Source organism: Diabrotica undecimpunctata, chromosome 5 (genome assembly GCF_040954645.1).
Source record: "Diabrotica undecimpunctata isolate CICGRU chromosome 5, icDiaUnde3, whole genome shotgun sequence".
NCBI classification, from domain to species: domain Eukaryota; kingdom Metazoa; phylum Arthropoda; class Insecta; order Coleoptera; family Chrysomelidae; genus Diabrotica; species Diabrotica undecimpunctata.
In genome coordinates, this window is record NC_092807.1 from 22044583 (window position 1) to 22116671 (window position 72089).

Genomic DNA, 72089 nt, shown 5'->3' on the forward strand with positions numbered 1-72089 from the left:
GTCGACAGATAACGACGAAATTGCACTAGTTTTCTGGCAGTGGTTCCTCCTATAGGACGAAAAAACGCAAAATAAAAAACAATTTTGGGTGCATTCTATAAATGAGAAAAGAATCTGGCCTCAATCAGTACAATTAATTTTTCTGCGTCCACATCCATGATACACACAATCCACTTCCATGATACACACAATATAAACAAGCAAAATATCGCTGTTTCCACATGTGCTTCTTGTTGACTACTCGAGCGGTTTCAAGAAGGGAATTCCAAAAACACGTTGCGCCTGCGTACATTGAATTTTGACACAAAACGACGATCCGGTAATCAACATCAAACAGACTGACTGAAACTAAATGAGCCTAAACATGCTTTAGACACACGACTAATCAGTGTGCGTCAGCTCATTTCATTTATATGGAAACTTGTGCTTTTTGAAGCACATTTCGAAGTGTGAAGACAAAAAGAAGTGCTTAATTTAGTGAAACAACGTAATCTTAAGTACTTCGGGCACGTGATGCGGAACGAAGAACAATATCGATTTCTTCAAATCGTTATGTAGGGTAAAGTATTTGACAGAAGAGGACCGGGACGCCGTCGTATCTCGTGGTTAAAAAACCTCCGACAATGGTTTGGGATGACCTCCGCGGAGCTGTTTCGCAGAGCAGTCAACAAAACCATGATAGCCTTGATGATTTCCAACATCCCGACCGGATAAGGCACTGAAAAAAAAAGACCTGATCTAAAATTTTCTATATTTTTTATAGATAGATTTTCTACTATCTGATTTATTATTGTTTATGATTTATTCCACCATCTGATTCATCCAATTTTGATTATTTAGTGTATTTAGTCAATGAAAATACTTACCTCCACATTTGAAAATATCAACACGTGTTTATGAAGTATTCGTATGACTATTTCACTCATCTTAAAATTTTCACATAATCTGACCAATCACAAACCAAAGACAGCTTGTGTTATCGCGAAAACACCAACTGTCTTTCAATTCTGATTGGTCTATCAGCTTCGTGTTTTCAACGACGTAACCATGGATACCGATCGCAAAACAAAGTTTGACGTTTGCCAAAAAAATTATTGTAGCTGTATACGTCAAAATGAGTCGTTTCGATGGTACTTCAAAAGTTATAAACCAAAACATTGAAGAAAATATACCGAGTAACACAAGAAAATCTAAATCTTATATATGGAGACAATTTATGATGTTCTGTGTGGATCGCAACTACAAATTAGATGCAGAAAATAACAACGAAAGACTAGCATTCATTCTAAAAGACTGAATTTTTGACCTATCACTTTGTTCATGAAATAGTCTAATAAAATACCACTCGTGATTTAATTTAGCTTATAAGTCTGTCTTTTATTTCTAAACTCAACTGAGTTTCTTAAAGAAAACACCACTCGTCCTACGGACTCGTGGTGTATGCAAGCAACTCAGTTTCGTTTAGAAGTAAATCGACAGACTTATCGCGAAAATTTAATCACTAGTGGTATTACTATTGACAATATACGTTAAGTAAAGTCAATATAAATTAGAAGTCTAGGGTAAGGAATACAAAACAATAAAACAATACTATCGTATTTATTTTTGTTCTATTATATACGTATTTACCCGCTTAAACATTTTAATCACATTCTACATAAATTATAAAGTCTATAATTTAAACTACTTTTAGTATAAAATATTTATAAAACGCTTTAAATTTAAAAAATTTAATTAAAATAATATAAATATAATATTTATGACTAAAGTTTAGGATCATCATTCCTTAAATTTACGAAAGTTTCTGATAACTCCCATAATTTTCTCGCCTTAGATACGTCTCGAGCTCCTGAGCTCAAGGATTTTTCAGAACAGTCTCTGAAGTAACGTCCTGATACATTTTTAACTTCTTCGGAACAAGCTAGAAATACCGAAGTTTGACAGCCTTGTTTTGGGGTTTTAAAGAAACCTGAAATCAAAGATAAATGTATTAAAAATTTTACAAATAAAAGGTAGATATGGAACACAGTTCTTTTATTTAATCTTGCCCAAGCAAAATCAGTCCCCACATCTCTCACTCACTCTCTTTTATTCTATTTCTCTTTCACGCTCACACACTACGTGTAGTAGTATATCAGTCGCAAGAAACAAATGATACAGTTGGTATGCATGTATCAATAAAAAAGTTCCTATGTATCCTGGGACATGTCCAAATTGGAAGCTTTTCTGTATTGGTTATTTTTACCAAATGGCATTACCATTCGCCTCTTTGGCAGTTTCTCCATATAGTGAGGACATCCAGATGTAATATTAGTTCCGTTTCCTTGTGAAACTGATTACTACTGTTTTTCTAGTATTAACAGGGAGTTTTTCTCTGTCGCACCACCTAATAAAGCTATTTAATGTTCTTATATATATAATCAGGGATTCTACAGTATTCACTGCCTTCCCTCGCTCAACCGTTTTCATCTCTCTCTGTTGTCCCATTCTCCATCGTTTAGGCCTATCTTACTCATGGCTTCGTCTACTTCGTTCCTCCAGGATTTTCGGGGTCGTCCTCTTTTCCTCCTTTTTATGGGGCTCCATTCGGTTATTCTCTTTATCCATCTGCTATCGCTAGTTCTTCTTACATGTCCATACCACTTTTTTTTGTTCTAGATATGTTAGTATGTCTGTTTCTATTGATGTTCTTTGCTTTATTTCGTCATTACTTCTCCTATCCATTCTTGTTACTCTGCAGCATCTTCGCAGGCATTCCATCTCTGTTGCTACTATCTTACTGCTGTTTTTCTTGTTTATGATGCAATTTCAAGCCCCATATGTCATAATACTTTGCAATAATGTTCTATAAATATGTGCTTGTCTTCATATTTAGGTGTCTATCCCACCATACTGAGTTAAGTTGTCGGATTGCTGTTCTTGTTTGTCCTAATCTTTGTGCAATTTCTTCCTCTGTTGTTGCCTTTTTCGTGATTATAAACCCCAAGTATTTGAATTTATCCTTTCCTTTGATTGTTACGTTGTCATCAATCTGTAGATCTTCTATGTCTTCTTCACTTGTAGATAGGTACTCTGATTTCGCGAGGTTGATATCTAGGCCAGCCTAGAAGGCCAGCCTTCTATTTAATGTTCTTGCACTTGTAAATTAGATTTATCAAATTAAACGCCATGCCGTGCACTATAAACATCATTACAGCATAAACAGTTTTTACAATGAGTTATAAAACACTGGAAAAAACCAAAAAAGAGGAAGTTAATATTATTTTAGGCGACTTCAATACGAAGATAAAGAAAGGAAGAGATAAAAAAGTAGAAGGCGAATATAGACTATAAACATGTAATAAGAGAGGAGAGAAGCTAGTTCAATTTTGCAAGGTCAACGACTTATTATCAAGAAGATATGGTACTAGCTACCAGTCCGAAGAATATAAAACTGGAAAGCCCCTAGAGATGACTTACCGTCATATCAAGAAACCAGATTAATTATATGATTATAATCCGAAGATTCCGTAACGCCACAGTATCGACTAAAGCTTCCCAAGGGCAGATATAGCAAGTGACCACAACCTTATTTTAGCAAACATGAAACTCAAACTAAAGAAAATAAAAACAGTCACCAAAACACTTAGAATTACTAGGCAAGGATGTGTATTATTCCCGCTTCTTTTTAATATGTGCTCAGAGGATATGTTTAAAGAGTCATTGGAAGACATCAATGAACGCATATTAATTAAGGAAACACTAGTGGATAATTTCATATAGTCCTCTTCTTCAAGTGCCCTCTCCGCTAGGGAGTTTGGCAATGATCATTGCTATTTGTATCTTTGAGGCTGTTGGTCTAAATAATTGGTTAGATGTGCACTGGAACCAGTCTCTTAAATTGCGCAGCCAAGATATACGTCGTCTCCCCACGCTTCGTTTGCCCTGAATCTTTCCTTGGGTAATTAACTGGAGCAATCGGTACTTTTTCCCTCTCATCACATGACCAAGATATTCCAACTTTCTTCTCTTGATGGTGATCAACAGCTCCCGTTCTTTGTTTATTCTTCGAAGAACTGCACTATATATACTCATATATGTAATCGATACAATTCTCCATGCATACAGCAAATTTTGGTTCATCGCACTACTCAGTACTGCAAGAGGTACGGAGTGGCTCTGAACAAAAAAAAACCAAAAATCATGATTGTCAGTAAGAACAAGTTTGAAGACAAAAAAATCTACGTTAAAGGAAAAGTTTTAGAGAAAGTACCCAGATACAAGTACTTGGGATGTGAAATGAAAAATATGAGTTGATGCGATTGGTTATACAAGGGAAAGAGGAAGGAAAAAGAGGACCAGGAGAAGACGCACGTCCTAGTTGAAAACGTTAAAGCAATAGAGTCAAAAAACAACAATAGAATTATTCAGAATTGCTGCACTCAAAGTAAAATGGGCCGTGATGATCGTCAATGTCCTTAAAGGATGAGGTAAACGAAGAAGAAGAATGTTCTTTGGAGTGTCCTACATAAAATATTACTATATTTTCGTTTTGCCATAATTACTAGATTATCCGCATAGGCCTGCACTTCTACTCCCTGTGTAAAACAACGGTGTACACCAGAAATAATATTAAAGGTCAAATATAAAAAAAATATCTAGAACAGATACTAATTCAGAAGTCAGAGAATATCTATCAAGTATACAAAGTTTCTAGAAATGAAGTGAAACAACTAATCAAATACTTGTTTCGTTCAAGTGTCCAAAAATATTTAAGGTAAATATTACTTACACTTTATTATTAATTTTAGACCCCAACTCAGCGGTATGGGTACATTTCTCCAAATTCCGCTGTCAATCATACCCGGATGCAAACAATTGACTGTTACCCCAGTGCCTTCCAGTCTTCTCGCAAGTTCTAAAGTGAAACATATATTGGCGTATTTCGATACGTAGTACCAATACTCAGGGCACCAAGTGCTGCTAGGATTAAGATTGTCTAGATTTAGTGAGGCGAGTCGGTATAATTCTGAAGCTACTACGACTATTCTGGAAGGTGCTGAACGTTTAAGGAGATCTGGAAAATACAGTAAAATATAATTATTTAATGTAAAATAAATATGTGTGTTATGTTAGTTGTTAACGTAACCCCTTCATAAGAATATAAAATAAATAAAATGATACAACATATTACCCTGGCCTGAGCCTCTAAATGTTTTAACAAGCCAATTGCATTCCATAAGCAAACAAAAGTACGACAATATTATGTCCTTATTATCATTTGTACCAACCGTATGTCATACATTTTATAATACTTTGAAGTGTTTTGAGGTGTTGAGACTACCCAATTGCTGCAGACAATGAAAATTCTGAGGTCTAATGGACAATAGGCCTACCCTTTTTTATTATTAATCCATAATAATCATTGTTCTAGCTATATGTAAGGCGAAGAAATCCAGTATTTTATACATTGTCACAAAACATATTGTAGTACCTTATTATTAATAACCACCATCCCTACTATTAAAGGACATTCTCAGTAGAAAAGGGCACTATGACTGCTACTTATCAAAAATATAATATTTTTTTAATAAAAATAAATTTAAAAAAACATTATAATTATGTACATTATTTAAAAGTAAACACTCCAAGTTTATACGTACAAAGTTTTGTTCAGATATTTCTAAAAACATACTCTCTATAAGAAAATAAATTTGAAAAAAATCTTTAAACAAACGTACTGAAAAGTTTTAGTTTTTGAGTGTCAATTAAGGATAATTGTTCAATACAATTTTGTTAAAAGAAAACTGTCTAGTTGATAAATTGAAAGTAAGATGATATCTTACGCAAGAGCATCGACGTCATATAATCATCTTAATTACTGTGTGAAATTATTAAATTTAATTACGCCAATAAACGATTTTTGTGTTTTGTTGAGGTATTATTAATGGTATGAAAAGTATATACAGTGTGTAAATTTTAAAACTTACAATGGGCTATATCTCACGAACAAAAGCTGATATGAAAAGCTGAAAACTGCATGAAACTGTTACTAGGATAGTAAGGGGGAACTAAAATGACATGAAAGGGAACTCACCCCCATCAACCCCCTAGGCCCCACCCACCACACCAAAAAAAGTTTAAATTACAAACACCTACTCCTCTACAAAATGAGCAATCAGGGGTACAGCGAGGCGACGAAGCCGATCTAGCCAATTGAAGGTTCAGAGTTCGGATAGGGACAACCTTGTCCGAAGTCGGGACCCTGGAGGCGGGTGTTCCTCAGGGAGCGATGCTGTCGCCTTATCTGTACACCATTTACACGGCCGACACGCCAACAGAACCAGGATCTTTGTTAAGTCTTTACGTTGACGATACGGCAATAGCTGTTAGCTGGAGAGACCCGAATCATGCAGCTAATCATCTGCAGAGCACTGAATAAATTCCAAAGATGGTGTATAAAATGGAAAATCGCCTTAAATCCCGATAAAACACAATCTATAATGTTTAGTCACGGAAGAAGTGTACCTAATCGAGAAACTACGATAGGAAACACCCCAGTAGAATGCATGAATCAAGCAAAATACCTAGGGGTTATACTCGACAAAAAACGCGACGTACAAAGCCAAGCTCAGCTCTCTACACTCATAGGCAGAAGAAGCAAACTTAACTTCAAAACCAAAATCAGAATTGCGAACAGCATAGTCCTGCCTGTCCTAACGTATGCCTTCCCTGCGTGGGGACACACCTGTAAAGCCAACAGGAAGAAAATCCAGACTACCCAAAACTAAATAATTAGAGATGCTCTAAAAATACCACGATATGTACCGTTGAGATAGGTATATAGAGACTCAGGACAAAAAAGAATCCTACGCACGCTGGACGAACGAGCGTATGAAATATTTAATGTACTAAGAAACCATCCTAGCAGAATGCTAAAAGAGCTGACAAACTACAACGAAAACATCAGGACGATACACAGAAGACCAAAACAGCAGATAGCAGGATATAGGTAAAACCAAAATGAATGACAAAGAATGAGATAGTCGCGCAGTAGTCCAAAAAACGAATGTAAAGTTAGACAGAAAGCAACGAAAAACATTATTTAGATTTAAATACAATATACACGGGGTGTGTGATGGACGTATACACCTGGGACTACACCCCACCTCACGCATACTTTTAGTTAGGATAGTTTTAGTTAGTTTTAGGGAAAAAAACAAAAATACCAAAAATACAAAAAAACAAAAAACGCTTTCTGTCTAGGTCATCGCGGATGACTTAAAACGGGTGAGAAATATAATATCATAATCAAGTATAAAAGGCCCGTCAGGTCTTTTATATACAGCAACAGCGGACTAGGCCCCTCAGGCAGATCAAGTGAAGATATATTCGCGAAATCCGAGCACTGAGGTCATGTGCGGCATACATGGGCTCGATGGGACCCCACTCGGATGCTCGGCCGACGAGGAGAACAAAATTTATTTTGCCAAATCGGCGGCTGAGTGGCCGAGCACACATTTTTTCGGTAAGAGAGTCACCAACTCAGGTTGGTGGCTCTCTGGTCTGGAAACTTTGGATTAAATGGAAAATTTAATGAGGTTTTTGTTGAGTGTGTTGATGACCCTGTATAATTATTGTTTAATAATTATACAGGGTGTTATATCAGCCGGCTTAATATGACTTTTATATTTGTAATGCTATCTCCCGGATTATTATTTTAATGATAAATGCCCGTCAGATTTTTTTTTGTTAAATAAAAACTTAATTTGCCGTTTTTGAAAAACAAGTTGAAAACATCTGTTTTTTGGTTTCTGTTAGATTCAATAATTTTTGGTTTATTTGAGAATTTTAAATCTCATTAGCTTTCATCATTTGTACTATCGGTACTGTCATTCAGCTGTAGTTGTCACGATGGTTTACAGTATACCTGAATGCGTGGAGCTCATTTTCATATTTGCCTCCCAGAACCAGTGTTATTTACGAACAGCTTAAATATTTCATGAAAAGCATCCGGTCAAAAATGTAAGTCACGTGTACGTCCGCGATTTAGTTGAAAAGATTAGAGAAACGGGATCAGTGCAAAATAAAAAAAGGGATGCTCCACGATTACTGAATGAAGCATCCCAAATTGAGGCCCTTGGAAATTTTGCAATAGAGCCTACTGCATCAACACGTCAAGTATCTACAATGACAGGACTTTCACATAAGTCGGTTAGAAAGGTGTTGAAATTACATAAGTTTTACCCGTACAAAACACAAATTCTTTATGATGATCCAGACCGACGATTTGAGTTTTGTGATCTCATGACTGAAAGAATTCGCGTTGAACCGAGAATGATAAAAAATATTTGTTTTACTCATGAATGTACTTTTATGCTGAATGGTAATGAAAATAAACAAACCTGTCGGTACTGGAGTGATGCGAACCCGCATGGATTCAGAGAGTAAAAAACTGAATGTTTGGGCAGGAATATTAGGCAATGCTATAATTGGTCCCTTGTTCATACCAGGCAATTTAAGTGGCAACATTTATCTTGATATGCTGGAAAACACCATCGAACCTTTAATATTGTGCATGAATTAGTAAACCAAAGGAACGATCAAAGCAACCTAGCTCTAGACGAAGATTTTCTGCACTTCCAACAAGATGGAGCACCTCCCCACTGTGCAGCTCCAGTTAGGCACTGGTTGGATACTAATTATCCAACCAAATGGATTGGAAGGAGAGGTCCTATTGAGTGGCCACCGAGGTCACCAGACTTACCGCCACCTGACTTTTTTCTATGGGATTACCCCAAGTCGGTTGTTTATAAAACTCAAATTGCGAGAAAGAATTACGCAAGCATGTCGCGCTATTACTAGAACACCATTTGCCAAAGTTCGTGCAGAATTTAAATATAGGCTGTATATTGTTTATTTAAAATAGGCCGTATTATTGTTAAAAACAACGGAACCCACTTTAGCATTTACTTAATTGACATTTTAAACAAATTTGTAGTTCAACAGGAAACATTGGGAAATTTAGCTAATAGCTTCATGATATCACGATACCTGCATTAGGTTAACGACTAAGAAGAAGTAGATCAACAAAAACCTAATTAAATTTTCCATTTAAGCCAAAGTTTCACAATTATTGCTTCACCCTATATAATTATTATTTATACCATTGAATAGCATTTTTATAGTCTTTTCAATGATGAATCACAAGTAGGGGTTTGCAATTTAAACTTTTTTGGTTGTGGTGGGTGGTGCCTAGGGGGCTGATGTGGGTGAGTTCTCTTTCACGTTATTTTAGTTCCCCCTTACTATCCTAGCAACGGTTTCAAGCATTTTTCGATATGAGCTGTTGTTCGTGAGATATAGCCTATTGTAAGTTTTAAAATTGACACACTGCAGAATTGGCCAAAAAGATTCTAATAAAAATTAGTAGTGTTGGTGATTGCCTGTGTACGCGAATTTAATTTAATGAAGATTGAGTGTACTATAGTTTATTTTTATGAACGAGAGACTAATTAGCATAATTTTAACTGGTACCTCCGACCACTCCATGGGCGTCCTCAAGATTAATTGAAAAATTACTTTGAATAATTAATAAATGAAAAAATAAATGAATTATTTCAGTGTTATAAAGTGTTATGTGTATGTAAACAAAAGTGACCTCTTTTATCACACACTATATTAGAACTGACTGGCCTATATTAAAAAAGGTTTTAAAAAATTCACATTTTTTTTAATTTTTAAAAATTACAAAAGAGAAAAAGAGTTTTTAAAACCGTCTAAGGTATGTTAAATAGATGAATAAAAATATTAATATAAAACTTACAGCTACTTGTTGCAAATCCAAATCAGATTCAGAAGATGAACTTTCAGAACCAAGATTTATAATAACTGGCTCGATCATTTTATCAGTAATATTGTCCAGCTTCCACATTTTTTCCTCTTCTTTAATAGTGTGATTTACTGCCTTTTCCCAGTTTTCAGGTTTTACATTATTTACGGCCTCCAAAAACAACTGTTTAACATCATGAATTTTAAAAGTGGTATTTTTTCTTGAAACTTCACTCTTTATCTGTGCCCATACCAGTTCAATCGGGTTTAATTCACAATGATATGGTGGGGATCTAAGTACTGTCATTCCACGATTTTTGGCAATTTCATCAATTTCGTATTTTTTAAATTTTTCTTTATGAAGGGCACACAACGAATAAAGTTCCTTTCTTATAGATCCGGGATGGTACGTAATATTTTTTGAACTCAGCCAATTCTGCAAGTCTTTTTTTAACCACTTGGTTGTGGGCAGTCCTTCTATAAGTCTGGAGTGATAACTTGCATTATCCATTACTATTACACAGTTCTTAGAAAGAAGATCTATCATTTGTTCGAACCATTCTTGAAAGACATCAGCGTTCATGTCTTCATGGTAGTCACCGGTACGAGTTGATTCAAAAGTTAATAAACCACCTTCAACAAAACCGTCTGAACTGCCAATGTGTACTATTATCAGCCTGCGTCCCTTTCCTGATGGTGGGTTTAAACCAGTAGATAAGTTATTTACAAAAGCGTGCCTTTGACTTGTAACAGTTTCATCCTGCCAAAATTTATTTGGTGTATGACCCTCGTTGATCCATGTTTCATCAAGATAAAATATTTTTCTTTTTTGGTTTCTCATTTCCTTTATGGTTCTTAGAAAATGTCTTCTCCATATGACAATATCGCTTCTTTCTAATAAAATAGACTTTTTGGGATTCTTTTTCCAGCGGAAGCCTATTTCTTTTAAAAGTTTCCATAACGTACTTCGACTCATTTCTGGGTAATCCTTATCATCTCGAACTGAGACAAGAACTTTATCCAATGTTGGAAATTCTTGTCTAAAGAAGAATTCATGCACTTTCCGTCGAAGTCCTTCTTTAAAATGATATTCTATTTGAAATTTTGGTTTCCCTGGAGCATTACGTGGCATTTGAAAACTACCACATTTCTCTTCTTTAATAACTCAGTAAATCGTAGATTTCCCAACACCAAGTGTACTGCTAACTAACTCAACGGTCTCATCAACACTTTCACATAAACGTTTGTCTGTAAATGATTTAAAAGAATTAAATATTAATGTTTTTTCATTAACTGTTAAAGGACCAATTTTTCGGCGTTTACAAACGGCACTTCCAAATTTTCCATAACACTAGTATACACAATAAACTGCACCTTGCAACTGAAGTACCTACTTTTAGTGAACTGTTAAGAATTTTGAATACGCCACTTGGACCTTCCTACAAAATGGAAAAACCCACTATCACATTTTCTGTGAAATAAGTTTAGAAGTTAATTATCTAGTCAATTACTGTCGTAGATTCCTGGAATTAAAGAATTAAATGTTTGATTGTTGAAACCCTTACTTCGTGGAATGCACTCATTTCAGATAAAATAAAACGTTTTATTTTATCTAAAGAATTAAACTTTATTTTGCAAATAGGTAGGTACTTATTAAACTTTTATTGGTTATATATAACCAATTAAATAAACATCTTACATTTCTTGCAAATTCATTAGTACCTGTTAACCTCCATCACTCCGACACTGGCAACCCTATTTAGGGATTATGGTCTGTTTTTTAACCAGGAGGAGTAATTCAAATTTTCCGCGCTGTAATGCTTGTTTGTAATTGGTCCAACCGCAGGCAAGTTTACTCCACTAAATTATGACATGTTGACACTAATGACATTTGTGAAATTTTAAAATTCAATATTTAAGTATATCGACGATTTTTTTGTATTTTCTGCGTTATTCCTTACATTTTTAGATATTTCGTTTGTATTTATATAAAAAACAGTTCTTTTCAGAACTATTTCGCGACATATTAGTGTTATTAAGATAACAATGTGGATTCGATGCCAAGTACTAGTGGTAATTATTCCTCTACACCTAAAAAATGTCGGGTAGATTTGGGTCATATATCTTCAAATGAGAAACAAAACATTATTTGCTTATACATTATAAACATGTATAAATAAACAAATCAAAATTGATAATTCTGGAATGAAAATAACAGCCAAGCTAGCAAAAATAAAACAGGCAACAGGTTAGTTTTGCAGAATAGTTATTGTTAAAATCAAGATTTACTAAAGTAATGCTAATTTTATTAGCACATTACTTTATCTTGTATTGGAATATAAGCAGACTTCAACAGTAGCATTGTAAAATTCCATTGGATTTTAGATACCATTTTATCACGAATATATCGCTTTCGTATACGTTCTTTTTACGATTTTCTTCTTTAATGTGATAAATAAACTCTAAAAATTCTTCAACTTTTTCATAACAGTCCAACATTTTTTTATTGTAATTAGAAATACTAAATAATATATATTGGAAGTGAATTCGAAAAATTATTATTCAAACCCAAAAAAGAAGATGTATTTGGTGACTTTTCTAGTAACTTTCTTGGGTGTGAATCTGTCTTTTTAGTTTACTCCTCCTGGTTAAAAAACAGAGTATAGTAACCCTCACAACTATTGTATTCTATTCTGCTCCAACCTCTATACCTGGTGGTCATAGTCAATTTAAAATTGTTTTCCTATATACTTCTGTAAACTTGTTGACAAATATCTGTTTTTCATTGAGTCACCCGTATCAACAGTTTAGGGATTTGCATACATAATTTATTGTTTTATTACTCTCTCATACATAAAAATACACTATAGGATACATGTAAATATCTATGTAAAGTACAAGTTCACACATGAACAGGATAATATGAAGGTTCAAATAGACCTACCGGGTGTCTGACTGGTGTGGGAAAATATGTAGTATCATGTAAATTATCTGAAAATTAAATTCAAAGCGAAGTTTCTAGTAATTGTTAAAATATGGGACAAAATTGTAGTGTTTGTATTGAAATAGTGTGAACGGACCTACGTAAATGTAAATCACAGAAGGATGTATTACTTAAATAAGAAACATATGCACTAGTACCAGTACCAGAGGTGTTGATTCAGTTGATTGAATTTAAATTTCTTGCCGTTCATTTTTGTTATGTTTTCTTTCTTTTACAATGGGTTTCGTTCTGTTACTATTTTTTTCGTCTCAAAAATTATCGGGCATGGTCGATAGTGCAGGAATTGACAAATGCTAGGAAAAATGTAACAATATGTTGAGATATAAAGAGATATTTGTCACTTTTTCACATTTAAATACACTTTTATTTGGTATAATTGGAAACATCACGTGTTGGTTCTAAAATGAATATATTACACAAAGAACATAAAATAGTAGCAAGAATATTCTCCCGTGCGTCTCATAAATACTACAAACAGCTGCTGGCTGGCGTAATTATTTATATCTGCTTTATATTGTTAACGGTTTTCTAGGGGAGATACGAGAATTTATTGCTTTTATTTCAGTGAAATATTGAGTTGTGTATCCTAAAGCTTAAGTTTTAAGATGTTCTCTCGTTTACAGCATAATTTTAATATTAAGAAATGCTGCAATATAAACTAGTCCATTTGGGTAATGATTTTGTTACCAAGTTTTTGATACCAAGATTTTGATACCAAAAGTATCATTTAACCTAAATTAAATACAAAAACTTTCTACTTTCCAATGATATAAACAAATGTGTCATTTTCAAAAAATAGTGGAAATTTATTTTCTCTGCCATGTTTTTTTATCGTTAGGACAAAGTATCACATGAATTGTATTTTGTTTTTTATTTTAAATGCATATGTACCAATATTCTCATAAATACACTCCAAAATTAACCGGCCACCTTAAAAATGGGTAATTTTTGATGTCTTATATCTCCTAAGATCCGAATTGAAATAGCAAGATCCAAATTTATCAAAATGAGAAAGCTCTTAAGCAACCGCCACCAAAGCGTTAACCTCCGATGGCGCGCCACGAAATGCTACGTACTTTCTACGCTACTTTACGGAGTTGAAGGGTGGACGTTAACAGCAGCAACTATATAGAAGTTAGCGGCTCTAGAAATGTGGCTGTATCGACGCATACTAAGAATAAATTGGACAGACAAAGTGACCAACACAGAGGTATTAAGACGAATGGGTAAAGAGGTGGAATTGTTAACAACTGTTAAAAGGAGGAAAGCATCATACCTGGGCCATGTGTTCCGTAATGATAAATACAGTCTGCTACAGCTTATCGTGGAAGGCAAGATTGAAGGTAGAAGAGGTTTGGGCAGAAAGAAGAAATCCTGGCTGAAAAACTTGAGAGAATGGTTTCAAATACCAGAAGCTGCGAACATAATACATGCGGCACAAAACAGAGAAACCTATCATTTGATGGTCGCCAACCTTTGGTAGAAGACGGCACATAAAGAAGAAGATATCTCCTAAACCGATTTAAGTGATTTTTTAAATATTTTATAGCCTTATTCCTTGACAATATCGTTATAATAATATGGTTGCTAAACAGGTAAATTTTTATTGTATACCGGGTGTACGACATAAACTGTGTTTTTTTCTTAAAGTTTGCATTGCTCTGTGGAATATTCTAGCATTTATAAAATATTAAAATTAAAACTATAGCCTCATGTTTTCTCAACATTTTGTTTTTTGATTCATTGGCTTAAGTTGGATAATACAAAAGTTAGGTAGTTTAACAACTAGCCATGTTTTTCATCAATAAAGAAGATTTAACTCACCAGCAAAATTAACCCCACCGCCTTTATTATTGTTTTGTTTACATTACCTGTGACAGTTTGTCTCCTTAATTTGTGTCATTGAAGGATTTTTGACATATAGTCGTTGTATGACATTGTTGCAAATCTGTTTCCGTGTTAATAATAATTCTTGAACAATTTGTTCAAGTTACTTTCAACACTTTCCCATTGATAGATATACCTTTTATTAAATGTAAGAGCGCTTCTTTAAATACCGCTTCGTTGTAAACATTGATAAGTAGTGGTAACAGCACGCAACCCTGGCGGACTCCTTTCTATATTTTGATATTTCGGCTTCTGGTTGTCAACTCTTACCGCGGCAATTTGATTCCAATATAAATTAGATATAATTTTCATATCACGACTGTCAATATTTTTGCTTTTTAATATATTTACAAGATTTTTATGTTGAACCTTATCAAATGCCTTTTCAAAATCTATAAAACATAATTACATGTCCTGATTCATATCCATGCATCTCTGGGCCAGCACATTCAAGCCAACAAAGCATTTCTTGTGCCCACACCATTTCTAAAGCCAAATTGTGTGTCGGTAATTTCATATTCAAGAGTTTTAGCAATTCTTACTTCACTTTTTGGGTATTGCTACAAAGGTCGATTACAGCCATTGTCTATGGTCATATTTCTTGAGGTAACCAGTATCGTATCTTACAAATAATATTAAAGGCCGAACTGGAAGGATGAAGCGGAGTTGATAGAAAACAAGCATCATGGCTGAGAATATTTGCGAACAGGTATCCGCACTGCCGACCAACTCTTTAAACTTCTCAGGGATAGTTCCCCAGAATGATTGCCAAAAATGGTACAATACAAAAATAACCTAGGTAACATATACAAACATATAGTCCTTTTCCATCATATTGATAGCACATTATGTATGCAAATCCTCAACAGGTCAAAAAACCGTAGGCGTCACCCTATACTTGTTTTGAAATAAATAAAAAAAATTAATATTTTAAGATGTCGTCAACAATTCATTATCTTTTCAAAAATCTTCTGTAAAATAAGTGTCCACTAATCTCACTATACCTTTTTGTGCGTAAAAAACGTCGGTATATATGCCACACGATTATTGTTAATTATACACGGGTGATTAACGAGAGAATTCAATGTTTCACGAAATAAATTATTGTAAACAGTAATTTAAAGGTGATTATTGTTTTCTATACAAGTTATCGCCTGACACAAAAAGAATACCTTCTTTGAACGATTACCTGGAATTACTGATAAGGCTTCACTAATGATAGTTTAAGTAGTTTTTATGCCACATTACAGCTTATGCTAATAATATAAATTAAAAATTGTTTGCATCTTCCATTTAGTTTGTAGATGTACATTGTTCATGTCTTACCTACCTACGTTTTTGGTGTCGATATTTTGTTATTTGCATTTAAAAATGACGTCGACAACAGGTTTTATCCCGGTTAAGTGTAGTTTTAAAGGTGCCTTCAGTCTAAGATAGAAAAATATAATATTAAATGTACACGATGCACTTGTACATCAACGCCCTTTAAGTAATGTTCGTGAAATCTTTAACATGTGTTCAAATATGACAGGGGTTGGAGAAGCAACAATTTATAGATTCCTAAAAGAAAGAAAAGGAGGAACTGTTTTATCTCCCAAGAAGAGTGGAAGGAGTAAACCCTTGGAAATTGAAGAAATACATAAAAACATGATAAGACGCAGCGTCCACTCATTTTTTTTTAACAAAGAATTTCCAACATTGGACAAAATCCAAACATTAATTAGAGAAAACCAAGAGTTACCAATCATAAGCAACAAGAAATTATGGGGACTATTGAGAGAGATGGGATTTCGTTTGCAAAAGAATAGAAGAAAATCCGTTTTAATTGAAAAAGATTACATTGTATGTTGGAGACGAGATTATCTAAGAACTATTAAAAAGTACCGATAAGAAGGGAAAACAATTTTTTATTTGGACGAGACTTGGCTAAATGAAGGTCATACTGTACCATATCTATGGGTTAATACAAATGTGAAAAGTTCCCGTCAGGCATTCATCGAAGGTGTATCTACTGCAATAAACAATATTCCTGTTGGAAAAGGACGCAGACTCATAATAACCCATATTGGAAACGAATACGGTTTTGTCATCGGCGGATTATTAAGTTTTGCCTCAAAATCAACCAAAGATTACCACGAGGAAATGACTGCTGACGTTTTTGAAGAATATTTTGAGCAAATGTTGGATTTAATTCCAAAAAATTCTGTCATAGTCATGGATAATGCTAGTTACCATTCAAGACTAGCAGAAAAATTGCCAACAACGGCATGGAAAAAAGGAGAGATAATCGAATGGTTGGATAAACACGCAATTGAGTACAAGGAGAATTCGACAAAAAAGGAATTATTACCTATTGTAAGGCAACATAAAGCAGCTTATAAAAAATATATAATTGATGAAATGGCATTAAACCGTGATGTAATTATTTTACGTTTACCCCCATACCACTGTGATCTGAATCCGATAGAAAATATATGGTCTCAAGTAAAGGGTGAAGTCGGACGCAACAACAAAACTTTTAAATTAGAAGACTTACAACAATTATTAGAACATTCCTTATCAAAAGTAACTCCAGAAAATTGGAAAAATGCTGTTAGTCATGCTCACAAGGAAGAAAATAAAATGTGGAATTTGGATAATATGACTGACGCAATGCTGGAACCGGTAATAATTAACATTGGAGTTGAAGATTCCTTAGATTCTGAAGAAAGCGGTGAATCTGAAATGGAATTTGATTAAAATAATTTTCATTTTTTTACAAATCGGCCCCTGTTACGGCCACAAATTATTTTATATATAACCAATAAAATAAACATCTTACATTTCTTGCAAATTCATTAGTACCTGTTAATCTCCATCACTCCGACACTGGCAACTTTATTTAGGGATTAGTAACCCTCAAAACTATTGTATTCTATTCTGCTTCAACCTTTATACCTGGTGGTCATACTCAATTTAAAATTGTTTTCCTATATACTTCTGTAAACTTGTTGACAAATATCTACTTTTCATTGAGTCACCCGTATCAACAGTTTAGAGATTTGCATACATAATGTGCTATCAATATGATGGAAATGGAGTATAGAGAAATTGATTAACAGCAAAGAGTATGGAATCGAATTCAATCGGAATAAGAAGTACGGCAACAAAGCTTAAAAGCAAGTAAAGCGGCGGGATCTCTTAATGACACAATCTGGAAGAACAAACACCTAGGACAAGACACAAAAACAAGAATCTATAAAGCAGTAATTAGACCTATATTAACATACACGGCGGAGACAAGACCTGACATATCTAAAACGAGACCACTACTAGAAACAACAGAGATGAAAATACTCCGACGAATATCAGGGAAAAGTCTGTTAGGGATAGGGAAAGAAGGGAAAACATAAGAACAGCATGCAATATAGAAGACATAAATGGATGGGTGACAAAATGGAGAGAGGAGTGGAACGAACGCATTAGTAGAATGGCAGAGGATAGGATAGTACGAATAGCACGAGAGAAGTCACCATATGGACGAAGAAGTATTGGCAGACCAAGAAAAAGATGGTGCGATAATTTAAACAATTTAGGAGGCTAATATTGAAGAAAAAACACGCTTTAAGGCCTACATACACGTAGGAAGAAGAAATGGAAGAAGAAACAGAAGAAGAAGAAAAAGAATAAAAAGAAGAAAAAGGAAAAGAGAAATAAAGAAAAACAAAAAGGAAAAGAAAAAAAAGAAGAAAAAGAAGAAGAAAAAGAAAAAGAAGAAGAAGGAGAAAAAGAAGAGTATGGAATCTCTACTAGTGTAAATAATGATATTCTCACTTATGCATAAGCCGGAATGCATTTGGTTACATTAAGGGTACGTCGGGAAAAAAATTGTAAAAATATTATTTTGTATCTTACGATTCATATAATTTAAAGAGTTTAATCTGTTATTAGAGCTATAAATTGTAGCTATAAATTTCTATTACTCACCAATTAAGAGATGTGTTAACAAAAATGGTCCAAAATGGTTGGTTGCCATGGTGAGTTCAATTCCATCTTCTGATTTTTTTAGTTTATTTTCCGCTGTACCTGCGTTATGGACCAAAACGTCCAATCTGGATTCGGTTCGGTTGATATCTTCGGCGAATTCTCTTATTGATTTTTGAGATGAGAGATCAAGTTTCTTTACGATGATATTTTGGTTTTTTGTGTCTTCTGCTAGTTCGTCTAAAATGCAGAAAAAAAAATAATTTTTATAGATAATAATTTGTCACATTAAATTATACGGAACAAAATATTTTCGCTTTTAATTGGTAGGTACTCTTACGAGTATTAATAATTATTTTCCATTCTCGTTAAATAATGATAAGGAATAGTTATGATTAGACTTGGGCAAATATGTTTTGCATATTGTGCATATTTATTGCAAATATTGATGATTTTGCATATTCTTACAAAAGATTCCATAAAATTTCAATTTATGTTTAATTGCGGTTTTTATATACCATTAAATAATATGTAATACCACAACTAAATAACTGGAACATCCCAGTATTCCTTTTTATCTCAATATTACCCAAATACTAGAAGCCACAGTTAGAATGCAGTGCAGCTAAGATAGGTAATATATTTCTTACGGAAGAATGACCGACCCTTCCTACGGTGATACGGTGATACGGTGATAAAGACCTACCAGCTTTTTCAAAAACTACATTTCGGAGGCTATTAAATGACATGGATTTTAAATATGGTAAAAGAGGTTGACTAGCCTCTTTTACCATATTTAAAATCTAGGTAAAATACTAGCCAAAGCATGGGAATATGACATGGACGTTTACAATCTCTTAGATTGTAGATTAGATTGAGACTAGATCTCATAGATTTTAAACAAGCCTATGATTCAATAGATAGAACAATTCTACCTAATATATTGGAAGAATTTGGCATACCATCAAAATTAATACGACTAGTGCAAATGACAATGACAGAAACAGAAGCACAGGTATGTATTCAGGGACAGATCACTGATGCGTTTACGATAACGCAAGGACTGAAACAAGGCGACGGACTAGCTCCAACGCTTTTTAATCTTGTTCTTGAATATGTAATTAGACGGTTGACGGTGAGCGGAAATAACATACTTACAAACAAGTCTACCCAACTAGCAGCATACGCATAAACATAATGAGCAGAACAGTGAATGCAGCGGAAGAAACCTACGAGCAACTCTAGCACAACACACTAAACTGCAGAGATTACGGTGGGCAGGGCACGTGGTCCGCATGCATGAGAATAGAATCCCCCCAGAAAATTATTAAATGCAGGGAAAAAGACCTGTTGGAAGACCTAAAAAGAGATGGGAAGACGAAGTCGATGAGGATGCCAGGAACTGCCTGGGAATGCGTTCATGGAAAAGAACAGCGGTAAATCGAGATGATTAGAGAAGTCTGTTGAAGGAGGCCAAGGCCCGATTTGGGCTGTAGTGCCATTGGATGGATAAAAAAGAGGTTGACATTCGATAATGATGGAAAGATATTATCATATCCTGGAGACACAAGTGCCTCAGACAAATAAAACCATTGAGAAAGAAGGATAATGTAAAGCTCGTTTATAGCGATGAGACTTGGGTAAACGTCGGTATTTCAGTCAAAAAGACATAAAGGGACACAGCGATCAAGAATCCACTAGATGCATTCATAAAAGGGCTCTCTAGCTGCAAGCTCCACCTCAAAGAGGTCCTCGGTTTGTTCTTCTTCATGCTGGAAGCGAAACTAGTTTTGTGGCATGGGCCGAATTAACTTTCTTGGCCAAGAAGGGAACCGCTGATTACCACGACGAAATGGACGGTGATCTATATGAAGAATGGTTTGAGAAAACGTTAATTCCAAACTTCCTAAAAGACAAAGAAAACGTTGTCGTTTTGGATAACGTGTCATACGACTCTCGCAAATTTGATTTCCCGAAAAAATTGTGGAACAAAAGGCAAATCAAGTATTGGCTAATCGAAACGAACATTGTCTTCGAGGAAGATTACTGGATACTGTGGCCGCATTTAGAGATGAATACGAAAAGTACAAAATTAAAACAATTGCGGAAAAATATGGCAATATAAGATTTTAAGACTGCCGCCTTACCATTGCGAGCTGAACCCGTTTGAGATTGTGTGGGGTCAAGTGAAAAGGAATGTGGCTTCAAATAACGTTGATTTTTAAGAAAGAACGGTAGAACGGTTGATAAAAGAAGCTTACCAATGCGTATCTAAGCCCCCTTTCAGACGAGGATACTGTATCCGAGATACGCGTATCCGAGACGCAGATATTACATAGACTCAAATGGAGCTTTTCACACGGGACGCGCGAGGGATACAGTATGCGAGATACCGAATTCAGTATCTCGGACCTTTCTGTCGCCGACGACTGAATGCGTATGCCAGATACAGAAGAAACATTACGTTAATTGAACGCTTTCAGACACGAATACTTTTGCACCACATTCCATAGACGCGCGATTTTCTGTCGAATAATTGTGAATGAGCAACGAAAGAAAGAAGGTGTTTTCTGAATATAGTTAAATAATGGAGCGTGCTGTATTTGATAATGACAAATTTATTTGTTTGGTACAATCAAATCCCTGTCTATGGGATACAGCATCGCCAGATTACTGCAATAGAAATAAAAAGCAGCAGTACTGGGTCGAAATTTCTAAGCAAATGTGCGACAATTTTGAGTCCATGACTGCAGTACAGCAAAATGAATATGGTATGAAATAAACATGTTTTTATTATAAATACATAGGTATTTTGTTTCATACGTATACAGTTTAGTTTTAAAAGTTTGCTAATTGGAATTTTGATTATTTAACGAATATAAAACTACATTATTGTGAAAGGAATACGGTCATTTTTATTTAGGGAAATATTTACAAATTGGAGATAAGTAGACAGATTAATTTTAAATTTAAGTCATAGACTTTAACTTTAACTTAAAGTCATAGAAAGCCGTTCTTTTGATGAAATACCTTTACGCATAGTTGTGTCTTTTTTACTCAATTGAATTTCCAAAATTTTATGAAGTTCTTCAAACGACTTCACAGACATTCGAAAATAATTAAAAAACTTCGATGGATCTTGCAATAAATCTTGATACAGCAAATTATACGTTCCCTTGGTTTCTCTTAATTCTACAATAGGATAAACCCACAAATTACGTCGTCTTTTCAGTTTCTTTTTATTTAATATGTACCACAGCATAACATACTCTTCTACATCCATAATCCAAAAATATAACCGCACTGCACTGCTACTATTTTCATACTGACGAGCATGCCCGTGAATCCGATACAGCAGCCATCGCAAATTCTGTATCTCGCATACAGTATCCTCGTCTGAAAACCCTTTAAGGAACAGTAGCATAATTATGTGAACTACGTCAAGAAAGTAGAAGAAAAAATGTTTGCGGTGGACAATTCGCAGGAAGATATTGAACCGGTGATAATTAATATAGGAGATGATTCAGATGATGAGGACGATTTAGATATAAATTGCGATTAGTATTTTTTAACGAGAAATATCTCAGATTTAATGGTCATTTTTTTTAGTACTGTACGTACTAAAAAATTTCAGTTATGATCTTGTTGTATATTTTATGTATATATTTATCGTGTCGTACTAAATTAATTTAGTTTTTTTTGTTTATTCTCTTATTTAACTCGATTAAATTAATGAGTAAAGATTTTTTAAACGAAGCGCGTACCATCCTGATTTCTCAGTCTATCAATAAAACTACCACACACCTACCACTGTGCGACATGAGCTTTCCAATTCTATTGCATGATCTAAAGAATTCCATTTGGTTAGTCTGTTTTGCATGTTCATTTTTTTTTTTTCTGCTGTTGAAGAAAATGTTAACACCATCAGTCGAGCGTGTATAATTGTTAATTAATGTAACTTAAAAACGCCAAAAACAAGCAGTGCTTCTGCTTTAATAAAACCTTATGAAGTGTATCTGTAGATATGGAAAAAATTGTTGTTCAGGTTCGACAAGAAATTTCAGATAGATTAACATATCAGAACCGCTTCATATCTAGTAAAAAAATAAGGATTCAAAATATATACCATGTGGTCCATATGTATGCAATAAATTCATTTTTAGCGTTATTATGTACTATGTGAAAAAAACATGAACTAGGTCGATTTTTATTTTTAAATTTACAATTTACAATATGAAAATATTATCCCCCTCCAGCACCCCCTTTGAATTATAAGCACCCCCTCGAGAATTTTAAATAAAAACGGGGGTTGTATGACACCTTGTTAGAAAGGTATTTTAGTCCTCTGTTCAGCAATATAAAGTTTTTTGAGTTTGTGCAATTATAACTGAGAAAATAATGATTTTTAAGATGTAAAATTTTGATAATGTAGAGTAATTAAAATGAAAAAGACAGAAAAGATTTGATTTCACGTTCAAAGCGTCCATGTATCTGTTGATACGTATTTCGACTTAATAAGTCTCATCAGAACAGTTATTCATAGCCGTTCTTAACGTGAAAAATAATCTTCTCTGTCTTATTAGGAAGCAACAATAAAATGGCTTCGTTATGGACGCAATAGCGGATATTCGGATCTACTCTGTATGAGTACAAGAAACAAATTCGTTAAGGATTTCTGCTTAGTTGACGAGACATGTCGTGGAATGCAAATTTTAGATTCCCCATGTCTCTATTAACATCTTTATCAACGTCTGGCTATGCCTTGCAATTTTTAGAAGGCTCCAGATTAAAGCAGAAATCTGAATTTGTTTCGAAACTATCTTACCGGTAGAGTAATTAGTTTACGTAATATTTAAGAAAGATATTTGGACCTATTAACGAAAACGAAGTTTGGTGATCCAAGTACAACCATGAATTTTACCAACTGTTCAAAGAGGCACCAACCTCAGAATTTGTTAAATTTCAGAGACTTCGATGGGCTGATCATATAGTGAGAATGGAGACCGAAAGATTGCCAAAAAGAACCCTAGATGGTAAAATGCACCTGGTGACACTTATTAAAAATCTATACCAGTCCAATATAGCAACAGTACGACTAGATCAGAAGTTCTCAAACCAATTCAAGATCGAGAGAGGCGTTAGACAGGGATGCGTGTTGTCATCTGACTTATTCAACATTTATGGTGAACATGTCATGAGCATGGGGTCAGATGGAGAAGCCAATGGAGTAACAGTGGTTGGTAGGAAAATCTCCAATTTAAGATTTGCTGATAAGACTACACTTATAGCAGCAAATGAGCAAGAAATGTTTAATCTCCTGCGAAGAGTTGAGTACGAAAGCAATAAAGTTGGTCTGAACATCAATAAAGCTAAGACAAAAATAATGGTGGTCGACAGATTCCACACTATTCAACTTACTAACATATTACAGGAATATCAGATAGTGGACAGTTTTGTCTATCTCGGGTCTACTATAACTAACCATGGTAACTGTGAAGCAGAAGTTCGAAGACGTATTGCTATGGCAAAAAATGCGATTAGTCGCCTAACTAAAGTTTGGAAAGACAAAACTATCTCTCAAAATATCAAGATGAGACTGGTGAATGCCCTTGTAATGTTAATATTTCTATACGGGGCAGAGACTTGGACTCTTCGCGGACGCGACCGCCAAAAAATTGATGTCTTTAAGATGTGGTGCTGAAGAAGAATGCTGCGCACACCTTGGACAGCTCATAGGGCAAACATTTCCATTCTAAACCAATTTGAGATTAAAAAAGGGCTGTCCACAATATGTCTGCAAGGTGAGGTTACGATAGTTTGAAGAGATTAATTGTTTCTTGAAACGTTCCGGGGAGAAGATCAAGAGGACGATCACGAACTAGATGGTCCGAGCAAATTAAGAATTCAGCTGGAAACTCATTCTGAGAAGCTCTCAGAGCAGCTGAAGATAGAGACCAATGGAAAAAAATTGTTAGGAATATTGGCAGAAGTCACGATCCTCAGAAATGGGTAAACGATAAGATAGAGAGAGAGAGAGCCATTGGAGAGGGAGAGAATATTTAAATTTACTATCAAATGATATTTATCTATATTTTATTATTAATTTATTATTTTGTCTGAATTTAACAGGTCTGCCAGAAATAAATACAACAACGTTTACTTTGTTAATACGCTAATAGGTGGCGCTAGGAGAAAACATAATTTATTGAATTAGTTAAATATAATATAATTTGTTTAAAGTATAAATAATAAAAAAAGAATAAAATTACTTTATTAAATTTTAAAAATAGTATTTAAATTTTAAAAATACAAAGATTAATATATAAAAAAACAGGACCCATCTCTCCCGGAGTTACTCTTCTATTAATTAATACCAATATTGTGTTCAGAGACCTTCGTTACTGCTACTTTAACAAGATCTAATAGGCATGTTCACTAATTTTTAAATATTGTTAAATTCAATAGGTTATAACATATATAAAAACATAGCAAACATAAAATTGTTTAAAAATATATATTTCTTAATATAAATCAATTCTTAATTTCAATTCTGATGGAGGCTAGAAAAACGGCTCCTCGCAGCGAGGCTACGGTGTGTGACGTCAGCAGTCGTATCGACAACTTGTTTTGTATACGTATTTACGAAGTGTGACCAGTTCTTTAAGTATTTAATCACTGATAATGAAGCCAATTATGTGGTGATTTGTTCCTGGGTGTCTAAATACATCTAAAAACAATTCTGAGAAGATTTTTATTACAGTTCCAAACAATTTAACACCATATTCACATAAAATTGTCAAACCACAGGTTTTTATATCTGTACCTCAGAGGAATACTCTACAACATTATGTCCATTTTTTCAATTTTGACAATTTTACAGACTAATAATTAACTTTTATAACTTTATTTTAAGGAGTAGAGCACTCGGTCCTAAATCATTTGCTGATAAAAAAAGTGACCTTTAAAAGAACACCAAGTCCATTTTTACTTAGAGGGATAAAACACCATGTGGACTTCTGTTCACAATGACAATGTTTTGTCCCTCTACGCATGTGAATTACCGCCGCGCATATCTCTATGATGAGAGGTAGACTGTTAGTGATCTAATAATAATACTTTTGCTATTTATGGTGTGTTTACAGTGGTTTGTTACTAATAATAAGAACAATGAACCATAATTCTCGTAGGAGAAAGATTCTTGAAGTACCTACTAAAAAGTTCTGCGAATTCTTCTACTGCATTTACAGGTAAGCTACCTTTTTGCTCATTATTTTTAAATTATTAAAAAACATAACCTCAAAAGGATAATGTAGTGATTTGATACCAACCTTAGACTAGCAATATTATTAAATCTTTTTCAACCAATATTATACGCTTGTTGAATTTCAGAATCAAATAATACACCAAGCAATGATGTTTTAAATGAAGATCATATTATTAGAGATGCCTTGAGTTGTGATAACGAAGATCAGTCTGATATAGAGAAAAGTTCTGATAAACTATTCGTAGTGGAAATGAAATAAGATCTGCATTACTAAAATGGGCAGATACCGTCATTCCTGAAAGTAGCAAAGAAGAAATCATACTACGGTCTTACAAATGTTACGGCCAGAATAAAAATGTTAGCATTAATACTTGTTTAAAAAAGTAAAAATTATCATCCAGAAGTTTCTACTAAAGAGTAATGCCCACATGGAGGCGGACACTGTCCATGCGCTGATAGAGCGAAAGAAAAAAACTTAACATTTCTATTTACACGCCCTGGGAATGGGAGCAGTTAGTCAGACAAACCTCAATGAAATATACCGTACATACTATGGAACTAGAAGAATTTAAAAATTTATGGTCTTTGTATGATGTCAAAACATCTTAAAATCCGCCTTTGATTAATAGAAAAGAGACATTAACAAACAACAAGTTCTTCTGTCAAACTGTGTTTAACTGCAAGTTAAACAAAACAGCATTGGAACTATGTTTTTAAAAAGTAATTTTCATGACGAAAACCAGGAGATTGACCTTGTTAGGTTTCGAAGGCGACACCTTACATTGCCAAAAGATTTGCAACTGGTATCACAAAGTCCAATACTTATATCACAACAAAAGTATAACGATCTATTGGCATTACTGTCAAATGTTCCTACATTTTGCCATGATTTTTATCAAAACTTAAAGCATACCTACTAGTAATACGAATAGTGACTATCCAGAAGGAGACTTACTTGAGGATGACAGTGGTTTGTACCTAAAATGCCATTTTTACATACATATTTGTATTTGTAAAGGTAAATTGTGTGGTTAAATAAATTTTGTCAGTAAAAGTCAAATAGGATTGTAGTTGTTATTGAATACCCCATACTAATTCTTACAGTACAATAACTTTATTAGATGGATACAACACCATGTCCGTTAAAAGGGTTATAAAACACAGGAACAATTTTGTTTTTAATTATAACAAATGTATTATGTAAATAACAATAAAAAGAATGTTCTAGTAAAATATTGTTTCGATATCTTAATAAAGAGCTGCAGCAATAATACTTTTTGGTGAAAAAAAGTTTAAAACTGCTCTCCTGTAAAGTTTTAAAAATGAACATAGTGTTGATTCCTTCCGAGGTACAGATATTTGCATTTATTTTTTTTTTTCTAACTTGCATAATAACTGCCTTTTCTAGTTTTTCCCTCTCTTTGTAGCAAACACCACTTATTTGGCTTCATTATCACTATATAAATACTTAAAGAACTGGTTACACTTCGTAAATACGTATACACAACAAGTTGTTGATACGACTGCTGACGTCACACACCGTAGCCTCGCTGCGAGGAGCCGTTTTTCTAGCCTCCATCAAAATTAAAATTAAGAATTGATTTATCTTAAAAAATATATATTTTTAAATAATTTCATGTTTACTATATTTTTATATATTTTATAATCTATTGAATTTAATTGAATTTAACTATATTTAAAAATTTGTGAACATCCCTATTATACGTATTCGTATCAACCAAATAAAAATAACAAAATATAGTTAAAAATACTAACATTTTTACATAGTCCGTTCTTAACTTCCAACTTACCTCTTACTTTTTTGGCAGACTCAACATTTCTACAAGCAATAATGACTTTAGCTCCTCTTTTCGCCAACTCCCGTGCTGTTTCTTTTCCAATCCCGCCCGTCGCTCCGGTAACAATTACAGTTTTTCCCTCCATTCTAACTTTTTCGTGGAAGAATCCGCAGGTCACATAAGCGTAAAACTTCAGTAATGAAACAGCGGTCAAAAAACCAAGAAGTAACACCGCTAAAATTGCTAGTAGAGTGGAAGAGTCCAGTTCCACGCCGAGAATATTCATACTGTAATAGAAAAATCATTAGATACGTGAAAGTCAGAACTATAAATTATTAAAGTCATTAAATTTTTTAATCTATCATAATGGAAGTTTAATGTCTTAGTTTTACATACATATCAATAAACATTTCATTAAGGTAGCTGGATACACATTATCATTGAATATTAAGTTATACTGTACGACAATAAAAATGTAGCATCATTTGTGCATTAAAATATTTTCAGATCTTCTTCTTCTTCAAGTGCCATCTCCGCGGCGGAGGTCGGCAATCATCATAGCTATTCGGACTTTTGAGACGGCTGCTCTGAAAAGTTCATTTGATGTACATCCGTACCAGTCTCTCAGGTTGCGCAGCCATGACATTCTACGCCTTTCTATGCTTCTCTTTCCTTGGATCTTTTCCTGCATAATCAGTTGGAGCAAGGTGTATTTCTCTTAACGTGTAATATGTCCGAGATATTCTAATTTTCTTGTTTTTATTGAATTTAAAATTTCCATTTCTTTGTTCATCCTTCCCAGAACCTCTTTGTTGGTGACGTGTTCTGTCCATGATATTTTCAGAATTCTTCTGTACACCCACAGCTCAAATGATTCCAGTTTTTTCATTGATGTCGCATTCAAGGTCCAAGATTCCATTCCTTAAATTAAAGTCGAAAAAACATAGCATCTCGCCAACCTAACTCTTAGTTCCAGTTTTAAATCCCTGGTTCAGATAATTTTCTGTAATTTAAGAATTTATATAGCTTATCTTCTTCTTCTTAATGTGCCGTTTTTCACTGAAGGTTGGAGATTTTTAAACGAATACGTGTACGAACTCATCACTTTATACCCCTCCCCCCTCATAGAATTAATAGAGACAAACGGAGATATAGCAAACTAGGTAAACTCATCCCCACCATTTTTGACCCAAGATGCTGGTTAATTGCTTGTTACCTGTTACACTACTTGTTTGCGTGGTAATCTATTATATCCAGAAATAGTTTTTATTTATATCGGGGTGTCTCCCGGTGAGTGGCTTATTAGAGAGAAATTTTTATTTTCGCATAGTTAATGACATATGTTTATGTACCTTTTGTTATTATATATGCCTTTTTTATGTTATTGCTCCTACAAGTTTCTGCAGTATTTCGCAATTGTTGTAAGTAATTTATCAACCAAATTTAATTTAAAAGGTCTCAAATGAATCGTTTTTCATAACTTTTCAAAAAAAAATAAAAGTGAAAACTTCTAATTAGGAAAGAAGTATGATTTTTGTTATAAAATCAATATGTACTTCAAAACTTCAATTTTTTCAAAGATTCTTTCTGAAACGAATTACTTTACATGTTATTTTTTGTTTATTGGACTATTATCCTAAATTACGAAGCTAGCAAAAATTGCTGTAATCATTATATATGATTTTATCCACTTTAAAATGTGTACATTAAATATAGATAAACATAATGATATTAGGGTTATTAAATTTTATCAAAAATCAACTTCTATGGCCATTTTGTAATAATAATAATTTAATAATCAACATTCAAAGTATCAGTTCAGTTCATAATTAATACAATAATGTAATTCTGGTTATTACATAATTTTTGAAATATACCTATTGCGGTATTGGTAAATTATAATTAATAAAATGACTAGTATTATGAATAGTTATATATATACACATATTTAAAAAAATGAGTTCGTAATAATTGCGTTTGACGCACACGCCAAGTATAGTATTGGTAAAACAGTATAAAATACATATTAATAAGTGTTAGTGTTTGTTACTACTCTTGAATAGAACGATAATACAGGGTGGTCCTTAAGTAATTGTACAAAAAGAAACCGTAGATTCTACACTTTAAAATATTACGATTTAAGCCAAATTGCATTTATAAAATGTGTTTAACAGGGTGTTCAAGTGGAAATTTAAAATTTTATTTTTCGCTATAACTTTCATGTTTGTGAACATTTATGTATAAAAATTTACAAATGGCTACTATTGAATAACAGGAATTATAATTTGATGCATAATTTGATGTTATACTTAACTTTTTTGCCCTTCAAGTTACAGGTACTTGTGATAAAAAATATTAAAGACACATTATTTTAACAAAAAAAAGGTATACTTGTTAATAACTTCAAAACTCAACAGTTTTCCAGATAATCGCATTTTACAACTCAACTACATAATTCTGATTTAACGCAATTACTCCTGTCAACTAAGGAAAATTAGAGAAAATCATTAATACTTCTGAGTTTTGGTATAAAATACCTTTAATAAAGGTCATAATTTACGAAATATTAAATAAAATAAATATAGGATAGGATAATTAATAATAGGATTTGACAAAATAACAGAATAATTGGATTTAACATCAAACATTTTACGTTTTTGTATTAAATTAAAGTCACACTCAAAACATTTTATTTACTAACCAAATTAAGAAATAGTTAAACTAAATAACAATAAACTTTTTGTCACAGTAAGTGTTCGATATGTCTACCGTTTTCTTTAATTCATTTGTCAATACATTCCATAAAAGATCGTCTCATATCAAATACCATCATTGGTTCTAAAGAAACTGCTGCAGTACTTATTATAAGTATTACAACTATAATAATCAGTATTCTTTTGAGATTTTTATGAATTAAATAATTATATTAATATCTCACCATATGACCAAGGAATATGACTACCACGTACAATCCAACGTTCAGGAAAGTTGTATTTAAGTATGTACTCACTGCCATCTCTCCATAATGTGGTGGTGTACCATCTTGTATAAACCACATATTTCGCCTTAAGTTTGATAACAATTCTTCCAATAAATCAATAAAATCATTTTATAAAAAATATAAATAAATCTCACCATTCAAATTACAAGGTAATTCGTATGTCCGTAAAAAATAATTACCAATGGTTCCAAACAATACGACATGCATTTTAAACATGAATTTTATATAAACGTATGGTTTGGAACCATTGGTAATTATTATTTACGGACATGCGAATTACCTTGTAATTTGAATAATGAGATTTATTTACATATTTTATAAAATGATTTTATTGCTTTATTGGAAGAATTGTCGTCAAACTTAAGGCGAAATATGTGGTTTATGCAAGATGGTACATCATTACATTATAGAGAGAGGGCAGTGAGAACATACTTAAACACAACTTTCTTGAACGTTGAATTGTACGTGGTAATCATATTTCTTGGTCATATGGGGAAATATTAATATAATTATTTAATTCATAAAAATCACAAAAGAATACTTATTATTATACTTATAATACTTATAATAAATACTACAGCAGTTTATTTAGAACCAATGATGCTATTTAAAATGAGACGATCTTTTATGGAATCTATTGATAAATTAATTAAAGAAAATTGTGGACATAATATCGAACACTTACTTTGACAAAAAGTTTAATGTTATTTAGTTTAGCTATTTTTTAATTTGTAGTTATTTGTAAATAAAATGTTTGTAAAATGTTATTTTGTCAAATCCTGTTATTAATTATCCTGCTAATATATTTATTTTATTTAATATTTTGTTAACTATTAACTCTATTAAAGGTATTTTATAACAAAATTCAAAAGTATTGAAGTTTTTGTCTATTTTTCTTTCGTTGCCTGGAGTAATTGCAAGTAATCAGAATTATGCAGTTCATTTGTAAAATGCGATTATCTCGAAAACTGTTGAGTTTTGAAGTTATTAACAGGTATACCTTTTTTTTGTTAAAATAATGTATCTTTAATATTTTTTATCACAAATAGCGGTAACTTAAAGAGCAAAAAAGTTAAGTGCAAATTTATGCCACATATGTACCATATGTGGCGCCCTCTCTCAGCTACATCAAAGTATGCATCATATTATAATTTATTATATTTAATAGTATCCGATTGTAAATTTTTATCCATAAATGTTCACAAACATGAAAGGTATAGCGAAAAATAAAATTTTAAATTTCCACTTTAACACTCTGTATCTTTCTTAATATTAACATGTTATTAAAGAAATTTGGTTTAAATCGTAGTATTTTAAAGTGTAGAATCTGCGGTTTCTTTTTGTACAATTACTTAAGGACCACCCTGTATAATGGGTGTTTTTTTAGAGGTATAGAACTTTGAATTGGAATAAAACGAAGACGATTTATTCCAATTTTGGCATTATAATTTATATATGATTTATGGCATATGACAGCCACAACTGGCTCGGACGTAGTCTAATCTGGAGGTCCAATTTTTGAATGCCTTTTTTAACATTTGTGGCCGTATATCGGCAATAACGCGGCGAATGTTACTCTTCAAGAGGTCAATCGTTTCAGGCTTATCGGCGTGGAAGGCGGCTTCACATATCCTCACAGAAAATAGTCTGGCGGTGTTAAATCGCACGCACTTGGAGGCCAATTCACGGGTCAGAAACGTGAAACTATGCGGTTACCAAACGTTTTTTTTTTAATAAATCAATTGTGGCACGAGCTGTGCAACATGTTGCGCCGTCTTGTTAAAACCACAGCTCATGCACATTATGGTTGTTCTAATGAGGAATAAAAAAATGCAGTAATCATGGCTCTATATCGATCACCATTGACTGTAACGTTCTGACTAGCATCGTTTTTGAAAAAGTACGGTCCAATGATTCCACCAGCCCACAAAGCACCAAACAGTTAGATTTCTGGATGTAATGGTATCTCAACATACAATTGAGGATTATCTTTACTCCAAATATAGCAGTTTTGTTTGTTGACATAGCCGTTCAACCAAAAGGCAGCTTCATCGCTGAACAAAATTCGCTTATGAAAATCAAGATCAACGGTAATCTCGTTTTGAGCCCATGCCTTGCTAGGTGATCGTGTAGGTTCAATTCTTGCACGAGTTAGATTTTGTAAGCACGCAAACAAGATTTTTCCACAAAATCTTCCATAAAGTGGATGGACACATATCCAACTGCTATGCACAATGACTGATTCGGGTCTTCCTCTATGCTATGCTCTACATCAGCAACAACTTCTTCTGTACGCACTGTATACTAGGTCTCTGTGGATGCGTATTATCATTTAGAGTAAACGTGGTGTGAAAACGTTCCATGGTTAATCGTATTAATTGCTCTGATGGACGATTATGTTGACCATAAAATGGACGAAGTGCGCGATACGTATTTCGCACAGAAACTTGATTTTCAAAATAAAGCACAATTTGGAAGCGGACCAAGTTCAGGCGTCAGTCTATTCATGCTAAAATCCCAAACCAAAGTTATCATAAATCACTTGACAGCTGTCAAAATAAGTGTATCAATCACAAACTGTGTAATAAGATGAGATTCTTCTTTTTCGTCTCCATTTGTTTTAGATATATTGTCTGTTTGCACTTAACATACACTCCTATCTTCTTCCCGTACCATATCCTCCTAGGACCTTGCCGATCATGCTGGCACACAAAAGTTTGTTTACAGCGATTCTAAACAATCCTAAGGATGTTTTACACATCCATTGTCAGATTTTTCAGCCAAGAGATCCGTCGTCTACCAGGCCCTCTGTTGCTTTTTAATCGACACGGCATGATAACGTGTACAGTCCCTGCTCGATTTATTAGACTCACCATATTTTTTTTTATATCAATCGCACTGAAATTATGTTCACTTGGAAACTAAGGTGTTGAATGGGTTGCATAACTACTAGGTACATATTTACGTAGAAAATCGTATAAATTTTTCTTAGAATTGTCAAAAATTTACAGATGATAGTAGAATGTGCTCAAAATGTAGAGTAATTAATTGTTTTACATGTTGAGTTTTTTTTACTTAAAACATAGATTTGTGATCAGTTTATTTAAAATTTGCAATAGAAAGTATTGACATTATTATATAATAGTGTTACTTTTAATTTTGGTCAATTCTTCATCATAAAACAAGACGATTAATCTTGGATTGGAATTTTTAGATGCGTAAATCTAAAGATCTTTGTGTTGAAAAAATCTCGTTCATTACTTCTCTATTAGAGAATACAGTACTTTGTCAGAGAGAGATAGGACGAAAAGAACTGACGATAGACGTCATGTCAACAATTTTAAAAAAATTAGCTGCAACACACAAAAAGGCCACCCATAGAGATTTAAGAAACAGGTTAAAAGAAGCAGGATGCTTAGTATCAGTGGCCACCGTACGACGAATTTTGTATGGCATGGGCTTCAAATGTCGCAGATCTGCTAAGAAGTCAAAAATAACACCACAAATGCTCAAGAACGCTTAGCTTGGGCCAAGATCCATAAAAAATGGTATATTGATGATTGTTATTCATATTTACAGGTTTGCTTCAACGATGAAGCAACATTTCAAATTATGGATGACATGACCCAGTTTGTCCGAAGACTAGTGGCCAAGTTATAGGACGTTTGTATGTCGTAGAAGAAATCATGCGACAAGACCAATATAAAAGGTTTTTGCAGACTGAAAGGAATGGTTTGATAACAGCCATAAGATATTTATGTAAAATGGAGTACTTTGGCTAAAAATATTAAAAATTCTTTGTTAGAACAAGAAATTCCGCTCTTTAAGTCAATAGACTGTGAAAATAGGGTAATCCCTATTAACGGAAGATACTTAAACCATCTTAGATATGCAGATGATGTAGTACTAATAGCCGACACATGGAATGCACTGAATACGATGATTGAGGAGCTACACACAGTATCCCTAAAAAAAGACTGAAAATGAACTTCAGCAAAACTAAACTAATGTCAAACAAAGATGACAAACCTATAATAAACATCCAAGGGACAGAGATAGAACACGAAGATGAATATACATTTCTGAGTTAAAATGTCAAGGTAAGCAAAGAAAATCACACCACCGAAATAAGCAGACGTGTAAAAATGGGATAAGCAGCATTTGTAAGACTCTCATACGTACTTAAGAATAAAAATATACCTCAAAGAATACGAACCAAAGTGTTTAATTCCTGTATCCTACCTGTACTTACATATGGAGCTCAAACCTGGACATTCACTAAAATAAACATGGAGAAAACCAGAAAAACTCAAATAGCTATGGAACGACAGAGGCTGGGTATCTCACTCAAAGACCATAAAACCAATGAAGATCTTCGTAATAGAACAAAAGTAAAAGATGCTGTCGAACAGGCAGCTAAACTAAAATGGAAATGGGCTGGACATAACGAACGTCTTAAGGAAGGCCGATGGAATAAAAAATTGGAAATTGGCGGCCATATGAAGCAAAAGACCACGAGGAAGACCAAAAATGCGCTGGAGCGACGATATTAAAAGAACTGCAGGACCAATGTGGAAACGTCTTACAGACAACAGAGATGAATGGCAAGAATTAGGGGAGGCCTATATTCGGCAATCCGAATAGAGAGAAGGGCTTAAAAAAACACTTGTATTCTAGGTTACAGAAGTGATAAAAGAGATGCAACAAGAAAATTGTTTAAAAATACCTTTAAACAAACTGACCAAAGAGAAGGAACGACAAAATGAACTAAATAAGTAATAATGAAAAACTAGTTAAAAATTAATACAAAAGTACTGAAGTAAAACAATAAAAAACAAGAGTATATTCGCTACGAAAATCTTTAAGCAAGTTACTTACCTGCTCATAATAGTGTACTGTATGTCTTCACTTACAAAATATAAACAATAATTCTAAAATTATTACCGCGTGAAAGTTATCATCAAAAATGAAAGTTTTGATAATTGGTTGGTTGGATCATCAGTATAAGAAAAGAAAGTTATATAAATATTAACTACCAGTATGATCACTTTTAAATGACTTCAACTGATTTTGGAGAATTGGGTATTAGTGTAATTAGTATTGAATTTAAATATTTTTTGGCTGTAGCTAATGTCAAGTTGACGAAAATTGTAGATCTTCATTATTACTTATTGCTTAGATGAAAAAGTTTTAAAAGTTTATGCTTTTCAAAACAATGTTTAATTTCTGCAAAATAATAGAAGCGATTATATACAATCGTTAAAATGATTTAAACCAAAAAATATTGTATTTGTATGTAAAAGTCTTGCTGTAATATACTGTCCTGCTCAATTTATTAGACTTACTTAGCAAATTCTAGTTTTCTGTGTTTTATCATTAGTTATAATTTTATAACTATGTTAGCTATAAGTAAGAAACATAAAACAAATGATAGTAGTAACCTTTTGCACATTTTTGAACAGAAACAACGTTAATTATTAATATTACAATATTTTACTATAACATTAATATTTTGTTAAGCCACCCTTGGCTTTAAGCAGTGCAGCCACTCTCCTGGACATGCTGTTTATGCATTTTCCTGCGATTTCTTTTAAATTGTTGATGTGAGCCCAATGAAAAATGATTCTTTCTATCAACTAAACTTTGTTGGTAATTATTTCCTTGCCTAACTCTCTTTTTAGGCACTTACAGACATTTTCAATGGGGTTCATGTCTGGTGAGTTGCCGGGCCATGGTAAGAGCGGAATTTCTTGTTCTAACAAAAAATTTTTAATACTTTTAGCTGCATGGCAAGGTGCTCCATCCTTCATGGCTGTTACCAAGCCAGTCGTTCACTTGTGGAACCAATCTTGTCTGCAAAACCCTTTTATATTGGGCTTGTCGCATGGCTCCTTCTGTGACATACAAACGTCCATACCTTTTCCACTAATCACCGACCATATTACTACTGAGGTAGGATGTTTAATTGTATTATTTACACAGCCCATTTCATATTTTTCCCTGGACGTCTTCGGAAAAACTGGGCCTTGTCATCCATAATTTACCTTACGCCAATCATCAATAGACCTGTCTTTATGGATCTTGGCCCAAGCTTAGCGTTTCTTGAGCATTGGTTGTGTTACTTTTAGCTCCTTAACAGGCCTGCGACATTTGAAGCCCATATTATACAAATTTCAGCGTACGGTGTCCACCGATACTGAGCATCCTGCTTTTTCCAACTTATTTTTTAAATGTCTATTGGTGGTCCTTGGTCCCTCCATGTGTAACAGCTAAATTTTTTAAAATTCGTTGCGCCCTAGCGGTGACTGCAGGTTTTTTGCCACACCGACCCTTCCAATTTTACCATGTATTAAAGCAAGCACTAAATATCACAAAAAAACACGAAATTTGTGTAATAATGGGAGACTTCAACGCTAAAGTAGGAGAAGACATAACTCCCGGAGTTACTGGAGGATTCGGTCTTGGGGAAAGAAACGAAAGAGGTGATAGATTGGTGGAGTTCTGCCAAGAGGAAAACTTTGTTATCACCAACACATGTTTTAAACAACCAAAAAGACGTCTATATACATGGATATCACCGAGAGATGGAGAAAATACGTAACCAAATAGATTATATCATGATTAACAATAGATTTCGAAACTCATGTAAATGTACTAAGACATATCCAAGTGCAGACGCAGCCACCGATCACAATTTACTGGCATCTAGAATCAACCTAAAATTAAAGACAATCAAAAAGCCTTCCATTACAAAGAAATACGATAGACAAAAACTAAAAGAAGAAGAATTTAAACATCACTTTGAACAGACAATGAACGAAAAAATTGTAGACAATATCACACAAGTATACAATGTACCAACAGTCGAAGAAAGATGGGATAACATAAAGAATGGTATCATCGATACAGCAACGCAAAGTGGAACTGTCACCCATTATAAAAATCAAGCGTGGATGAAAGATGAAATAATCAAAATGATGGACGAAAGAAGACAGCTTAAAAATAGAAATAACTCAGAGTATAAACGAAAGCATAATTTGATCCGAAGAAAAATCAGGGAAGCCAAAGAGTTATGGATGCGAGCAAAATGTGAGGAACTAGAAGAATTGCAACGAAAACATGACAAATTTAACACACATAAGAAAATAAAAGAAGTTACAGTACACAAAAGAAATACACCAATATCATTAAGGAATAATGAAGGTCATGCACTATCCCTAGAAGACGAAGTAATGGAGGAATGGGAAAACTAGATTAAAGCATTATTTAAGGATGATCGAGGATCACTACCTAACTTAAGTGCAAATACAGGACCATCAATCTTAAAAGCTGAAGTGGAAAAAGCCATACACCAAGCCAAAAACAACAAAGCCAGTGGACCAGATCAAATATACAGCGAATGGCTAAAATTACTCTCAAATGACAATATAAAAAAACTCACTGTACTTTTCAATCAAATATATGATACCAGTGAAATTTCATCGGACTGGTTAAAATCGATCTTTATTCCTCTACCTAAGAAACCAAACGTTAAGAAATGTAGCGATTGTAGACTCTACATGCGTTTAATGAGCCATGCCGTTAAAATACTGTTGCATATTCTTCTAAACCGAATTAACAACAACAGTTCGGGTTCCGGAGATGCCTTGGAACTAGAGAAGCACTATTTTTTATGCAAACACTCCTTCAACGATGTTGGGAGGTAAGAAAACCCGTATATATGTGCTTCATTGATTTTGAAAAGGCATTTGATCGCGTTCAGCATACCAGACTAATTACCGCCTTGCAGAGCATCCAACTAGATAAGAAAGACATCAAACTTATTGCCAAACTTTACTGGAACCAAACAGCCATTATTAATACCAACAACAGAGAATCAAAGCCAATCAGTATTGAACGAGGCGTAAGACAAGGCTGTATACTTCTTCGGCCATATATTTTCCTTCGACGTGTTCTTCTATTACTTATTCGTCTATTTCGTTTTAGGGATATCGCTGGGCATTTGTCTGAGAGACATAATCTGTACTTATCTGTGTATACTTTTTTAAGGAATATATTATAACGTTTCGAGACTGGCTGAATGACGAAAGTCGATGCCACAGAAAAAAAAAAAAAGGCTGTATACTACCTCCCACCCCCTTTAACGTGTATTCTGAGAATCTATTTAGTGAAGGTTTAAAAGATCAAAAAGGGATTATCATAGGAGGAGAAATAATTAACAATATACGGTACGCTGACGATACTGTGATTCTAGCTGAAAACATCGACGATCTGCAGGAGCTAATCAATAGAGTTGACATGGAATGCACAAATTGGGGACTGTCGATAAATATCGATAAAACTAAATACATGGTGACCAGTAAAGTGGATATCGGCGCAACCCAACTGATATTAAACCAACAACCGCTGCAGAGAGTTCAGAGATTCAAATACCTTGGATGTTGGATTACCCAAAATCTAGATCAATCCTTCGAAATTCGATGTAGAATTGAACAGGCAAGAAACTCATTTCAAAAATTCAAGCCTCTATTATTAAATAACTCATTAAATTTGGAAATCCGTGAAAAGATTACAAGATGTTACGTGTGGTCTGTACTTTTGTATGGATGTGAAACTTGGACTTTAAACGCCGATATCATGAATAAAATCGAGGCGTTTGAGATGTGGTTGTATCAAAGGATACTAAAAATTCCATGGACTAGCAGAACCAGAAACGAAGAAGTTCTTCGAAGAATGGGACATCAACGAACTCTATTAAATATTATTAAAAGGCGTAAACTAGAATATCTTGGACATATAATCAGAGGACCAAGATATGAGTTCCTTCGGCTAATTCTCAACGGTAAAATCGAAGGAAAGAAATGGATAGAACGGAAGAAACTCTCTTGGTTGAGGAATTTGCGGCAGTGGACAGGTTTGACAGCGGACCAATTGCTACACGTAGCGCAAGACCGAGATCAGTATAACAATATTATAAGCATGGTAGTCGCCGACGGTCCGAAGGGATATGGCACTCTAAGAAGAAGAAGGCCCTTCCAAACTGACGTCGCAGGTCGCTTTCCTTTGAGTTTTTGACTCAATCTTCTCACTAACGACTGGGATACACCACATATTCGTGCCATCTCTCTCTGACTAAGTGCTGTATTTTCTAATGGAGCAATAATAACCCAATAGTTATGCAACCCATTCAAAACTTTAGTATCCAAGCGAACATACTTTCAGTGCGATTAAAATCAAAAAAACTGAAACTTTATAGTGAGTCTAATAAATTAAGCAGGAACTGTATATGCTCCAATGTTAGAAACTTGTATCAAGGGTTGAAAATAAGAAAAACCTATACACAAAGAAAACCTGTACAGTACAAAAGCAAACATAAAAGATATTGAGTAAGTGACGGGGAAATACTGAACAGATGAAAATAATACTTTGAAGAGCTTCTAAATGAAATACATGGAACAGAATATGAAGAAGAAGAAGAACTAAAGCAAAATGCCGATCAAGGGTGAGTAGAGGTAAGACTCAAAAATCAAAAGAATCAAAAAGAAATAAAAGAAATACTAAAGAAACTAAAGAAAAATAAGCGCCAAAGAAACAATAAAGTAACAGCTGAAATGTTCAAATGTGGAGGTGCAGTACTAATTAAGCATTTGGAAAAGTTGCTAAAAGAAATTGGGAACAAGAATGCATACCGAAAGCTTTTGATAGGATGAAACGGAAAGAAATATACAAGGCACTACGTGAAAGGAAAATAGTGAAAAACTAGTAAGAATAATAAAATTGACACTCAGAAAAAACAGAGAGTAGGATCAAAATAAATTGAAAAGAAACAGTTAAATTTGAAGTCAACAAGGGGGTGCGACAAAGAAAGCCACTGTCATAATTGTTGTTCAGTATGTGAAACCTTTAAGAAGATCAGAGAAGAACATCTAATATAAAATAAAGAAAAGAGGAAAAGTTGAATAAATGACAATTTACTGTAACTCATGGAAGAAAGAAGAAAATTAAAGAACAAAAAAAGAATGTACAAAATATTCAGAGACAAATAAGAACCGAAATACGAAAGGCCAAAAAAAATTGGTTAAAACACAATGTGAAGAGATAAAGTTGTTGGAACAAAAACACGGTACATTTAATACGGATAAAATGGTAAAATAAGCAGCTGGTCTTCAAAAATTCAACACAGCTGACGAATGGCAAGATGAACAGTGCAACATAATTACAGATAAAATCAAGAAATTTGCATATGGACCAAATACATACAAGAACTCTTTGATGATAATAGGTCCGAACAACCTCCGTCCTACTCATGTAACGACCACTTACCAATCACATGAGATGAAGTGAAAAACCTGAGCTGACAATGCATATCCTGAACTAATAAAGCTATTTAACACCAACGGTACTAAACGACTGACAAAAATATTCAATATTGAAGTCCACATAAATGAGGAACCATAAGTTATATTCATGATCAACCTATTAAGTTCCGGCTTCTTTTCAGTAATTCCTATGGAGTTAATTTCTGCTACGGCATCGTTGAAGACTCGTCCGTTAGATCTTCTTTAATGTAGAATGCTGTTTCGTACTATATGGGCCATTCTAGCTGTTTTCGACTTTTCTCGTTTTTTTTATAAATGTGTTTCTTTGCCATTTATGCTTCTCAGTTCTTCTTAAAATCTATCTGCTGATATCTTGGGTGTCACATTTCTTTATTGGACACACACGTACGTATTTTGTAAATTCTAAAATTGCAAAAAACATTGGAGTGTTTGTTGCAATCGGCCACGTGATGCAAAACGAAGAAAAATATCGAATTCTTTAACTCGTTATGCAGGGTAAAGTATTTGGCAGGAGTGGACCGGGACGCCGTCGTATCTCGTGGTTGAAAAACCTCCGACAATGGTTTGGGATCACCTCCGCGGAGGTATTTCGCAGGGCAGTCAACAAAACCATGATATCCTTGATGATCACCAACATCCGGACCGGATAAGGCACTGAAGAAGAAAGAAGAAGTTGGTTTTTTGAATTCGATGTTTAAAATGTCCCGATATTGTAACAGCCTTATTTCTAAGTATTCCAATAATATTATTTAATCGACGGTGGTACAATCTGGTGTACTTTGTACAAGCTTCATTTGCAATGTGTCAAGATGATGTTGGGTTTCGTAGAAACATGCCAAAGAATTTTGTCCTAAAGAGTAACTGTGCTCCAGTAGTATGTTTGGTGGCCTACGAAATGAGCCGTATTTCTCTTAACCCTTTCGCTCATGGTGTACAGTATATTGTACATCACTTTACTGATATCAAAATGACGTGACCAGATGCTTCTATCCGCTTTATTCACAATGTACATTATAATGTATACATATTAGTTTTAATTTCAAACAGTTGCTTCCATATAGCGTTGATTAGTTTAAAGTAAAAAAAAATCGGTTGCCTGTAAAGTCGGTTTTACGGGCGAAGATTTTACGTGACAACGTCTTTTTCTCGGTAGAATATTTATTGATATGAATATTATTAAATTGCACAATAGTTGTTTGCAGTTGAAACGCGCTGTTTCTTCTCAATCGACTGAATTACGATTGATTGCAGAGTGATTTAAACTAATAATTTACTTAACACTATCAACATTTGTCAATAGTATGACATAACCTATAAACTCAGTTTCTCAACTTTTGTGTCAATCTAACAATTAATCAATCAATCATAGTTTACGATAATGAAATATTAGTGTACAATTATTTACCTTTATTGTTGTAGTTGTTGTAAATGACGAATCTAAGCACTCCACATTTTCACTACAGACACAGCTGACGATACTTTAACCACACGTGTGAACTTGTATTATGACGCTTTCTCGGTTTTCCAACGCCAAGAACGCTCGAGAAAGACAGAGACACAGGCACGCACCGATTCAACGCGCCTAATTCTCTAGTGCTGCGCGCGCAGCGGACCGATCATGTTTGAGTGGGAGAGAGACGCAAGACATTCGCCGGTCCGGCGGGCCTCTCTCTCGTTCGGTGACTCATCGTAACAGACGTGAGCGGGCGTTACACTTTTTCATGAGTGACTCCGAGCCACAACCTAATTTAAGACGTTGTCACGTCAAAAAATGAAATTTAAGGAAGTAGGTTGCCGTGACGATTACTTCAGTGTCTGGATGTAAGGTGGCTTTTAATAATTTACAGATTGGTTGTAAATGTCAGAAATATTTTTGTTGATGACTAGAAACACTTGTATTTGCTGCATTTACGGTCCACTTTCCGATAAGTTTGTTTGTTTTTTCTATATTTGAGTAAACATTAGTGTACAGTATACTGTACAGTATGAACATACGGAGGTCGACAGGTATGTGACAAAACCAGACATTATTTACAGTTGTTTATACTTCATTTATTTTGCAGTATTAAAATACATATAAAAATGAGTAAAAGAAAGCCGTTAAATGAAATACAACTAATAGAGCTAATTGAGGCCGGCCTATGAGATATTGACGGGCTTAGTGATGACGACAATGACGATTATCGTTGGGGGGATAGGGAGGAAGAAGTTAGCAGTGATGATGATAATATGTTGAAGGAAAGCAGTACAGACAACGGTGAAGTTATTCGTTCTGCTGTTGATGGCAAGGGAGAGGGAAGAAGTTTAGGGCATACAGAAGGTATTTGTGATTTTTAACACTTGTGAAATAAATTAATTGTTATTTTTTTAGGCGAATTAGTTGAAAATCAGGAAAGACCACCTTATCTTGAAGATGCTGAAGCAACTACATCGGAATGTGATCGAAGAGTAGAATCAAGTAAGACAATTATTTATAGATTCTTGACAAACAATGATTTGAGTAAAAAGAAAGATATTATTTGGCGCAAAATTGACCGCTATGAAACACCAAAGTACATCAATTGGCATACTCAACAGCAAGATGATATCGTAGAGCTTGAAAGTCCATATTTTTATTTTAGACAATATTTTACAGATGCTTTATTTGAAATAATGGTAGAAAATACAAACTTGTTTGCAGTTCACAATAGGAAAAAATTTGCTCCAACAAATGTAGGCGAACTAAAAAATTTTTTGGAATTCATATACTGATGGGGAATTTACATTATCCACATATAAAATTTTATTCGAGCCCACAATTACAAGTACCACAAAGTTCTGAAAGTATTCCAATAAATCGGTTTTATTCCCTAAGGACTTATTTACATTTTGTAGATACCCAAAGAATAAATGTTGGTGAAACCGATCAGGATCGCTTTTGGAAGGTACGACCTTTGTATGACATAATTAGATCCAAATGCTTGTCTTTGCCGATTGAAACTGAACTATGCGTAGACGAGAAAATGGTACCCTTCAAAAGACATTTAAATGTTAAGCAGTATGTGGCAAAAAAGCCAAAAGCTTGGGGTATTAAAATGTTGGCCTTGTGTGGCTCCAGTGGTTTAATTTATGATTTTCTCATTTATCAAGCGGCTACAACGGAATTGGACAAAAATAAATTAAAAGTTTTTGGATTAGCAGCGTCAGTAGTTTTGAAAGTATCTGAAAGAATTGCAGTAGCAAATGTTCAACTTTTTTTCGATAACTACTTTTCCAATTATACCTAATTGATTGCAATTGTTGCTGCATAATAATATGTATGCAACTTGTACATCAAGAGGAGATAGGTTTAGCAAACCGCCTTTGTTGCTTGAAAAGGAGATTTCAAAGAAAAATCGTGGATTTTCCGTACAATATATAAGTGGTAATGAAGAAGTTGTTCTCACTCAGTGGTTTGACAATAAAAATGTTCTCATGGCATCTAATTTTACGGGTAAAGGAAAAGAAGATGAATGTAAACGGTGGGACAAAAATAAGAAACAATATATTTATGTGAAACGCCCTGAAGTAATTGGAAAATGTAACCAACATATGGGCGGCGTTGATAAATGCGACTTTTTGATTACTTTATACAGAACCTTTATTCGTTCCAGGAAGTGGACACTTGGTATGTTTACACATAGTATCGATATCGCCTGTTCTAATGCCTGGCTGGAATACAAGCAAAAGGCGATTGCTTTAGGTATTCCGGACAAGAAAATATTGGATTTGGTTCATTTTAGGACATACGTCGCTGAAGTTTTGATAAAATCAGACAAAGTATCCTCCAAAAAACGGGGATACAAGAGAATCGACGTCATCTCCGTCACAGAAAAAACAAAAAACAAAAACTAGACCAGCAGCAGAAGTAAGGCTGGATGGGATGCTAATTATAGATGACAAATCCTTTTCTTCTAGGTGCAAATTCCCTAAATGTGGTCCTAGAAACAATTTTGTGTGTAAAAAGTGCAATATACACTTATGTATTTCAAAAAAACAAAATCGTTTTATGTTATATCATACAAATAAATAATTAGTTGCAGATATATGATTTTTAATTGTATTTTGTTTTCCAAAGTCGCAAGAGCTACTAAAATTTACTCACAATGTGCAATATATTGTACAGGTCGTATACACCGTTTGTTCACAATGTACAATATACTTTACAATTCACATCCCTTAAAAGAGGTAAAAGGGAATTATTTTAAGTAGGCCAAAAATTTTAAAAAAATTAAAAGAATATGCCTACTAAATTTCAAATTTTTATCTTAAAAAACAAAAATGTATGAGCGAAAGCGTTAATTACTACAAAGAGTCTTAAATGAATCGTGAAAATTATTGAGGAAAGTGAGAGATGATAAAAAAGACTATTAAAATACATATCACCAGTTTGCACAACACTTTTATGATAGAACATAATATTCTATTATATCACCATGTCTTTGTTCAGTTTAAAATAACATTATAGCTCATTAATTACAAATAATTACCTACACGCATAACGTCAAACAATAATAATTTTCTGTGTCTCTGTGCATTAGTGTGTTTTAGTTTATTAGCAATCTTTGTTATATGAAATTTAATATGATTCTGCAAGCTTTTCCTTGTGACATATCAGCTTAGATACCTCGTTCGAAATAAACCAAAAATCGTAACCTAAACCCTTGATTCAAAACGACAGCCTCCAGATTGCAAAACAATTTCACGATACAATAATTTAATTAAAAAATGAAATTAAAAATCTCTATTTGAAATAGGATTTCTAAAATGCAAATGTTTGTGTAACTAGAAAACTTTATAAAAAGGCCACAGGATACCAGTTTAACATTGTGATAGACCCTTAGTTAATTGAATCGTGGGTGTTTAAAATCTAGATTAACGGAGTCGATTGAAGGAAATATTTTAATTATTATTTTGATAGGCATGAAAAGAGTAAAACAAACCAGAAACATTACTGTACTTTCGAATACAATTTTGTGCTATTAGGGGAGTAGAAGTAAGTAAAAGAATTAAATTTGTAATATTTTTTTAAACCAAAAGCAAAACATAGGACGAAAAATTCGACTATGCCTGGTCAATATGTACTAGCTAAGCTCTGACGTCACAAAAAATCGTTTTAATACTTTCAAAAAAAATTACTTTGGCCTGATAGACTACCATCATTCGTTTATGTAAGTTTTTTCATATACAGGAACTTTATTTATTTTATTTTCCCTCCAGTTTAGGGTATCTAAATAGATAAGTAAATCGTAGAAATTATCTAAATATTATACAGATGGTATTCACTAGACTGGGTTTCCCCGATCGAGAATTTGCAGTGTAATAATAATATATGCCTTAGCTGTTATTTTGGTTTCGCGTGAAATACGTCTGATAATAAAGTGATTTCGCGAGAACTATACGTAACAGTTAATTGTTTTATTCATCAATTTGCGTATCCTGTTTTTAATGTTAGTAGGTTTTTTATTAATTTTTGACATTGAAACTTAGGACAATTATTTCAGTGATGCATCCTTATGAAAGAGAAATTCGACGTCTAACTACTCTCTATATGACGGAGTAACTTCGGATGTAGAAAATGATTCCGATAGTTATATTGTCGACAATGATAGAGAAAAGTTTAGCGATCATGACACGAAATCTGAGCAAGAGGATATCCCGGAAGCAACACCAACGATTGAAGAACAAACAATTAATGAAGAACAATCTGACAGGAGAGTATATTGTTATGTGAAGGATGGAACTAAATGAAAGAAATTTGCACCTCCTTCAAATATTCGCAGACGGGAGAATATAGTTTCTCAATTACCAGGAACTATCTGAGAAGCAAAAAACGCAATTCCCATTTAATCGTGAGTTCTAATGCAAAATAATATTAAATTTGTAGTAGAATACACCAATATTTATATTAGAGGGATATCTGGAAGATACAAAAATCAAAACGACGTCAAACTTACATCTGTTCCGGAAATGAGAGCTTGTATTGGTTTGTTATATTTAGCAGGCTTGCTAAAAATAAAAAAACCTAAGAAACTGTCCGCGTGATTAATTTTTCTGTATTTTCTGTGTCATAGAATTTTGCTGATCTCTTTGTGTTTTTTAATATAGTTTTATTATTATTTTGATAATAAGTTTTTGTAAAAATAGAAAAACAATTTGATTTTTTGTAAGTGTGGTAAGCTGTCAAAATTATTATGTCCAATATATTACTTATTTTTGATCTACTTTAATTTAATGCAAGGTATGCATAAACAAACAAAATATTTCCATCAGATGGAAGAAAATACCCTATAAGTACAAATAAAAATATTGTGTTACAAAAATACTAATTAAAAGAAAATAAAAATACAGCCTTATTTATGGTCCCAATAGACCACTGTCGTCGATCGGAGTGTTAAGTTTCTTCATAAATGATCCTGTACAATATGAAATATATGCTGATGACATAATATTATTCTGTCATTGAAAGGTCAAATCCACCACAAATACTTGACTACAGAACACGGTAAATAGGATAAAGGATAAACAACTGAGCCAGTCAATCCGGCCTTAACTTTGCCTCATCCAGTTATTCATTTTATCAGAAGGCAAAACACACAATATTCAGCCATTTGTCTGAATAGAAATTGTCTCCAAGTAGTAGATCAAATAAAGCTTCTAGGCATTATTTTCGATAAAAAAAAACTTTCATGGAGACCACACATTCGAGAACTTAGGGGTAGCTGTCTTTAAAAATGAATCTCTTTAAATCACTAGCTCATTATAGTTAGATAGTCGATGAGGAAATACTACTAAAAATATACCGAGCTCTTATCCGCTCCAAACTTGACTATGGTAGTATTATGTCTCTAAATATAGTCAAAAATACTTCTCTTTGACTCTGTTTAGGAGCATTTAGATCCAGTCCGGTGGAAAGCATCCACGAAGAATGTTTTGAACTTCCACTTCGTCTAAGACGACAACAACTTCTACTGCTGTTTTTCGCTAGAGTTTCAGCAAATTCCATAAACCCCACAAGAAATCTCATCTAGAATAGGCAATTACCAGTTACTAATATTTATAGAATGGTACCGTCCACTATACAAATAATAAATAAATACTACATCAATGCAACTTCGATAAGATCCTTTACTCAGACGCATCTAAGAGTGAAGAAAGTGTTGTCTTTGCTGTTACAACAGCTACAACTACTGTCAACCGATTTCGACTCTCTAGCAATTGCTGTATTTAAACTGCTGAACTATAGGTTATTCCACGAATATACGACTGTTTGGGATTATTGCGACAACGAATATTTTACTGTGCAAGTAGAAGTATGAAAGTAAATTGGTCTAATTATTATTCCAATAAAAAGGGTCTACTGTTAGTATGACATCTGAACTAAAATTATTTCAGTTAATAGATGTTCAGATAGACGCAAAATTTATTGTGAAATTTAATCCGAAAATAACAAAAACTTCTACGCAAACGCTCATTTTTACGCAAATGTGTTCATCAGACATTTGAGTTTTATTACTTTATTAGGTACTATAACTGTAATAAAAATAAATGTACTATTTTTAATATAAATGAAAAGAAATTGGCAGAACGATGGTTCAGAAATCAGAAAAAGAATCTAATATTTCACTTTGTTAGTTTTAAATATTTGTTTGCTTTGAGGGGATGTACTCTTAAAAGTTCCGAAAGTAACGGGTATAACATACCGGCTATTGATAGTTAAAGTACCGAGTCGTTACAGATATTAAAAAGTAACGAAAATTTACATACAGTTTCATATATCGCCGACTGATTTTAGTTTTAAAAACCGTCCGTATAGAGGTTTCCGGTGAAGAGAGGTGTCCGTTAAGAGAGAGTTTAGTGTAGTGTATTTGTTTATCGAAGCCGAAAATGCCGAGACGTGTTTTAGATGTAGACAACTTTATATTTAATGTACTTTCTTATTTTACTGCTGAGAAAACATACGGGGACCCTTTGCGACCTGTTCAGTCCGTACATAAACGTGTGTGTGATGCACTCTGTATTAGTGAAACAAAACTAAAGACGGTTTTGCAAAAAGCAACAAAAGTGGACAAAGTGAACAAAATGTCGAACAATATAAATCTCGCCGACAACCAAAGACTATAGATCTTCCCGAAGGTTGCAAATTTGAAATCATTAGGACAATATATAAAATGCGCGAAAAGAAAGAACATGTTTCTTTAGATTCAGTGCTACAAAAATTAAAAGACAGAAATATATTTGAAATTTCCAGAACAAGTCTCTGGAGAGTTTTAAGACAGATTGGCTTTAAGTTAAAAAAATAAGACAATAGAAAGGCTTTGTGTGAAAGGGCTAGTGTCGTTCACAAAAGAATAGAATTTTTAAGAAATTATAACAAATTTAAAAAAGAATGTTCTTCCTTCGCTTATTTAGAAAAAACATGGATTTTTGCTAAAGGCGGTATCAAACGAATTTGGCAGGACGAGAGCATAAAATCCATAAAACACATCGATAACGAGGGAAAGAGATATATTATAGTGCATGCAGGTGGAAAACATGGTTTTATTGAGGGAGCAGATCTTGTATTTTCATCAAAATCAAAATCAGCCGATTATCATGATAATATGAATACGGAGGTGTTTGTGAAATGGTTGAAAGAAAAACTGTTGCCAAGTTTACATGAACCATCCGTTATAGTACTGGATAATGCTGCGTACCATTCGGAAATTTTAAATAAGCAACCAACAAACACCTGGATCGTAGGTAAAATAAAAGAATGGTTAACGAATAAAAATATTACATTTTCTTAATACTGTTTTAAGCCTCAATTACTAACGTTAGCTAAAAGTCATGCACAACCAAACATATATATAGTAGACGAAATTATACATAGCTTTGGACATCGTGTGTTAAGACTACCGCCCTATCATTGCCAATTCAATCCAATTGAATATATTTGGGGGATATGCAAAACATATTATGATAACCATAAGGGTTACAGTGACGAGGCAGTCTTGGAAACATGGCAACAAGCATTGGATATTGCCACTCCTAAAATTTGGGGAAAAAGTGTAAAAAAATGTGAAGACTTAATTGAAGAATGGTGGATCCGTGAAGGTCGCATCGAAGCAGTTAATCCTGTTATTAATCCTGTTATTTACCATCTGAATGAGGATAGCGACGACAGTGATTATGGCTGTGAATCTGATGGTTGATGATAGTTTTAGGAGATTGGGAGAATAAGAGAATAAGTAAGTTTTTATGTTTTTTTTTTAATACTAATTAAATATTCGACTAAACAAAGTACACTATTTAATCACTTTAGTATTGTTACACTTCGTTTAAATCAATTAATTCAAAAACTAACTTGTTTACAATACTAAACGCAATGATAGTAATTATATAATTCAAAATCTGAATTACAACTGTTCTATAAACTATCAACTCTATATTTATATCATGACTTCATATTTAAATCTGAGGTTTATATCTGCCAAACAGTATTTTAAAAATGGGGAGAATTTACTATTGTACAATTCAGCACATTGTACCATTTAAGTCGATACCTTAAACCGAAAGTCGTATATTCGTGGAATGGAGTATATATGAAATACTACAAGCTATGAAAAATCCACTCAACGACAATAAAACTATAGCAATCTGTACTGACTCTCTATCATCGATGCACTCCATAAGAAACTTACATTCTATCCACCCAATAGTTTAAGAAATCCAGAGTAGGTACCTATATGTAATCATCTTCAAACTAATGGAATTACAGTAACAATTGTGTGGGTCCCGTCATACATTGGTATTCCAGGTATTAAAAAGCCGATCTAGCAGCAAGCCTATTCTCTAAACTTAACAAAGATTCAAACATCATCAGATCTAAGAAGAACTTAAATAGGCCTTTGGAATGAAAGAAGCAATACCAAGTAAAGTGTTTTCCAACCAAACATTTTCTACCACCAGCTCCCACTAATGAAAAGAAAGGCGAATCTATTATTCGGAAATTAAGAATAGGAAATATACACCTTACACATCGGCACCTAATGAATTCCAGTAATCAGATTTTGTGCCAGTACTGAAACAGCACGACTTCAGTAACACATGTACTTCTTGACTGTCAACACTACCTAGCGGCCAGAAGAAAATACAATCTTGGTAACAACCTAAAATACATACTTATCTCAAATAGCAGCAACTATGAAAATGTATTAAACTTTTTAAGAAACACAAGGGCACAATTTAATTTAAAAAAACGTGTATTCGTACTGTAGCTAATATTGTCCCAAATGTAAAAGTATTAAAAATGTAAACATAAATGTAAATTGTACCTGTGTCAATGACCACTAGCAGACGAGACACATATTTCGAAATAAAAATAAATATTTGAAATGTTGACTATAAACTTTTTTTAGTTTTAGTAAAAAAAGATATGAAATGTGCTATTTTTATATGCCAAAAAAAGTATCTTTTTAATATACACCATCAGTGCATGCTGAATGTCAATGTTAACCCGTGTAAATAAGAAATAATGATATTGAGTACATTCTTTTGACATACACCAAACTTAAGAGACTGATTACGCTTACCGCTAAATCCCGATATTAGACAGACTTCGGTATTTCACACTACAGTAACACACACACATACACAAAACACAAATATGCTTAAAATAAATATTGTGCCGATAACATCCAACATCCCTTTATATTCTCTATACCTACCAAAAATACAATAACAAACACCAATAACAACAATTATGAAAACCCGTTTCTTTGTATTCGGATCTTTTGGTGAGGTAGACAAAAAAAGAAACTTAAATCGAATTGCGATGTAAATATTTATAGAAATTTAATGTTAATATAAACGTGGTTAGAAATATATGTATTTAAGTATTTTGTAAATTTTGTAAGCGTCTTGTAAGGCATACATAATTGGAATTATAACTCTTTATCTCTCTCTTTCGCTCTCAATAAATACTAAAACTTAACAAACAATCAACTGTATCAAATAAATCTTGTAAATTTTACGCGAAAATAATTAACAAACAAACAAAAAATAATAATTAAGTTTTTTTATATATCCGGATAATTTTAATTACAGACGCCAAATTATTAATTAAATTTTGATTATATCTCAGGGTTCTTATTTGAACTCAGAAATATCTTTGTCTTTAGCTAGTGTTCAATAATAAACAGAAGCAGAAGGAAATAAATAAAATTCATATTTGTTCAATAGAATTAAATATAATGTTAAAATCCCTTGAAAAAATTATTACAAGTATAAACAAATTAGTTACAACCTTAGAACTATCAATGTTCCCTATATTGTAAAATTAAACTGCGCAGCAGTCATAGTTGATCGAATTCTCTCTAACACATTAAGCTAGAAGTGACAGAAAAAAACGTGAGTCTGTGATTATTATACATAGAACTTAGAAAATTATTTATCGTAAACTAAATTCTACTTACGGATGTACTTATATTTGGTTGGAGTTTAGAATACGCTAAATAGATATCCAATCAATGTTGCGCATAAATATAATTTAATATAACGCAGATTGTCTCGATCGTAACAGTACTTTCACAATGTCAACTGATAAAATGATAATTGTCATTCCAGGTTAGTATTATCAGACATTTTACAGTGAAAATTTAATTTTGTATTTATTGTCATAAAAATATTTTAAATATGCCGAGATATATCCAGAAAGAACAAAGACTAATATTAAAATTATTAAATTATTTTCAATTAGAAAAAGACAGATTACCATCCTGCAACTGTCAAATTAATCTAAAATTTCAAGCAATAATTCTCGACATTCTTAAAATCCTATATGACGTCAAAATTAGTGACGCACTGAAAGAATGGTTTGGGACAGACTGTACTTACTATTTTTTTAGTAGAAAAAAAAAGTCGCATCCATCAAAAGGTTATTAGCGACGGAACAAAATATAAATAACAAAATTGAATAACTAAAGTTTATAGAAAATGTTTATATATCTTAAATATTTAATTATATTATCATAGGAACACTCCTGGCCTAGAGTTTCTGCTAGAGAGTTCGAGATATTGTAACGATGTCTTTCTTAATCATATTTACCACAATTTATTAAAAAGTGTTCAACTGTTAATCGAACGTTACACTGATTACATATGGATGGATTATTCTTTGTGAAAAGGTACGAGTGTGTTAAATTGGTATGTCCTAGACGTAGACGCGCAAGCACAATTTGTTCAGGCCTGTTAAGCGACGATGGAATCCACTGGGAAACATTACTCTTGATCTTATTCAGCTTAGAATTAGTTTGAGACCACTCATTTCGCAACAAACACAACACTTTATTGTTAAAATAAGCTTTTAAGTCACTGGAAACACACGTGTCTATAGGCTCCGAATAATCGCTTAAAAATATCCCGACGTGTGTCGGGTACCCACAAAAATTGAGCTCTTCTTTCATGTTGATAAGCTTGGAACAGCTGGTATTTTAGTAACTTTTCAAAGTTACAAAGAATGTTTCGGAAAAATATGTTTTAATGAGTTTAGAGAGCTAAGGGAATCTGTTATGATCAGGGCTTTTTTAAAAGTTTTACAGCACGATATATAGAGTAGAGGTCAACTAAATATGTGCTACATACTGGGGATAGAAAAGTATATGTATCAGAGTCATTTATCTTATTTTTAAATTAAACCCAAGATACAAACTTAAAATTATACAGGCTTACGCACCAACTACGAGCCACCCGGATGAGGAAGTTGATCAATTTTATGAAGATATCAGAGCAGCTATACAAACTTCAAAAACACATTACACATTGATAATTGGAGATTTTAACGCCAAATTGGGATTCAAACAAGATGATGCAGAATCTGCTATGGGAAACTTTGGATTTGGTGAGAGAAATGAGAGAGGTGGAACAGGCTTCTTGGCTTCTTAATTCAGGAAAATCTCTTTGTGATGAACTCATTCTTCGGAAAGAAACCCCAACGTAAGTGGACATGGAAGAGTCCGAACCAAAGAACAAAAAATGAGATTGATTTCATAATATCAAATCGGAAAGATATTGTTCAGGATGTAACAGTATTGAATAAATTTTCAACAGGGAGTGACCGTAGACTAATTAGAGCAAAAACCACTTTTATTACTGAAGTTGAAAGAACAAAAATGATCCTCAAAAAGAAAAGTGGAAGGTGGCTGTTCCCAGAAGATATACACTTTACGAAGAAAATATTAAGACTAGTTTGGATACACACGACTTAGAGAATATCAGCATCAATAAAATGAACAATAATATTACTCAAATATTGAAAGAAGCTGAAAAGAAATACTGTCCTCGTCCTGAAAACAATAACAAAAAATTAAGCCACAATACAAAACATCTTCTAGAGGAAAGAAGAAAACTTAGGGAAAATCAGGATCATAACCAAAATGAACTAAGAATTTTGAATAAGAAAATTAAAAAGGAAGTTAGAAAAGATCTGAGACGATACAATACGATGGAAATAACTAGAGTAATAGAAGAAAACAAAAGCTTGAAAGTACTCAGACAGAGCATGTCCATTGGAAAAAAAAACGTCCACAAATTAAGAAATGAACAGGGGCAAATCATTGAGGATAGAGTTCAAATTATGAACACGATAGAAAGTTTTTATAGACAACTATACAAAGAACAGCAATGTAACCGGAGTGGATCATTACCAAAGATAATCAATCAGGGATCTGAAATTTTACCGGACGTAACACCCAATGAAGTTCGAAGGTCAGTGCAAGAAATGAAAAACAATAAGTCCCCCGGAGGCGATGAAATAGTGGCAGATGCCTTGAAAGTGGCTGGAAAAAAATTATGGCAGGTCCTTGCCAAACTATTCACTAGATGTTTGCAGGAAGCAATAACACCAACCCAGTGGTATAACGCAGAAATTATCATACTTCATAAAAAAGGGGATGCTACCGACCTCAGAAATTACAGGCCCATAAGTCTACTTTCACATATTTATAAACTATTTACAAAAATAATTACGAAACGACTAGAAAATAAATTGGAATTTTATCAGCCCATAGAACAGGCGGGTTTTAGAAAAGGCTATGGAACAAACGATCACCTACTGGTAATAAAAAATCTTATAGAAAAATACACTGAATATAATAAACCACTAGCTTTAATATTTGTCGACATAAAAAGGCATTCGCACCGTAAATCAACAAAAAATGTTGGAAGCCTTTACAGAATGCCGAATTGACTATCGGTATATAAATATAATTAAACACAGATACCAAAACGCAACAGCCAGTGTTAGAGTGGGTGATCGTCAAACCCAGAAAGTCCCGATACAACGTGGAGTACGCCAGTGAGACACTATATCGCCGAAACTGTTCACTACGCTTTTGGAATATATATGTAAAAGGGCAAAAGTGACCGACAAGGGCATAAACATAAACAAAGAAAAGCTTAGCCATCTAAGGTTTGCAGATGATATTGTACTAATAGCTGATAGGATAGATGAGGCCAAAGAACTTTTAAATCAGTTCTACCTTTCCTCGCTAGAAGAGGGATTGAAAATAAATATATCTAAAACCCAGATGATGACCAATCTTGTAGTCAGCGAAGATATATGCGTAGGAACAAGATCCATAGACCAGGTAATGGCCTATGAATACCTAGGTCATGAGATCCGCATAGGAAAAGATAACCAAACCGTTGAGCTTTTCCGTCGTATAAGACTGACTTGGGCAGCCTTCGGCAAGCTGAACCATATTTTCAAATCGTCTGATATACCAATATGCCTTAAAAGAAAAACGTTTAATCAGTGTGTTTTGCCAGTGTTAACTTACGGTGCGGAAACGTTGACCATGACAAGGAGAACAGTTCAAAAGATCCGTGTGTGTCAAAGGGCGATGGAGCGTGCTATGTTGGGCGTTTCACTACGAGACAAGATCCCAAATCGCCAGCTACGACAAAGAACAGGAGTGGCTGATGCAGTAGAGAGAGTAGCAACACTGAAATGGAACTGGGCAGGTCACGTGGCTCGAATGACAGACAATAGATGGACAAAGCGGATACTGGAATGGAGACCAAGAGATGATGCCTACCGAAGCAGAGGTCGTCCACCAACACGTTGGACTGACGATCTAAAACGTTGTCATAGGAATTGGATGCAAGAGGCACAAGATTGAAATAGATGGAAAATTATAAGGGAGATCTATGTCCAGCAGTGGATAAGCGAAGATTGAATGATGACTGGGGGTAGACGAAAAAGAAGATTGTTTTTTAAGGAAACGATTGATGCCCGCGCTCCGTCTTCGAACTTTGATGCATCTGTATAGATTTTATAGTAGTCGGGGTACTCTTCTAAGAGGGCTTCGAACTTAAGCCGAATGAGGGAATTGTTTGTACTGAATTTATCGAAATAGGCCATAGATGTATTACAAATTGGTAAATCGATCAGCTAAGGCTCAGGGTATATTTAATGTATGTAATATATCGGTTTTGAAATGGTACAAGCGACTCAGGCTACATGCGATAGGGCGAGGAACATGGGGCGGTGATGTAGCGGTGGTTCTCCTAAAAGAGCAAAATGCTGGGTACCGGGGAAGTTGGAAAAGCCCCTGTAATTAATCTAAAACTTTCATTATGAATAACATCTAATGATTTAAGAAGAGATTGATTAGCAGTGAAATAATCAATTGCTCCATATTCTAGCTTAGAACGTATTAAATATTTATACAGAAGAAGTAGAGTGGATTGGTCTGAGCCCCAGTTTTTGTTACAGAGAGATCTTAACACGTTTAATCTTTTATTACAGGAAAGGATGAGTTCTGAGATGTGATCTTTCCATGTAAGCTTTGAATCAAAGATTAAACCCAAGCATTTTTAATGATCTCTAAACTCCAGCTGTTTTTCATAGATTTTCAGGGTTGGGGGTGGTGGCAAGGAGTTTGAAGAGAATACAAATACAATTGATTTTTCTATTGGAAATTGAAAACCTGTAAGGCGGGACCAATTTTTGAGAGTATCTAAAAAGTTTTGAAGAATTGAGAACATTAAGAAGATATTTTGCCTCTAATAGATACCACTAGGTTGTCAGCGTATAAACGGGCTTGTAAGGGTGCTTGAATATTTTTGATTATATCATTTATTGCCACTAGAAATAATGTTAGACTGAGCATGGATCCTTGGGATGTACCATTTTCCAAACGATAAATATTTGAAAGAATATTATTTATTTTCATTAAGTTTATTTAAATTGTAAATACAAACCAATTTAATTTGCGGCTTAATAAATATATATAGATGACTTACAGTTTATCAGCTAATTATTGCACTATCACTTAACTAAACACTGTTCTTAAATCCCACCGTAAATTGCAAATTGTGTGGGACCGAAAAAAAACAGTTAACTTTCAATTCTGAAATGTCACTAAAATATTCGATCATCAAAAACGTTCTAGCGAAATTCCTTCCTTTAAACTGCTTACGCGGAATCTTGATCAAACGCCCTAACAATCCTTTCTGTCTCTTCTGGCCATACACAACTAACATAGGTGTCGATATAAATAAGGCAGTTTGACCAGGGCAGATTTGTTTTGAGGTAAATGTGAGATGGAATGGATTTTTGCTCTCAAATAATTCGGGAATATTAATAAAAAAAAGTTTAATATTTTAAAATTACTAAAAACCGCGATTCTTTCTACTTTCCTTGCTTAAAGCTATAAACAATTTAGTTTGGAGCAAAGTTGTAATAAAATAAAATAGTCTATAAGATACGGCTGGTTAAAAATATTTTTATTTATTAAGATTAACTAGTTATATCTTACCAAGTGACTACAAGAAGGCTTTCGATAGAGTCAGGCGTGAACAAATGATGGAAGTACTGAAGAGGGCAGGGATTGACGGAAGGGATCTAAAAATAATAGGTAACTTGTATTGGAATCAATCAGCGGTGCTCCAAAGAGATGTAGAATATACAGATCAGGTCAAAATTTTAAGGGGAGTGAGGCAGGGGTGCATAATTTCCAATAACATAGAAGGGCTGCAAAACTTAATGAATAAAATAACGGAAACAAGTAGAACATATGGACTGGATATAAACACCAGCAAAACCAAGCTAATGATCATCAGCAAGGAAAACATAACTGAAGCAAATATGTATATGAACCAAATGAGAATTGAATGTGTCTCACAGTACAACTCAGTGGCGCACCGAGGGGGGGGTTTTGGGGGTTAGAACCCCCCCCCCCAGGACCCTATTCCGACACTGTTACTTACACATTTTAAGGACTCAAAATGGAGGTAACATCATAAAAAAAATTTTGGTGACCAACCAAACCCCCCCCCCCCCCAGAGGCAAATTCTAGGTGCGCGACTGGTACAACTACTTGGGAACTATAATCAACGAGTCGTGGGCTAATACCCAAGAGATTAAATGTCGCATTGGAAAGGCAAAAAGTGCATTCTTGACTATGAACTCTGTCAGAGCTCATTTGAGAGCCATGACCTCGCCCTAGAAACAAAAATAAGCCTCCTTAACTGTTACGTGTACTCAGTGCTTCTGTATGGAGTAGAAACGTGGACATTGAAGGCGGAAACTCTATCAAAACTTCAGGCTTTTGGGCTATTTTTATACAGAAGGGTCCTGAAGATACCATGGACAGACAAATTCACCAATAAAGAAGTATTTAGGAGGATAAACACAACGAAAGATTTGGTCAACATCGTGAAGGGCCGTAAGCTGCAGTATTTGGGACATATAATCAGACAATCAGGCAGAAATCAAGGCAGATATGAGCTACTAATACATTTTGCAAGTTAAAATTAAAGGAAAAAGGGCCCCAAGACGAAGAGGAATACCCTGGCTTGCTAACCTGAGAGCATGGTATAGAAAGACCTCAACACAGCTATTTCGTATAGCAACCAACAAAGTCATCATAGCCAGAATGATCGCCAACGCGCAACGTTCGGAACGGACAGGCACCCAAGAAGAATCTTACCAAGTACGATATAACTAAAAGTGGCTTAAAATTATAGAAATTAATTGTTGCAGAAGATAGACGGGAATATATGTATATATATATATATATATATATATATATATATATATATATATATATATATATATATATATATATATATATATATATGTTTACATGTTTATAAAGTATACTTATAAATGTTTACATTTTAGTATCTAACAATAATATCAAGTATATATATTATATATATGCATATATGTGTATATATATACATATATATATATATATATATATATATATATATATATATATATATATATATATATATATAGACTGCATAATAAACAAATATATTGTTCTACTTATCCATACCAAACGACAAGTATTCCAACTAGGACAAACATAACACTTACTTTAAACACTAACTTTATAAAAATATACACTAAAAATCACAGAACGATAAATGGAAAACTAAAACGGAAATCCCGAGCCACCGTCTACGTGTTATGATCTTGACCGCTGCTGGCACTATTGTAGCCGTAACCAATAAAATAAAAAGTATGAGAGGACTTTCACCTGAAGCCTAAATGCTTACCTTTGCGTTCCGCAGCAGACAAAGTGAAAGACACATAGGCGGACGACACGTACCGATACCAATGTATGGGTCGTCTAATGTGAGCAACAGGTAATGGTAATTGTCATTAGCAAGAACAAGTTGACGTAATAAAATTGTATAAAGACATTGAAATTACTGAATGAGGAAATAGGTGTCAAGAATGCAAAGCACGCGTTGACAAATACTGTTTAAAAATATGTTTTAATGGGAAAAGTTACGTAGTACGGTTAATAGTATTATCAATTTTCCAAGTATTCTAATTATTGTTTAATTATATTCCAATAGATCAACAAAAATGACGTTCGTTTTTAAAATCAATAAATTACACCAATTTAAATAAATTAAAAGGTATCTAGAAGAGTTTTGTGATCACATTTTCTCTATGAAAAGACAAAGGAATTTGAATATATAATATCTTATAGACATCTATATTTAACCGATTTTACAAGGTCAATAACATTTTAATAAATAAGTTACCAAATACAGTGATATTCTAATTGCTTCGAATAAAAGAATTGTAAAGAGTAATAAGATGATGATGATGATAATGTGTTTGGCATGGAAACTAGTCCATTTGCCAGTCATTATAATACATACGAGTTTGTATATTAATTTCTGATTGAGTACAAGGGTTATGTTTACTGGAAGTTGCACATTACTTTTAACCATGTTTTCATCAAATGTAATTGAAAGTGCTTTATTTTTAATATATCCAAACAGGATGTGTTTTTAATTGGGAAATATTATAACACGAGTACTTTCCTGATTCTATAATGTTTAATCTAGCCAGGTGAGCAGGAACAGCACTGCGACTATTATATAGTTTTTAATCTTGTGATAATTACTGCTAATCGTTTGAATATGTTATAAGGGTATACAGGGTAGTTCAAAAAGGTATGTCATACATTAAATCACGCATTCCTGGAACAGAAATAAATCGATTGAATACAACTTACCTTAGTACAAAAGTGTACACAAAAAAAGTTACAGTCCTTTGAAGTTACAAAATAAACATTGTTTTTTTTGCATTATCTCCTAAACTACTTTTGTAATAAAAATGGACACGTTACTTTCTTGTTCTAAAAGCATTTTCATACAAAGGATACAAAGTGCACAGAAAAATTTTAAGGGGGTTGTGCAGCCCTAAATCCCCCCAAACTTTTGAGTACGTTCAAATCAAATGAATTTTGTGGCATCATTAGTTTAACACATTATTTTTAAAATTTTTTTGCCTATTATCACTTTTTTCAAAAAAAGTTTTTATTGAGTTACGGCCATTTTCATTTTAAATTGATGTGCAGCTTCAATTATTCTAACCCTGAATTGTTGTTCGTCCTCTATTGTTACAGAATACACTTTCTCTTTCATAAACCCCCAAAAGCAAAAGTCCATGGGGTTAAGACCTGGACTTCTGGGTGGCCAAGAAATAGGTGCGTCACGACTCCTTACAATACACCGACCAGGATACTGCCTGCAAAGGTATTCCCGGACTTCATTACTGTAATGCGGTGGAGCGCCATCTTGTAAAAACCACATATATTGCCTTACTGCAATATTCACTTCTTCCAAATACTCTTGTAAATCGTTTGCCAAGAACTGCAAATAATTATCACCATTTAAATTGTTGGAAAAAACTACTGGGCCTATTAGATTGTTATCCACAATTCCTGCCCAAACATTAACCTTGAAAGTCCTTTGGTGATGAGTTCATTTTTTGGGGTGAGGATTTTCGTCGGCCGAAATGTGCTCGTTATGATGGTTTGTTATTCCACCATTTCTACTGAAGGTAGCCTCGTCGGTAAACAAAATATTTCTAATAAAATTAACATTTTGAGTGTTTTCCATTAACAAACAATCGCAAAATCCAATTCTTTTAGGATAATCTTCAACCAATAACTCTTGAACCGTTGTTAAGTGATAGAGTTTAAGCAGTTGATCCTTCAAACGGCTCCAAACTCTTACCTGAGGAACATTTATTTGAACAGCTATTACCCTTGTACTTGTTCCAGGGACTTCTAAAATGTCTTTATCAGTTGCATCCATTATTGGACGACCACTATTGACAGCAACTTGCGGTTGGAATGTACCCGTTTCTCGTAAACGACGATCAATGGTCAGAAATAATCGTCTATCAGGTGTATTTCGATATTTCGATTGGGGTATTTTACTGCATAACGCCTTGCGGCTGCTGCACTATTTCCTTGACATTCACTTACGGTATTCCCGATAATTTATTGAAATCATAATTTAATCTGATCCAACTTACCCAAAGTTAAATGCATATCTGCCATTTCCAAAAATGTGTAGGCTATTGTAATATCAAAATTTTTAATATTATTCTTATTCACACAATAAATGATCAAATTATTAACTATTATTGATGGAACTGTTTGTAATTATTGTATCCGTTCAAACTAATTGTAATTTTATGGCCAACTAGAAAAAAACTAGTTTTTCGAAAAAGTGATAAGAGGCAAAAAGTTTTAAAAATATTGTGATGCCACAAAATTCATTTGATTTGAACGAACTTAAAAGTTTGGTGGGATTTAGGGCTGTACCCCCCCCCCCCCCCCCCTTCAAATTTGTCTGTGCGGTTAGATTTTGTTGTTTCTTTTGTATGAAAAATGCCTTTAGAACAAAAATGTAACGTATCCATTTTTATTACAAAATGTCAAGTAATTTAGAAACAATTTTTATTTTGTAACTTCAAAGGACTGTACCTTTTTTGTGTACAATTTTATACTAAGGTAATATTGAACTCCTCAAAAACCAGCAAACGGTAGAAAGGTTTCAAAACTATATCGAAACTAAATACATAACTAAAGAGAATCTAACAATTAGTGAACAATGGGAAATGTGTAAAAATTACATTAAAGACGCAGAAAATAACATTCTAGGGCCGCAAAGACCACCACCACGCAATGAGTGGTTCGATGCTGAGTGCGAGGACATTACAAGAAGAAAGAACAATGCATATAAACTGATGCAGCAAAGAAGAACCCGAGAAAAAGAACAAAAATATAAAGATCTCAGAAGAGAAGAGAAGTACATCCATCGGAGAAAAAAGCGAACTTATGAAAATAGAATATTGGAAGAACTTGAGGTATTAAAAAAGGAAAATCAAACAAGAAAATTCTATAAAAATCTAAATAAAGCAAGAAAAAAATTTAAACCAAGGATCGGACTATGTAAGGATAAGGAGGGGCATATACTCAATACAAAAGAAGAAGTATTGAAAAGGTGGGTGGAACACTATAAAGAACTGCTTACTATCGAAGTAGAAGATCCAAATCAACCACCCCCAGGAGCAAACAACAATACACCATTGGAGCCTCCATCAATTCAGGAAGTACGGGATGCAATAAAACACCTAAAAAATAATAAATCTCCAGGAAGTGATGGTATACCCGCACAACTTATTATATGTGGAGGTGCTACTCTGACTAATCAGATATATAAAATCATACTGAGAGCCTGGAATGAAGAACAAATCCCAGAAGAGTGGTGTATTGGGATCGTTTGCCCGCTACACAAAAAGGGCGATGAATTAGAATGTAGAAACTATAGGGGAATAACCCTCCTTAAAACAGCATACAAAATATTTTCGAGTATTTTATATGGTCGCCTGGGTGAATATTCAGAGGAGCTTCTTGGCGGATATCAAAGTGGTTTTAGGTCTGGTCGATCAACAACAGACCAGATCTTTGTGCTAAGGCAAATACTGGAAAAAACCAATGAATTTAATATCGACACATACCATTTTTCGTAGATTTTAAATCGGCCTATAATAGTGTCCTAAGAAATAAATTGTATGAAGCCATGGATGAATTCCACATCCCCGATAAACTGATAAGATTGGTTAAGGCTACAATGCGTACAGTTGTTTGCAAAGTTCAAATACAGAGCGAACAATCACAGGCATTTGAAACGCATGTTGGGCTGCGACAGGGAGATGCGCTGGCATGTCTCCTTTTCAACATAGCTTTGGAAAAGGCGGTCAGGGATGCCCAAATAGACAGCAGAGGAAACATTTGTAATAAATCATCCCAAATTTTGGCATATGCAGATGATGTTGATCTAGTTGCCCGCACAACACGCAAGCTAGAAGAAATGTATACCACCTTGTCACACGCCTCAAAAAATATGGGCCTGCAAGTAAATAAAAATAAAACTAAGATAATGGCATCAACACCCAACAACAGAGCCAGAAACATCGGAACCAATTCACGGTTGATAATTCTACCTTTGAAGTGGTGGACAAATTCACATACCCTGATCACCAAGGAGAACGTCATGATGGAAGAAATCAAGCGAAGAATAATCCTAGCAAACAAATGCTATTTTGGACTGAGTAGACATATGAGAAGCAGAAACTTAAGCCAAAAAACAAAAATAACCATATACAAAACCCTTATACAACCAGTGTTGACATATGGGTCGGAGGCATGGACCATTTCCAAGGCAGATGAAAATCTCCTGCTTATATTTGAACGAAGGATCCTGAGAAGAAGAATATTTGGTGGCATCTGTGAAAATGGTGTTTGGAGAAGGAGGTACAACTACGAGATATATCACAGATATAAACATATATTTGGTGGTAAAGACGTAGTATCCTTTATAAAAATAGGAAGACTAAGATGGGCAGGACATCTGGCAAGATCACAGCAGAACAACCCTCCTAGAAGAATCCTTATGTCACAACCTGTGGGAAGTAGAAAAAAGGGTAGACCAAAACTCAGATGGAGGGATGGTGTAGATGAGGATGGTAGACAAATAGGAGCAGCAAACTGGCAACAGTTGGCAATGGATAGAACTGACTGGCGTAATAGACTTGAGAAGGTCGAGGCTCTTTTATAGGGCTGTAGCACCAATGATGATGATGAAGTTGGATTCAATCAATTTATTTTTGTCCCAGGAATGCATGATTTAATTTATGACATATCTCTTTGAAACACCCTGTATATGTGGTAATTATGTTAGGGATGGTAACGTAGGAGGAATCTTGTAATAATGATTATTTGATGTATTCGCTAATATTTTCCATCTGTCTTGAAATTATTTTTTTGATTATAAAATTTAATTAGTGTGTAAATCTGTTACTGTGTAAATATATTCCAATATACCAGAATGAGTAGAATAGCAAGCTCGTCTATTATTTCATTACCTTTTATCCAGGTGTGACTTTTGCCCAAATTAATGATATCTTTGTTTCTCACTTTCTGTTTAATATCACATATTAGCTCACACGTCTTAGGGTTTAACTCAGTATTTCACTAAGAACTGACTTAGTGAGCTGATCACAGAATCTTGCAAATTTTCATGGTCTAGCCGATCCAGAGCTTTCCTAATAGCTACTGCTTCTGCAATGTAAATATAGTCATAGGAAGGAACTTTTATTTTAAACGATTTTTATTGGAAGAAATTTACAATGCAAACTATATCTTTCCATCGTACTCCTCATATTGAGTTCAACAACGTATTATGTATTTTAAGTGAATCTGAATATTTCGGAAATTAAATATTTGGTTATTTGAAGACACATTCTAATTTATAGAGTGGTATACCAAAATTTGTTGATAATGTAACCGGTAAACCATTGATTTCCAGAAAAGCATCCGCTAACGGTGCAGAATTTTTAATTTTCCAATAATTGTGTAGTAGAGTTTATATGAATTATTATTCGTACAGCATACTTAGTAAGCGACTTGTTCTAGCTCTTTATTTTAATACATATTTGATTTTTAATAAATTTCTATGGTTTTCTAATGGCATTTCATTACTTTCAGCAAGTAACTAAGGGTATGGTGTTGATTTCAAAGCACCCAGAGTTAATCTAAAACATTTAAACTGAATAAGATCTATTTTTAGTAGATGTGTATTGGTTGCTGATCCGTATAACATAATCCGTATTTAAAAATTGATCGCAAATAGATCCTGTAGAATATCAGTGCAACTTTGGGATCAGCACCAAATCTCCTACAAGTAACACATTTAAGGAGATTGATCTTAAATCTTTCTTTACATAATGGAGGTGTTTGGACCGTGGTAATTTAGGATCTAGGATCATACCAAGATATTTATACTCACTAACAAAAGGTGTAACATGTTTTGACAGGTTTAGACGATCATGCATAACGTACCCTATGTCTTGTAAATATCATAATGGCAGATTTTTCTGGGAATATAAATATTTCATGGTTTTAAGTCCAATTATCCACAAAGTTTAATGATATGTTCCAGAACCCTTATACAATCGTCATATAAATCACGGATAAAATAAATACATGTCATCGATATACTCCAGTCATCAGAGACGAAAATGCCATGAACCTCTAAAAATCATACAAACAAGCTTAATTTTGCTGAAAATATTAATTTTGCGACCCCAAAAAAGATGCAAAAATGTTTTTACCACTCTTATCCCCGGGCTTCCCCCTAAAACAGCCCTCGCAGGTAGGTAAAAATACAAAAAAAATCGATTTACCAAGAATCTGTACAACGAAGAAAAAAATGTTTCAAAAAAAAATATAGCTGAGATAATTTTAAACAAACATGTTTAAAAGCATTTTTTGTGTAGAATGAACCGTTCTGCAAAAATCAACGCTTGAAGTGACCGTCGATTTTGCAATCAATGTTCAATAAAATTTGTATCAGCTCGACGGTAAAAATTCGATATCTTTTCATCCAAATGTTCTATCGACAATAGTCAAGTCCGGTTTTAAAGGCAAAGAATGCAGCTTTCGTATGCAGTTTTTGCATTTTGCCGAGAATAAACTCAGTTTATATAAAGGTGTTCAATAAATTAACGTTAAAATTGAAATTTTATGTCATAGTTTTTAAAGACTGATCTCTTAAAATTGAAATTTTACTATAATTGGTAAATGAAAGTGATAAATTTTATTGATCTCACGAGAATCATAAAAAAATTGAAAAATCGCGTCTCGTTAATTTATTTAACATCTTTATATAAACTGAGTTTATTCTCGGCAAAATACAAAACTGCATACGAAAGCTGCATTAATCAACCAAGCTGTATCTACCAGAAGAATTAAACGTAAAAAAATGTACAGGATGTTTCTAGAGGACAACAAAGACGTGGCAGTATCTTATGAAACATACCGGAGTATATTCTGCACAGATTTTAATATAAGTTTTGGTTATCCACGCACAGATACCTGTAGTGTATTTGATGAATATCCAATTAAAGTTAAAGCATTAGACATGAAAAAATGTACAAATCATCCGAATCGCTCAGCATCCCTTGATCGTGAGATTCACAAATTACATGTAGAAAACAAAATACATAAACTAAAAGCAGGCACTTTCTATGACAGTCTCTAATTAACAGTAGAAATAACGCAAATTTTTCAGAACCTATATGTATAGATTACGAAAAAAATCTTCCAGTACCTAATATTCAAACTAATGATGCATACTATAAAAGGCAACTTTCTGAATACGTATTTAATATTTACGTACTGGCTTACTGGCTACATTACAAAGTATCTTCTACATGTATCCAGAAATAGAGGGGAAGAAAGGTAATGATGACGTTTGTTCTCTTGTTCATCAATTCGTGTACAATATTATGCGACGAAATACAAAACACCTAAGTATCTTTTGTGACTCTTGCAGTGGCCAAAACAAAAATTTTACAATGTTTCGATTCCTTCATCATTTAGTTCATGTAGAAATAAAGTTGAAATCTGTAATGACATTTCCAGTAAGAGGGTACTCATACTTAGAGTGCGATAAAAATATAGGACTTATCAAATCTGCAACTAGGACAGAGGTTCCTGACGATTGGATTGAGGTAGTTAAGGATGCTCGTCAAACACCAATGCCATTTGAGGTAATTAATGTTAACCTAAGATATAATATTGATAGCCTCAAACAAGAATCAGTACAATTCCTCTACAAACTTAGACTAGCCTCAAAACTAACTCACTTAACTCGAAGAGAAACAGCCGAAAAAGAATATCAAGATATAAAAAATTGCATTCATCAGGCGGCCAAAGAGGCATTGGGGTACGAAGAAGCTGACAAAAGAAAAAATCCTGAGTGGTGGAACGAAGAAGTAGGAAAATTAATTAAAGACAAAAAAAAAAGCTTATCAAACATGGCTATCCACGAAAGACTCAGAAGACCACAGAATTTACAGCAGACTCAACAGGGAAGCAAAGAAGGAAGTCACTAAAAGAAAAAACGAAATGTGGGAAGAGAAATGCGAAGAGATGGACCGATGCTTAGGAGGAACCAAAGTGACACAAGCTTGGAAATTCATAAAAAGTATTATAAAAGAAAGAAAAGATGAGGGAAATATAAACCTGATTCAAAATAAAAAGTGGGAAAAATATTACGAAACGCTATTAACAGAAAGTAGGCACGAATTTATGGAAAGACCTGACCATATCTCAATGACAGAAAACTCAGAGGTGCATAAGATAAACAAAGAAGAACTGAAAAAAGAATTGAAACAAATGAAAAATGGAAAAACACCCGGGCCTGGAGACATTCCCATCGAGTTGGTGAAACATGGACCGGATGCTCTTTTGGAAAGCTTAGTGAATATTTTTAATAAATGCTTAATTGAAGGCCAAACGATTCCAGACGATTGAAATTTGTCCCACATTAGCCCAATTTATAAAAAGGGAGACAGAAAAGAATGCGGAAATTATAGAGGCATTAGCGTAACTAGCTCGCTGGGAAGGTTATATGGTCGTATATTGAAAAGAAGAATAGAAGAGGAGTATAAAGAAATTGAAGAACAAAGCGGCTTCAGAGCAGGAAGATCGTGCGTGGACAACACATTTACCCTTCAACAAGTAATTGAAAAACGAACAGCTCGAAACCTCCCTACGCATCTGGTATTTATAGATCTGGAGAAGGCTTATGATACAGTTCCTTTAAAACTCTTATTTAGTGTCTTGACGAAAACGGACCTTAGTAAAATATATCTAAAAGCAATACTGAACATCTATAAATGTCCTCAAAGCACTGTAAAAACAGGAAATACTTTCTCAAGGGTATTTACAGTAACGAAAGGCTTGAGACAAGGATGTTGTCTTTCCCCCACCCTATTCAAAATATATATCCAAGAAGCACTGCACAAGTGGAGACAAAAATGTGCGGGAATGGGGTTGAAGCTTAACAACCATTATCTGACAACGCTGTTCTTTGCAGATGATCAAGTACTAATTGCAAGCTGTGAAGAAGATGCAGATTATATGCTTAGAAAGCTCAAAGATGAATACGAAAAATGGGGGATGAGTATGAATATGTCTAAAACAGAATATATGCGAATAGGCAGTGAAGACGAAGACCCGGATTTGGAAATTAGACAAATGAAAAGGTGCTACGAATACAAATATTTGGGAAGTATTATCTGCAGTAAAGGCACAACGGAACGAGATATAGACTATAGAGTGCAACAAGGCAGGAAGAGTGTTCAAATTCTGAATTCGATACTTTGGTCCAACAAAGCTACTATGAAAACTAAAATGACTATCTACAAAGTAATTGTAGAGCCCATTCTTACATATGGAGCAGAATGTTGGCAAATGACAGTAAAAGGAAAGAAAAAAGTTGACACGGTTGAAATGGACTACCTAAGAAGAGCTTGCCGTATATCAAGAGTAGAACGTATACCTAATTCTGAAATTAGAAGAAAAACAGATAGAGTACATACAACTTCTGAAAGAATAGAAACTAGACAGTTAATATGGTATGGACACGTACAGAGGATGGACGACAACAGATGGCCAAAAAGAGCTATGGAATACAATCCAAGTAATAGAAGGAAACGAGGAAGACCAGCCAAGTCTTGGATACAAGGTGTTATGGAAACCATGAAAGACAGAGCCATTGATGAAGACACCTGGAGAGATAGAAAAAGATGGCGATCGAAATGCGGGAAGCGGCAGAAGCTGTAGGATCCCCGCTTATATATATATATAATGTTAACCATTCATTTTTTCGAAGTTGTACATCCCATCTTAATACGATATATGCCAAGATATCAACATTTCCATCACGACCGATAAAGGAACTAAAAATTACTAATTCACATACTAACATCTACTTACGCTCAACATACAATGGGGTGTGGGAACAGGCCTCTATCGCTGGAAGAAACAAAAGACGCATAAAGAATATACTTGGTACTGAATTCATACTACCAGGATCTGCCTATGAAGACGTCTTACCAATTTCTGCAGAAAAATGGAAGGACCTGCAAGATTTAAAGAAGTTCTATTCACCGAATGCGGCCGAATACTACACTAACATTAAATATTATAAGTATTAAGTTTTTTTAAACTAATGTAATATTGTAAAATTAAACATCTATTGCTATGTCAATAAACAGTAAAACCTTATTTGCATTAATTTCTCTACAGATAAACTCAACTTTTGTTTAATCGTTAAGGGGACTATGCGTTTAGATAAAGTACAAAAAGGGGCACATTGCAAGAATGAGCCCCTTGTTCCTTTGCAGATATCTGACATGGTGCGTGAATGTTAACAGATCGTCTATAACGAGTACATAATTAGACAAACAAAAGTAATTTTATATTATGCAGACATTCAGTAATAAGGGGATATTATTTTATAGTTGTTTATGTGTGTTTTAAAGAGGATATATGTAAATTATCCCTTAAATATTGATTTACTCAAAATGAACAAAATGTCAATGAGCCCCTTTTATTCCTGTACCCTTCAAATGGCAGATACCTGTATCAATAAGTATTGATACGAACGGAATTAAATAAAAAAAGGTATTTACAAAAACAAAAACACAATTTCATTGTATTATTCATTACTCATGTATGCTTTTATGTGAATATAAAAGTTTTACACAAAAAGGTTTAACGGTTGAATAAAAACATATGTTTGAAAGTACATTTTTTATAATAAAGCTTAACAACTTTCATAAACTGAAAGCCCAACTAGCCAACGAATGCATGTACCTGAGAGTTTTACGATAAATTAAAAGCAGCCTTTAGGGAATGTAAATTCCATGTATTTATTATACATGAAATTGAACTACGCTAGGAGCTTTAGACATAACATTTTATAGCGATATTATGAAAAGAGTTTGAGCTTTGTTCTGCTCCTAAAATTCCGAGTAAAATCGAGTTAGGAATTAAACAATAAAGTGTAGATAATTACTATATTTGAAAAGCTTTTTATTACAATTTCTGTACATATAATGAGTTATGTCTTTAAATGAACTATAATTGTTTTTTTTATTTTTTCGACTGTATTCAGAGAAACATATAGCATATATTAAAAGATATAGCAGAAAAGCAAGGACAATATGACCTGTTGAGTGTAGAGTAATCTGAATAAATGTAAAACAAAGTTGAAGCAGGGCCGGACATGCTCAAAAAAAGACTAGACTAGACCCCCCTAAGGTTTTTAAATCAATTTTTTTGAAATCTTAATGGATGTAAAGTAAATCAATATTATATGTGAATTTGTTTGTGACGTTTAATTTTAATTTATATCTATAAACTTTAATATAAACTCTTTCTCTTTGTCCCTTATACTCCATTACACTATTTTGTAATCACGTGATAGTTCAAAAAACTGCTTTTACAATAGGACAATTTATAATTTTTTGTAATAGAACTCCCTTTTTAAATTTTTAAAATTTTTTTAGCGCAGTTTATCAAAAATACTTTTGAAAATGGGAGTTTTTTATAATTCTATATATAAATCTAGCTGCAAACAAATGACCCAAATGATAGACACACATACGCAAAATCGAACAGAGAAGTAAAAAAAATCTAGTAACTGAAGCAAAAAATGTTTCCTGGGAAAGTAAATGCGAAGAGCTCAATAAATATATTAGTAGAGTAAATAGACTGGCAAAAGGCTTCTAGAATAGATTTTCGTGGGTACTTTGTTGCTAAAATGTAAAACCCATTTTTTTTGGTTTCTAATATTTTTTTGTAAGACAAAATCACTTGGTCGTCCAAAAGTCGTAGTGGGAGGGGAGCGGTGGGGAGCCTTACAAAAAAAAATGCAATTTTTTGTTCATCGTTTTTCGGATGAACAATATCCGAAAATTCATTCCTCAAATTTGCATACCTATCCGGATATTAGAAATATTCTTTTTTTATTTATAAAAATACGTTAAACCATTGTTGTATACGGAGCGCCTTCATACAAAATCACTTGCCCTGAAAACCCATATTTTTAAAATCGTTTACCTCGCTCTACCTCGAAAAATATTGGGTTTAGCAAAAAATGGCTTCCTATAAACGTTATAGACCAAACATCAGACAACATGTGGGTTTATTTAAAATGTTGATTGGATAATTAGTTTAAAAAAAAAATAAATAAACCGAATGTCATGTCACGACGGACAGTGGCGAACGCAGAGATGCGAGGGAGGGCGAGATTCCTATGCCATAGTTAACCGCAA

At 33.7% G+C, this 72089-nt stretch overlaps 1 protein-coding gene across 4 annotated transcripts; it reads right to left on the reverse strand.

Annotated features, from left to right (window-relative positions):
- Positions 1-1580: 1580 nt before the first annotated feature.
- On the reverse strand, positions 1581-59788 carry LOC140441164 (retinol dehydrogenase 14). Of its 4 annotated transcripts, none has more exons than XM_072531639.1 (5): positions 59639-59788; positions 27740-28014; positions 18668-18904; positions 4772-5056; positions 1581-1969 (listed from the first exon to the last, which is right to left on the reverse strand). In XM_072531639.1, exons 2-5 carry the CDS (start codon positions 28011-28013, stop codon positions 1764-1766), a joined length of 1002 nt encoding a protein of 333 aa, XP_072387740.1. In that variant the 5' UTR covers position 28014; positions 59639-59788; the 3' UTR covers positions 1581-1763. The 4 variants fall into 4 exon arrangements, with proteins under 4 accessions (XP_072387740.1, XP_072387739.1, XP_072387737.1 ...); XM_072531638.1 differs by lacking the exon at positions 59639-59788 and adding an exon at positions 59457-59611; XM_072531636.1 differs by lacking the exon at positions 59639-59788 and adding an exon at positions 59416-59570.
- Positions 59789-72089: the final 12301 nt, after the last annotated feature.

Coding starts and splice junctions, on each gene's coding strand:
- LOC140441164 (XM_072531636.1), bottom strand. CDS start 59,447: ATGTTTGTCCTAGTTGGAATACTTGTCGTTTG. Junction 18,905..27,739: donor GTCTGCCAAAAAAGTAAGAG/GTAAGTTGGAAG, acceptor TCTGCATTTTAG/ACGAACTAGCAGAAGACACA. Junction 5,057..18,667: donor GTTAACACATCTCTTAATTG/GTGAGTAATAGA, acceptor TGTATTTTCCAG/ATCTCCTTAAACGTTCAGCA.